The sequence below is a fragment of the Castor canadensis genome, chromosome 5 (assembly GCF_047511655.1).
Source record: "Castor canadensis chromosome 5, mCasCan1.hap1v2, whole genome shotgun sequence".
NCBI lineage: Eukaryota > Metazoa > Chordata > Mammalia > Rodentia > Castoridae > Castor > Castor canadensis.
In genome coordinates, this window is record NC_133390.1 from 14715744 (window position 1) to 14787832 (window position 72089).

The 72089-nt window shown below is 38.8% G+C and overlaps 1 protein-coding gene across 7 annotated transcripts; it reads right to left on the bottom strand.

Annotated features, from left to right (window-relative positions):
- Nucleotides 1-11427: 11427 nt before the first annotated feature.
- Nucleotides 11428-54001, bottom strand: Bach1 (BTB domain and CNC homolog 1). Of its 7 annotated transcripts, none has more exons than XM_020184250.2 (6): nucleotides 53867-54001; nucleotides 48531-48627; nucleotides 31182-31475; nucleotides 26567-27916; nucleotides 24713-24919; nucleotides 11428-15337 (listed from the first exon to the last, which is right to left on the bottom strand). In XM_020184250.2, the coding sequence occupies exons 3-6, from the start codon at nucleotides 31413-31415 to the stop codon at nucleotides 14915-14917; spliced, it is 2214 nt and encodes a 737-aa protein (XP_020039839.1). In that variant the 5' UTR covers nucleotides 31416-31475; nucleotides 48531-48627; nucleotides 53867-54001; the 3' UTR covers nucleotides 11428-14914. The 7 variants fall into 7 exon arrangements, with proteins under 7 accessions (XP_020039839.1, XP_020039838.1, XP_073928951.1 ...); XM_020184249.2 differs by lacking the exon at nucleotides 53867-54001 and adding an exon at nucleotides 52678-53399; XM_074072850.1 differs by lacking the exon at nucleotides 53867-54001 and adding an exon at nucleotides 52380-52661.
- Between the last annotated feature and the right edge of the window lie 18088 nt (nucleotides 54002-72089).

Consider the following 72089-nt stretch of genomic DNA (forward strand, 5'->3'; position numbering starts at 1 on the left):
GGATAATGAAGAATTTCCAGAAATTGGTAGTGGTGCTGGTTGTAAAACACTGTAATGTCCTTAAGCTCACTGAATTGTATACCTAAAATAACAAAACAGTAAGTTTTATGTATATTTTAGCAAATAAAAATACAATAAGTTTTTTTGGTGACTTTGGGGTTTGAATTCAGGGCCTCATACTTGCTAGGTAGGCACACTACCTCTTCAGTTGTGCCCCCAGCCCTTTTTGCTTTAGCCATTTTTCAGATAGGGTCTCACATTTATGCTCAGGCTAGCCTGGGTTGCAATCCTCCTGTTTATTCTTCCCAGGTAGCTGGGATGACAGGTGTGTACCACCATATCCATCATTCTATGGTTGAGATGAGGTCTTACTAACTTTTCACCCAGGCTGGCTTTGAACAAATATCATCCTTATCTCTACCTCTGGAGTAACTAGGATTACAAGCATGAACCACTGCACCTGGCCAAAACATAATAAACTTTATAAAGTAAGCTCATTGTAATATATAGGGGGTTTACCCTCTACCATACTTATGCATCATCCAACCATACTAAATATCTTTCATCCCCACACATAAGTCAGGCTCTCTCTCACCCTCAGCTTTTGCATGTGTGATTGTCCAGACTCCAAAAACTCTTCCTTGACTCTCTTCACCATCTTTCTGCTCATCTTTCAGATTTCCATTGCAATTTCTCCTTCACATCTGAATCTGATGGTAAATCTCAGCTTCTTTCTTCAATGCTACCTCTCCCTGGTGGAAGCCTTTTGTATAGCATCCCTTGGAAATGAACCCAGGTAGATAGTCATCACTTGGATTCTACATCTAGTGGCTGGAGTCCCACAAGTCTGACCTCTGCTAGAACCAGTCCCACTTCTTCCCAAATGGCACTCTCTGTTCTGCTCTCCTAGGTGTTCCATCAATCATCCATCCAAGTGGGTGTTTTCCATCCATGAACAAGATACTAGTCCTTTGCATTCCCTAAACGCTTGGTGACTCATGTCAAGGCTTACCCAATGGCCTCTCATAGCCCCTCTCACTAAAGTTAAGGTCAGAGCCTCAGCACTGTTATGACTCTGACTTTAGAGTCTTATCTTCTCCTACAAATCCCTCTTAGTGTTTTCAACCACATGTGTAAGCTGGAGGTGGGTTGTTAGCTAAGGATTCCAAAGACAGTTCTTGGCCATCTCCTTTTCAAATGCCAAATGGGAGATGGAGGTGAACTTAAACAAGTTGAAGTATAGAAAGGAGACCTCTTCCTGAAAGGTAGTAAGAAAAGGGAGGCATGGTGTGAAGTACGATTGGTGGAATACTGTCTTAGCCATCTTAGGCTGCTAAGAACCTTGGTGGCTTAGAGAACAGAAATGTATTTCTCACAGTTCTGGAGGCTGGGAGGTTAAAAACAAACAAACAACAACAACAACAAAAAAAAACAAGGTGTCAGCAAATTCACTTCTTGGAAAGGTTCTCCATTACTAGTAGATACTGCCTTCTCCATGTGCTCTCTTATGGCAAAGAGAGAACCCTCATGCCTCTGCCTCTTCTTCCATGACACTAATCTTTTCATCAGGATGTCACCCGCTTGACCTCATCTAAACCCAATTACCTCCCAAAGGCCTCACCTCCATAGAATATTACATCAGGGCTTAGGAGTTCCATATACAAATTTGGAGTTGGGAGAACATTATGTACAAAAAGGTGACTGAATACCATGGTAAGGAGATTTTATATTTTTTATAACAAAGGAGAAACCACTGGCATGTATTGAACAGAGGAAAGATGTGATTAGAACTCATGTCATAAAAAAATCACTCTTTCTTTGCATAGAATAGAATGTAAATGGACAAGAGGATCCTAGGCGAAGTGGGAATGGCTCAGATGAGAGCACTGGCTTTAGGTAAAGAACACTGTCATATTAAAATTATGTTTTGTAGTGGGACCAGCAGATATTACTTTTGTGTTGGAGATGAAGTAAAGGGAGAAATAAAGGATGAGTCCAAGCATTTTAACTTAGAGATGGAATGAATGGTGGTGTTACTTACTGAGATGGAAATGTCCAGAAGGCAGGATTAAGTCAGGGAGGCATTCAAAAACCAAGTGTGAGATGATTATTAGATATCCAAATGGAAAGATCAAGAAGGCAACTGGAGTCTAGCATTCAGTTCTAGTGTCCCAGTTAGCTTCCACTATGTAACAAGCCACCCCTAAAACTTTGTGGCATAGCCACGAGATTTATTACTTTTAATGTTCACGAATTCCGTGGCTCAGGGACTTACGTCTATTCCACATATCTGACACCTAGCCAGGAAGACTAATGGCTGAGCATGGCTGAGTGAGTGGGGCTAGAATTATCTGGCAGCATCTTTACTCACTCTCTGGCCAGAGGGAAGACTTGAAGGTAGGGCTCAGCTAGCACTATCAGTGGATAGGTGTGGCTACACATGGAAATTTCCATGTGTCCTGCATGTTCTCACAGCTCGTTGACCTCAAGGTGGCCAGCTTAATCATGATGAGTCAGGGTTTCCAGAGCAAGTATTCTAGAGATTAAAAAAGGTAGAAGTGGCCTTTTGTGACCTGGCCTCAGAAGTCTCATTGCATCACTTGGTCAAAGCAGTCACAAGCCTACCCAGAGACAAGGAGAGGGGACAGAAGCACCAACTCTCAAAGGGACAAGTATTCATGGATCTAGGATATCTTCCCCGATTCCCTGCTGGATGGTGGAAATCTAGAAGAGAATGGACAAGCAGGTTATTGTGATGTGAATGTAAGAAAAAAGCTTCTTAAGAGATAAACAGAAAGTCAGTCCAAAACAGAGAAGTATGCATTTTTCTAACAACTTTCTCAAAGTTAACAACATACGGTAGAAATAAAAACAAACCTTTTAGTTTGCTACATACCAAGTGTATTTAACAGGCCAAATTCAGAATACACCATCCCATCATGGTTTGAGTTTTCTCCCACTCTTTGTGACACTCTGTGACTCTGTGGCTCTGTGGCTCTGTGGCATACCCCTTGGTGGTTGTAACTTGAGCAAATCTCAAAACTTTATTAGTGCTTTCAAGTATAAGAAGTTTTATTTTCAGATAATCAAAAAACCTAAAACAGAATCTGCTTAAAATATATACTACTTCTGAAAATCTAATAGTTTTGCATGAACATTAGTCCTCTGACTTCTGTCTGGTAACCCAGGACTTGCCATGCAACAAATGGCTGGAGCTGAACAGCACCTGTCCGTGTGAACAAGGCCAGAACTCTGCTCTCAGCCTTGCTTGTCCTGTTTTGTGACTCGCACCTGCCTAGTCCCCTGACTAGGACCAGCCCTAGGGAATGGGCAGGTGGTGACTTCCTTCACTGTCCTAGCCCTGCGACCTCCTATTTATAGTTTTCTCTTTCCTGTTGACCCCTTTTGCTGAGGAAAGCAAGGAAATGTCCACTCTTCCTTGGAGAAGGAAAATGTTATTATATATAAAAAGGAGTGTAAAGAGGAGTCTGCAGGGACATCACAAGGCATCTTCCAAACGACATCTGACAATGACTGCTCCACCCAGATACGTGTCCTGGACTGTACAAACATAGACTTTGTTCTTTGTCATGAAGGCAGTTGGTTATATGGCTTTGGACTACCTAACCCCTGTGGTACCCACACATGGCACTAATATGGGCCCTTCTAGAGTGGCCACAAGTAATAGGGCAGGCTCTTTGCCCTGCCAGTCTCTCTCCTCAACCTGTTCACACAGGCAGCCCTGCCAGCCTTCCCACCATTAGATTTCTCCAAGCAGAAGCAGAATTTCAAGCTTTGTAGAGACCCACTTCCCAAATTGTTAGAAAAACACATCAGTTTCCCCCACAAACTCTTTTCTACTTGCCTCTAAGAGCAAGAGAGGGGAACACACGAGTTCCTGCAGCTCAGATGCCTCTAGCCTGAGTAAGAGTAAGATACTTAGTGTATAGGAACAGAAGCTCTATTACCACAGTGCTCTCCACTCATACAAATTCACTTGAAAGAACCTAGACTCTCAGTGAATCATGAGCTTTCTCTCATATAAGCTAAGGTCCAGAGATAATCTGGCCAAAAGAATAGTATATGATCCTGTGTGTATCCTTGCCAATCTCTCTTTAGTATATGGAGTCACTTGTCTCCCGTTGTGCTAAGCTTTGAAGTTTGAACTGAAATTCCAAGACAACAAAGCCCCTTTACATCTTATTATATATGCAGTAGTGTTTTCTTTGATTTATCAATGGTAGATATTCTGTTCAGTATCATCCAAGAGAACATTCTATAATAATGGGAGTATTTTATATCTATGCTGTGGAAAATGTAGTTGGTATTTGAAATGTGGCTAGTGAGACTGAGAAATCAAATTTTTAATATTGGCAGTTTTCATTCATGTAAGTTAAAATAGCTGCCTATGGCTAGTTGGTACTGTTTTGGATGGCACCATTTTATTACTATACAGTAAGACTAAAACATTGCATGCTAGCTATGTATTACATGGTCCTTTCGGAATTAACTTGTCTGTGTTGTTTCATTAGATCCTTATTAAAACTATGCAAGGTTGGTATTTTCCCTATTTTTTACTTAATTTGATCAGAAATAATTTTCGATGTTTGGTTTTCAAACTAAAACTTACTTCAAGTCTTTATTCAAATGTCACCTTCTTGGTGAGACCTTCCATTCCACCTTATTTGGAACTGCAGCCATTCTGCTTCTGTGCTTCTTTTTCTAATGTCACTTTTCACCAACTAATATAGCTTTTGTTTTATGCTTCTATTAATTGTCCATTTATCCCAATTAAGACATAAACTCATTGCAGGCAGAGAGGCTTTTTATCTCTCTTTCTCGAAGTTACCCCTGGAGCCCAGGACAGTTCCATATGAAGTATAATAGGTTTTTTTAGATAAGTATATGAACTGCCTCATATCCTGATGGAACGCCCTTCTGTCCTGCTGAGCTCATGTATGGTTTTATGAATGAAAGTGGTCAAAATATAACCTCAGAGACTGAGACTGGGGAGAGTTGAACTTTCTACCTATTCCAGAGAAAACAAAGCAAGGAAGTAGAAGATATTTGCGAGGAACCACTGGGATGGAATAAGGCTGAGACTCAGCATGAGATTGATCAACCTTTGAAAATTTCCCAGTGGGAGAGAATGATGGCTCATGCCTGTAATTTCAGCTACATGGGAGGCTGAGATTGGGAGGATCTCGATTTGAGGCCAGCTCAAGCAAATGGTTTGTAAGACCTCCATCTTCAAAATAACCAGAGCAAAATGGACTATAGCTCAAGCAGTAGATCTTCTGCTTTGCAAGTGCAAAGCCCTGAGTTCAAACCCCACTTCCACTGGAAAAAAAAAAAAGGAACAGATCTTTAAAAAAATAAAATAAAATAAAAGACAGGTCTAGCTAAAAACCTTGAAGCTATCTGTATTGCTGTGATGTGACTATAACATTTGCCAAATTTTCAATAAAGTTTTATCTATTCATAAAACTCTAAGGCCAAGAGATACGAATTATTTATTTACTCATTTAATTTGGTGGAATTAAAGGAAGTAGATGAGTTGAATGCTTCCAATAGCAATGTGTTAACATAGAATAAGACAACTAATAAGCTGAATGGACTTGACAGAGCAGGCACGGCAGTTAGGGTGACCAGGAGACTCTGACACCCACTGACACCCACACTTACACAGCCTGCAGCTGCCACAAATAAAGAGCTTTCAGTAAACAGGTATTGAAGAAATTGGGTTTTCCCTGAGTGGGAATGGTATAAGGAAATTATGTCTGAGAGAAATTAAGTAATTTTCTATTAGCTGCACAGCCATAAAGCATCAAAACCAGGATTCACATCTAGATCTGTCTTAACTCCAGGTCTGTGCTCTTCTTTCAGTGTGTAGCAATTACTCAAAGTAAGGACCTTGATTGTGTTTACATCCCTGTCAGCTTCTTTTGTCTCCCCTCCTACCTCCTGCTGGTTCCCTTTCTCTTCCCAAACAGTCCCCCTTCTACTTTCATGTCTTTTTTTTTCATTATTTAGATTTCACATATGAGAAAAAGTGATATTTGTCTTTCTGAGTCTGACTTTTTTCACTTAACATTATGATCTCCACTTCTAGCTAATTTCTTGCAAATGACATAATTTCATCTTTCTTTGTGGCAGAATAATACTCCATTGTGTATATATATAACACATTTTCTCTATCCATTCATCTGCTGAGGGGCACCTCAGCTGATTCCATAAGTTTGCTATTGTGAATAGTGCCATGATAAACATGAGTACACAAATATCTCTATTGTATGCTGACTTTGATTCCTTTGGGACTATATCCAGAAGTGGAATAACTTGGTCACATGATAGTTCAATTTTTTGTTTTTTTGAGGAAACTCCATACTGACTTCCATGGTGCCGGACTAATTTACATTCCCACCACAGTGTATATAGGTTCCCTTTTTTCCTCATTCTTGCCTCCATTTGTTGTCATTTGTGTTCTTGATTCTAGCCATTCTTACTGAGGTGAGATAGACTTGCACTGTCATTTTGATTTGCATTTCCTTTATTGCCATGTGTGTTGAATAGTTCTTCATATGATATTGAAAGTTCACATACTTTCATTCCTCCCTACAGCACCCTTAATGAAAGGGCTTGGATTTGTGCCTGAGTCATTGCCTAAATCTGTGCAACTCCTTTCATCCTTAAGTGCATACTTTGAATTTACTCTGTCAAATATGCTGCAGTTGTCTGCTCTCCCAGACCCTGTTAAGGACTTGGACTATCCAACTTCTTCCATCTTATATTAGCAGCTACATGCTCCACTCCACGTTCCTGTAAAGTTTTAAACTCCATCCTTGATTCCACATTAAGCTCCCCTCCCACATGGTACTTATCTTTTTAGCTGAAACACAGCACTCTGAGCAGACAACCAGTGCTCTAGAAAGGCTGATTCAGTTTTCCACAGAGGCCAGAAATGGACCCCCAAATCTTAAGACTTCTAACAATCAGATAAAAGGCTCCAATGAGGTGAAAATGTGTTTTAAAAAAGAAAAAAAAAAACTTTCTTCAGAAAAATTTACATTAACGATACTAATAGTAGTCCTGTGCTCAGCATTTAAGGCTATCACTTAAATCAGAGCAAAACATAAGCATGCTTATTTCACAAAGGAAGATTCTTTGAGATTAAATCAGACCATAGCAAAAATTCTACAAGTTTCTTAGGTAAACCAAAGAAGCATTGCTTAAGAAAGGTTAAACTACAGTGAATGTTTTAATATTTAATAGTTCTCTGGGTATGATAAAGTCTCTCCTTAAACCAAAGGAATTTTACATCAGAAACCTGCATATCAAGATGGTAATTAGACAATTATTTAGAACCAGTCTCCTAAAAGAAGGAAATCAACTGTTTAGGAAACAGCTGACTTCCTAGACGGTGATTAAATGAAAACTAAGATGAAACAGTAGCTTCAGAAAGGATGGCTACGTTTAAATAAAAAAGGAATAAGCAATGCTCACTTTTGGAAATCTTACATGTCATCTTTTCATTTGTACTTGAAGAGCAATGTAGATCGGAGATGAGAAGAAAAACGAGTGTTTGCAGAAGGTAACACTCTTGGAAACCTGAACCTATATTCCCTTTAGGGGTGGAGTGTGAAAATGGGCAAACAAGTTCATGGTTTTTCTTGGGACCTGTTCCTCCTTGTGGGTATCCTGCTATTTTCCTTCTTGCAAATTTCTCAAAGCTTCCAAACTCATTTGTCTATACATAATTCCTCTCCACTTTTCCCCTTATGTTCCAGGAGGAGACCTTCCCTTAACATTTTTGCTCACTCCATCCCAGGACAGGTGGAGTGCTCTGATCAATAGATACATTTGGGGAGAATATGTGGTGGTTCTCTATCCTGCACAGTTAATCTTCACTTGGGATACAACCTCCTCCCCTCCCTTCTAGGTAGCCAAGTAGGGAAAATATAGGCAATGCTGTGCTGCTTAGAGGAAAATCTCTCTTCATGGAAGCCAAAGGTAAGGAAAAATTACTTCTCTCCAACAACAGGAAGCCAATTTACACAAGTTCAGATTGTCTAATTCTGGAGTTTGCCGCTAGGCTCTCAATTTAAGCTACTCCTTATCTGCAGCTTTATGGTTTTATTTTACTTATCCAGTTATCATTGCTTTATTTCTCTAGTTGTTCATAACTAAGGAAAGGACTATAAAAGATTCCTTTGGAAATCCAACATGTGGGGAGTGCTGTCAGAGAGCTTTAAAAATAAAGAGTAGGATTTGGGAAGTAACATATACACGTGATTGGGAAATTTATGAGTCTTGGTGTGTCATCATGATTGATTCCTTCAATGGACTCAATTGTATGGACCCAATGCCGAGAATCTTTAGCGGTTCAACATTAATAAGAAGACACACACGAGATCATCACAATACTTGCACTGCCTGTTTTGAAACCAAGCCAGTCTCCAGCCATTAGAGCAGTTATCCCAGAGAAAGGTTTGTTCCCCAAATGCAGCACATGGTGTGGCCAAATGCCATGAAAGCAGCTCCGTGGTATCTAAAGGAAGTATATAGAAAATATACCTTAGCAGCTCCCCCACCATGCCTGTCAGTGCCTATTTTTTGGAATCATTACCTACAACGATCTTTAAAGCCTAATTGGCAGAAGTCCCCTCCCCACTTCCCCATCCCTAGAGAATGCAAGACGTTTATGAAAATGGGTGCAATGTGACATAAATTGTGGGCATCAGGTACGGATGTCCCCTCCAACACCCACAGCCTTCAGCAGGGGCAGGGAACCTCAAGATGCCACAGCTGTGGTCTCCTCTGAGGAAATGCCATAGGACTTTTAGGTATACCTGGAAAGAATAATGTGTGCTGCTTTTCAACTATTTTCAAGGCATCTGGGTTCCAACAAACTACAGCACACTCATTAAATTGGAAATTCAACCAGTAATGCCAGGACAGTAAGGCCTTGTGGTATCAGCTGTCCAAACTCCGTTCTTCATTCAGGTCCAAGGAGGGAACTGGGGGAGGCACCAGCCTTGGATCTGTGTGACTCTGTAATTCACTTTGGATTGCTTAAGTCCACAGAGAGGAAAAAGTATACCTAGGAGGCCACTTTCCTAGACCATATCCCGTGTGGCTCAGGTCTGATGATTTCTGCAACCAGGGATGAGAGCTTAAAGTCCCTAGGAAGCCCTTAGTCAGCTAATGCCAGAGCTATCTTGTCAGAAGGGCAAATGTTAGCTAAGGCATCATGCAATGATGTCCTTCCTCCAGAAATGCATAATGCCAAAATTAAGCCCCGAGAGTTAGTTTAACGCAAATGAAGATTATAGGATATGGATTCCAGAACACTAGCATCTCTCAGAAGCTGAAAGCCAAACTGCATTTTTTTTTTCAGTACCATTGAATTCCTCCTATGGTCTTTGGCAGCACAGTATTGAGTTCAGGGAATATGGCTTTGTCTGTGACAACTGATTTAATGCTTTGGAACTGGCTTATTTTCAAAGTAAGTATGGGTGTGAGGCCAATGCTGTGATGATTTTGTGGTAACCCCTCATAGTCTAAAAGGTGAGCATATCAAAGACTTGGCCTTGAACCTAGCTCCTTTGGGGGGCCCTACAGAAACTACTACTCAGAGACTGACAATTGCAGCTCCAACTTCTGAAAGAAACTTCTGTCAAGGCTGATAGAATGAGAAATTCAACAGGATAGTTATCTTCAAGTTTTTAATTCAAACTCATGTGGGTAGGATTATTTAATTCCTTTAGACTTTAATGTCTGGATTTTAACTTTTGAAGATATTTAATCTGTTTAAGTTGACTAGTAGAAAAGAATTTCTACTCATATTTAGAATATTATTATTGATGCTTTTTGCATTTTCTTATGGGACTCATCTTGTGTTGGGATTTGTTTAATCTCAATACAGAACCTCTGATATACTGTGATAGGTTATGAAGCAGGAGGGAATTAGGGTTGGGAAACTTAAAGATAGTTAATTTTCATGTTTTGGCACAAAGTAGTCTTTGAACTTATTTACATACTAATTTATTATTGGATCTTTTCAGAACCTTCTGAGAGATCAAATACCTGCCATCCACTGACTGCCCCAGGACATGATGCCTGAATAGGAAGCAACCTCATAAATGTGATGCCTGGTCAGCCTCCTAAAACCGTGGGTCAGTCCTGAGGGAGCCTTAGGGAAATGGTTAAGGGCAATGCTTTAAGAAAACTTAAAACTGGAGAATGTAAGAGAACATACCTCCTTAATCCAGGGCTCCAGGAAAAAGATTTCTCATGAACACCCTCCTGGAAGTCAGTAGTATCCCTTTCCAACTTGGCTCTGCCCACCCAATCTTGAATTTGCACTTAAAAAAGCATTTTTCTGTTCCTCCAGCTGTTCCACCTCTTTGAGGGTGAGCAGTGGTGACTGGGTAGATGAAAAATCTACTTAGATCCAGAATTCACTTTCAGCAAATTTATTGGACTAAACAGCTAGAAAGTCATGGCCTCCATTAACAATGCAGACTGCCTTTTGCTCAAAGCCCTGGCCACTTAAACATTTCTGTTTTTCTTAAAGCCCGTTATGTCTGACCTCAGGGCCTCAGGAATTCAGTCAGTTATGCAGGGCAATATACAAGACCTGTGAGACACACTGGTAAATGACAACCAAGGGAGCCTGCTCTCAAGGAGCTTAGTCGAGGCTGGGTCTCCTCTCTGTGATAGGTCCTCATCCCATTTCAAAAATACACCGGCTTATTTCTATCAAGTAGCCTCCTCTCCCCAGATTGAAATGTTTCAAAACTTGGTGACATTCCTCTTTTGAACTCATAGCTATCACACTGCTCACCTGAGCACTTTCTGACATGTCATCTTGACCTCCTCCTTAAGTCTAATCAGGGTTTCTCAACATTAGCATGACTGACACTCGCAGTAATGGTTGGTTGTTGTTAAAAGCTGCCTGTATGTTGTAGGACGCTAAATAGCATCTTGAGCCTCTGCCCACCAATGCAGTATCCTAAATTCTTTGGAAAAACTGTGCCAACTGAGAACCATTACTTAGACCAGAGGACTTGCCCTTGGTGCCCTAAAACACTGAGCAGCCACTCATAGCTTGGTGACAAGGGCCTTACTGGAAACTAAATGTAAGACGATAGTTGACCTTACAGATGTTTTTGAAAATCAGTGACTGATAGAAGTGTAGCCCTTCTTCTAGGTAGTCTTTGACAACCTAAGTCAAAGACTGAAATGAAGTAAATCAGATGAAAGACTAAAATCTGCACACCCTAAACATCAGACATGATAATCAACTAATCAAGTTCTCCCCTATAATGCCAGTCTACGACTTCTGATAATTGATCAAAAGGTTAAAATTAGTAAACTCAAGAGATGAGAAATGAACATGGAATGTACAACTCTACTAAACTGAAGGCAATTTTTAAAGAATTTTATTTACGTGTCAACTTATCAACATCTAATATTCAGTTTTGATACATTCAGATAAGCACATTAGAAAACTGTAAATTAAATACTATGAAAGTTTACTTTTAATGAAACATGGATATATAAGTTTAGTGGTTTTATTGCGGTTAGAAAATTATATTATGAAAGATACAAAAAAAATCAATGTTATTATTTCTGTTTATTTTACAATCAGGATGCTACCTTTTGCCATTATGGCTTTAAATTTTTATTATACCCAACAGGGTTCAAGGAATAGTTTATTACATGCCTTAATAAAACATTTAAAATATTTACAAATTCAAAATAGATGTTTTCATAATGAAAAAAGGTCACCTGAGAATTCACTGTAACACTGCCATTTGTTTTTTCCCAGTTGGTAATATGTTGAGTGTCCACCTGCAATCTGTATGGTCTACTGCATCAAATATACTTAACTCCTTAAATTGGTTACACATTAGGCTATAATTTATTGTAAAACTTACAGATGGAGAACCAACATTATATCCACATTTATTTTGAATATAACAATTTAACAAATTATTTGCTAAAGTTATAGTATTCAAATAAGGGAAGAAATTTATGGTAATGTTATTTTGCTGAGTCAGTCATCAAGCACTGAGAAGGTCGGGTTCATAGAATAAGAAACAATGATTACGGAAATCACAAACAAACATTTTCAAACTTCGGCATGAAGGAAAAGGCATACACTGTATACACGTAATCCTGTCATTTGTCTTCGGCAGTCTCAAAAAATATTGCCTTAAAACAAATTTTCTTAGAAAAAACTTCTTTAGAAGTTAATGTTAAAATAGGCATAAATGTGTAATGCTATACAATATATAGAAAACTTCCCCACCTTATGGTCAAAAGACAAAGACAAAATCTTTTTTGTCCATCTATATTACAACTTGAAAATCATGTAGGTATGAGGTAGTGTATTTACTTGTATTACATGCTGGTTATTGAAAGTAATGCTAAATTTTAAGAAAAATTACACTTGGCCAATTATCAGATGCCATTAAAATAAACCCTTAATGCTAAACTGCTTATAGGTAGAGAGAAATTCAAACCAAGTGCTTTAAAATTATATTTAAACTGTGGAGACAGCTAGATTTTATCATAAAACAGTAAATAACTTTTCAAAGCAAGTATTTACAGTTGGAATTAAAGCAAAAGATTAACATTTGCACATATAAAAACTGCTGACAGTTGAGCATATACTGAGGTAGGAAATCAAGAATTCCATTGGCTTGTGTAATATTTTACATTTTGTAAACCAGAAGTTTTTATATTATTGTACATTGTGAAGCTGAAATTTAAATTACAAATATCAAAGAAGTAGCTACACAGGGGTTATATACACACAATTCTGTAATGTGGGATGCGTTTTCATAGAATGACTATTTGCCCTGACAAATTGAGTATACTTATGAAACCTTCTAGAAAATAATCTCAAGTAATTTTCTCTTCCAACTAAGTCAATAACAAAGATAACAAATACTAAAAATATATGAGTACTATCCTTCCTCTCTCTGCACCCCAATGAAAAAGGCCAACATTTGACACACTGCTCTGAAGCCTGAGTCTGGTCCCCATACACTCGCAAGGCAAAGATCTACTTACTTCCAACATGTCATTCACTGTGGTGGCTGTTCCCTCTTTAGCTACCCAGATACTTCAGTAGACTCAGGGTGCTATCAAGAGAAGGATCTCTTACAGGTGTCTGACTTGATGAAATGAAGCACTTTCTACTCCATATACCACCATTTCTTTGTACCATTTAGTACTGGGTTCTGCAAAAGTTTCTGTAAATGTGAATACAGGTTGAGTATCCCTCACCTGAATTGCTTAAGACTCAATGTGCTTCAGAGTTCAGACTGTTTCAGATTCTGGAATATGTGCCATATACATAATGAGATATCTTGGGGATGAGGCCCGAGTCTAAACATGAAATTCATTCGTGTTTCGACTGCACCTTACGCAAACAGGCTAAGTCATTTTAACATTTTTAGTGCACTGGTGTTTTGACTGAAACTTCTCACATGAGGTCAGGCATGGAACTTTCCACTTGTGATATCTTGTCAGCACTCAAAAAGTTTCAGATTTTGAAGCATTTTAATTTCTTGACCAGGGATACTCAACCTGTAAGTGCGATTTTTTTGTTTAACTGCTGAGATCTATAACTTTCATTTGCCTCTTAAAATATTTAATTCTAGAAAACAGCTCACTGAAAAGTGTTATGGGACAAGTGATCAGATTAGAAATACATTTTATAAGAGGACCAAATAAACACAAAGACTGATTTTTACATACCCAAGTGAAAATGATCTGTGTGTCTTTACATCATACCAAATTTTGGGAAAAAAGGCAAGGATTAAACTTGGTTCTCAAATACAAACCCATAATGCAATAAGACCAAGATTCACCCTTTTTCAAAAAGTTGTAGCGTTGTTTCAGACATTTTTATCCACAATAACGCTTTCAACATGCGTACCACAGGACTTCAAAAATGAGCTACATTCCTGGTAATGTAGAAAAAGCTCTTTCCCTTGATTCTCATGCCTGCTTTTCTGGCATCAGTGACCTACAGTGGAAGAGAAAGCATCTGTGTATGTTGGGAAGCTCTCCAGATCAGGGGCCTAAGATAATGCTGCCAGTCGGTGCACATGAGCCATGCATCCTGGGTCCCTTTTCTCTTTCCAAGCAATAAGAGTATCAGGAAAGTTCATAATGGGCTTTGATGTGGTGGAAACTGAGGAGGGAAAATGGTATTTATTTATTATTTATTCTGAACAAAATTCTACAGTCTACTGAAGAAGGGGGAAGCCTCCACCTCAGGTACCACCTGCCCAACACTGAATGCTGCCAGTGTAGCCCACGAGCTATAGTGAAGCCCGACCAACACCTGGGTGTAGGAGGAGCTGAGCACAAAGCTCCAGAACTCAGGAAAGATGGTAGATTTTTCACACTGCAGCTCTATGCAAATATTTCCAGTACTCACATCCTACTTCTAAGTAGACTAGAACTATATTGCTTGGGGAGAAACTTTCTCTTAAATCTGTACATTGCAAAAAAGTAGATCATGAAACTTTTTCGGCAGAACTCTACAGATGTTTCGAGCTCTTAGACTATTACAGGCTGAAGTTTTTATTCTCATGGTTATTTTGAATACTGGGAAGTTATTACTAAAACTAACAGTTACTCTTTAAAACACAAGTTTTAATAGCCTGCTACATTTCCACATGTGGTTTTTCAATACTCAGGAGGCAAGTCATTTTGGTGTCTCTTGTGAAAATTGAGAGAAATCAGGGTTAACTTAAAGAGAAATTCAGTGGATAGAAAGCTAGTAGGGAAATCAGTACTATTAAGCAAGAGATGGCCATATTAGGCTTTCAAGACAATACCAAAACTTCAGTAGCAAGTTGCATGGGCTGAAGGAAGCAAACCAAGTTTACTAGTCAGTAGTACATTTATCAGTCATCTGCTGACAGAACTCGGAGATCACGCCACTCTGGCGACACTGTTCCACAAGCTGCTTGGCGGTGGCTGTAGAGCTGGGCTGGGATTCCTGACCCGGCTTATAGCCAGCCTCACAGCTTCCTCTCCTGTAAGGAGGCAGCACCACCGGCACATCAGATAGACTGAAAACGGACGGCAGCACAACTTCACCATCAGGAGTACTTTTTCCTTTTTCAGAAATTAAAAAGGAAAGTGGGCAATCTGTAGCTGAGTACTTGGCGAGAATCTGAATCTGTTCTGGACTCAGAGCTGCTTCTTTACAGACTTGTTGGCAAAGTCCAGTTAGGTTCTGCTTTGTTTCACCCAGAGTGGACAAGATGTGGTCTCTTTCCTTCAACAAGCTCTCCTTTTCACTTTGCTACAGAGAGAGGAAAGAAGACATGGTGACTTGTTTCTCAGATAATCAAACATTCAGTATCTTTAATAAGTGTCTTCTCACTAAATAAAATCACATGAAAATGTTAACCACCAAAGGTTCATAATCCCTCATCCAAAACTCTTGGAATCAGATATATTTTGTAATCCAGAATTTTTAACATTTTAGAATAATATGGGTGAACACACAGATCCCCCAGGAGGCCTGGGCAATACCCCACTATTAAGTATTTTTACACTTTTAAGTAAACACTGAAAATATCAAATAACGTGCAAAGTAGGAAAAAAAAACTACATGGTTTGTTATGAATTTGAATTCGTTTTCAGTAAGATTTTGTGACAAATTTGCAACTTTCAGAGCTTTTCAGATTTACAGACTGCAGATAAATAAATGTGAACTTGACATTTTGGATGGACTAAACAAAACAACTTAACTACTGAGACTCACCCCATTGCAAGATTCAACTAATGACTACTTCTTTTTTTGTTGTTATTTTGTTCTGTTCTGTTTGCAGTACTAGGGTTTGAACTCAGGGCCTGTAAGCACTCCACAACTTGAGCCACACCCCAAGTCCTTTATGCTTTAATTTATTTTTCAGATAGAGTCTGGACTCAGACCAGGATCCTACTACCTCCACCTCCCACATAGCTGGGATTTCAAGCATGCAGTGACTACTTTCTTGAGCAGTTCCTTTGTGCCATTTATTATAGTAAATGTTTTCAAATACACAGTCTTAGATGTATGACCTACATGATGGCTATTGATTTATGAAATATTAAACTCGCTTGATAGATAGCACTAGGAGTTTAATGGGTCCAGAAATAGAAGGCTAGTTGGTGAGTTACTAAGGTGTAAAGAATTTGAGAGGTTTAATTATGTTTATTATTTACTGTGTTTATTATTATGTTAATATAAATTGTACCCCTGTAAGAAAGGCTACCGTAGAATTTTTCCAAGTTTTCCTGCTTGCTTCCTTTCTGTCCATGTCACTTATCACTGCTGACAGCATGCCTTTTTCTATCATGCTACCTTCTACTGCTCTACATTTCATTGCTTATAAGCTAGGAAACCTAACAATCAAGCTGTTTATAAGGCAGGGGCAGATAAATGTTGATAGAAGGTCAAAGGTTTCCCTTATGAAATTTATGACAACTCTGAAAATCAGAGGTCATGTTCTGCTTGCATTCCGCTCCTAACAGGTTCTAGAGAGCTGAGGTAGCCAGGACATGTAGATGAGTTACTTCACAGTGCTGATCTCCAACTGTCATGTTTTAGGGCCTGTCTGGCAAAAAAGTCACTAAAAGGGTATTAAGAACTTTGATTTACCCAAATACTGTTAAAGTTTTATACAAAAAATATAAGGACAAGGAACATAAAAATTTGGTACCAATGAGCCAGATGACAGTGATAATTTATTTTAGGGTAGAGAATACTCACTGGTAGAAAATGGTCACTTACAGTTCCTTGTGACGTAAAACGTCTGAACACAAACAGTTCAGAGAAATCTATAAATAGTAATTGAAAGCATGAACAAAAATGCTCAATTTTACTCATAAAAGATCAAATAAAAGCTACCATGAGAAACTAGTTCTTACTATCACACTGAGTAAAAACCCAAAATCCAACAACAAACTCTTTGCTGAAGCTGTGAGCAGACAGACACATTTATTGCTGGAGGGAAGGCAAAAATGATACACCACTAAAGAAGGGCCTTTGTTAATATCTAACAATACTTCATATGCATTTGCCCTAAATCGAACAAAATCCCTTCCAAGAATCTATCTTAAATATATTATTACTCTACACTTGAAGAACAGTGTACAAAAGCAGTCCACCGCACATGCCAAATGCCTATCGAGAACAGAAAGTTTGAGTACCCTGCACTATGGAGCTGTAAAGAGCGAAACCTTCTGGAGTAAGAAAAACATTCCTAGAAATCACTTCTTAAGTAAAAAGAGTAAAACACAGACAGTATACGTAAAATACTTCCATATGGCAGCAAGGGTAATAAGAATACACCTAAAATATTACTTTATCTCCACAAAGGAAATGCAGGGCGGAGAGATGGGGACCCAGAAATTGATGCATTGCAGTTTGATAAACTTCTGGCTACAGGCAGTAGCCATGAATAGAGTTCAGAGAGAGTAGAGGACTAAGACTTTTTTTTTTTTTCAGAACATAGTTTTTCATCTTTCAAATCACAGAAACGTTTCACATATTTAAGAATTAAAATATAAAGGGTGAGTCATAGTAAAATGCACAGAAACAAATTAAAATGTATCAGATTGGTAACACAAAGAATTACTTAAAATAACTTTAAACTGCCATTTTAGAATGTATTTAAGGACAAAAAGGAAAATAAATCTGAAGTATTATTCAATCTGTATATTGTTAAGATGGCATACAATTTTGTGACTATTTTATATATGTCTTAGGGTAAAGCAAATAATGAATAGACCAATATAACTGGAACCAAGACTTCCTCTGTAAATTCTAAGAGATAAAGCATAAAAAGAAGCAGATGAAAGCTTTGTACTGCTAAATTCAGAGTGGAAATTTCTACTGAACTCAAGATTTCTAACATGCCTCTTACCTTCACTTATTGAATTCGACACATTCATTTATATGCTAAAAGACCTTTATTCTTGATACACACACACAGGCACGTATATTCGCAAGTTCTGTCCACTGAAATGCCCATAAGGAACAACAAACACTCCAGCAGCAGGTATGCCTCCCAAAGTCCAATGCCTGACTAAAAACACTGGACAGTACTGAAGAAACAAGGGATTCCAAATCTTGGGGCTCATGCCTATGACATGTGCCTGACACAAAGAAACTCTACTGGGGTCATGCCACAGGACAGGTGGCTTAAAAGGGCTCTTCCCAGACAAATTTGACAGTAAAAAAGTCAAAAAGAACAATGGCTGGCTACTGTTAATTATAACAAATGGATCAGAAAAAAATTAATTCATGAGTCCACAGTGAGACTACAGGTCAGTAAGGTCCTCCTATTTAAAAAGGAATAGCCACTAATGAAAAGGTTAAGAATTAGGAAAATCATTATTGCATAGTCCTCACTGTAAATGCCACTGCCATATGACAAAATCCAAAGGATGCTGGAGTGCTGGGGAACAGGATATTTACAAAGTGTCCAAGCAACACTTCACAAGTCACTGAACAATCAGAAGGACAAAAAGTATAACTCTGAAAATGAAAAAAACCTGGCAATTCCCACCTACCTAGATGGGACACCCTGATACTGGATGCCTCCCCAGGTGACATGGTATGAAAAACAGAACATCCATGTGCACTTAATATCAACTTAAATAATTCATTCCCAGCTTGCATGAAATAAAGGGATGGATGGAAGAATGAGGTAAAGCCACGGGGAAATAATCCGACAAATGGAAAGTGAAACATTTTATGAGAAATCTGACCTCTACTCTTCAAAAAACAATTGTCTTTTTTTTAAAAATGGAAAGACTAGGTTAAAAATGGAGGGACTAGTTTAACAATGGAAGCATTGTTTGGGGGAAAAAAGCATCTATCTTTATCTAGAGTAATTTAAATAAGGACTATATATATATATAATATATATATATAATATTGCAAATTTGTTCATTTTCTCAAGTGAGAAAAATATTAATCATATGTAAGAATGTCTATTTTAGATGATTGCACATTTAAGCGTTTAGGGAAAAGTGTCATAATTGGTAGCTTTCAAATGGTTCAGAAAATAAAGCAAGAGTAAGAATGCCAGAGGAGATGGACAGCAACAAGCAGGACAGAATTAACAGTGAGATCAGGGCTCAAAAACCAAGTGGGGTTAGAAAGAGACTTGAGACTGGGGACTGGGCACAGTGGTTCATGCCTATAATTCCAGTTATTCTGGAAGCAGAGATCAGGACAATCACATTCTGAGGCCAGCCCAGGGAATACGTTACTAAAACCCCATCTCTATAAACAAGCCAGGTGTTGTGGTACAGGACTATGATCCCAGATAGATGGGAGGTGTAGGTGGGAGGACTGCAATTTCAAGCCAGCTGAACAAAAAGCACGAAACCCTATCTGAAAAATAACCTAATGTAAAAAGGGCTGGATGTGTGGTTCAAGTGGTAGAGCACCTGTCTAGTAAGTGCTAGGCCCTAAGTTAAAACACCAAAAAAACTGCAAAAAAGACTGATGGAGACAGACAGAGGAACCGACTGCATAAAGATAGACAAAAAAAAGAGAGGGAGACACAGACCTGGCCAGAAAGAGACAGACAGAGGCCCAAAGAAACAGACTGAAATAGATAGAAACGAAAATAGGGCAAATGTGGCAGAATGCCAGTAACTGCTGATCTAGAGTACAGGGCGATCATTGTACCATTCATTAACTTTCCTGAAGGCTGAAAACTTCCAGATGGGGATGGGAGAAGAGATGAACCTCAAGAAAAATAAACACACATAAACTGAGCTCCTGGAAGATTCTAAGTGAAGACTGACCAGGTGTACTTCAACACATAGTGGCCAGCAGACACTTAAAGAATACAGGTCTGTTTTAATTCAAAAGTTATTGACCTCTGCTGGGCAGCACAAAAACCTCTCCATTCCTGATCACATTTGATCCTTGCATCAGCCCTGGGGTAGATAGCATTCATATCTCCAAATTATCACTAAGCAAATGTGGGTGCTGCAGGCTAAACAATGCATGCATTCTAACTTCTGAATTAATCATCTAGAAAAGAATAAACTTGGACCTTGTAAAGAATCCTACAGAAGCAAGTGCTTCACAAATCAAACACATTAACAGAAGTTGAATGACTCAACTTTGTCCCAAGATCTTACATTAGTTTAAAAAGTCATTTTGATTGGCACATTATGTATATTCAATCTTTACAGTAAAACAATGCAGAATTCATGCCTAACCCCCCACCATACTATAAAATTCAAAATAAGTGTAATCAATTTCCTGTCAAATACTCTTCTTCAAAGGTTCTATTAGAAACTGAGAGATCATGATGAGAAGTCTTATTTACTGGATGCAAGCTGGTATCTCCCCTTTGACTTTTCTAGCAAATTGAGCCCATGAAAGAATCCTTTGTACCTGATTACACTATTGGTCCACCCTGCAAGCATTTGGAATGATTATTCTATTGTAGTCAAAACACTTTTCTCATGTGCTCATCTATCCAGACTAATATGCTGCTACTCTCAGGACCCACTATGAAAAGTTGTAGGATTTCTCTCTAGGAAAAGTGAACAAATACTCCAAATTACTAGAATATAGAACCCTCTGTCTGAATATTGTCAGACCAAAGCAATAAATACTGTGAATTTATTTATATATTAAGTCTTAGTTCATATGCAAATGTGAAACAATGAATTTCTCTTAAATAGGTTTGCAGAAATTCCACTATTAAGACTGGTAACACTGCCTGTCTACAGGCCATGCTTCAAATAGTAGGATCTCAATGTTCAATGAGGTCTTAAAAAGAATATCTGAATTCTGCTGAATTCTCAACTGTGCATGCTAATAAGTACAAAACTGTGGCTGTAACTCCTCTCACTTCTCTTTTTACAAAAGCCAAGACCGTAACATGACCCAATGCCAGGGTCCAAGTGAACTTCCTATAATAACTATAGTCATGTGTCACTTAATGATGGGGATATGCTTTGAGAAATGTTAACTGTACCACTGTGCAAACATCAGAGTGTACTTACACAAATCTAAATGGTACAGCCTACAACATGCCTAAGTTACACGGGCTAGCCTGTTGTCAACAACCATGTAATACCCTTGTAAATATCTGAGTATCTACACATAACTTAACATGGGAAAGGCACAGTAAAAATATGGCTAAAAGATTAGAAATGTACACCTGTATAGAGCACTTATGAGTGGAGCTTACAGAACTGCAAACTGCTCTGGATGGGTGATGACCGTGCTTCCCAGTGCAGTAGAACAGTACTGTCTACCCCAGTGGACATTATAGCTGTGCACTTAGGCTGTACTAAATTTAAATTTTTTCTTCAGTAATAAATTAAGTTTGATTTACTATAATTTTAACCTTATAAATTTTTAATTTTTTTACTTTTGTCTCTTTTTGTAATAAAATTTAGCTTAACATGCAAACACTATGAAAAAGTATTTTACGTCACTATTCTACAAGCTTTTTTCTATTTTAAAATTTTTATTCTAATTTTTAAACTCCTTTGTTAAAAACTAAGACACACATACAGTGGCCCAGGTCTAGGCAGGGTGAAGACCGTCCCTGTCTGGCACCTCCGCATCTTGCCCCCAGGAGGCTTTGGGGCAGTGACATGGATGGTGCCATCCTCTCCTATGACAACAATGCCCCTCCTGAAGAACGTGACTGAAGAGCTTACTGAGAAGGTGTCACTTTTTTTCAGAAATAAGTCCGTGGTCATTTTCACCAGATATGTGCTGGTAAGCAGATGATGTGTTGTGAGTAGTCCTCTCTATTCATAAAAACCTGCCAGTGAAGAAGTCAGACTTTTAAAGGAGCTAGCTGAGGTCTACAAAAGCTTCTGCTGAACCCTTCACTGTGATTTTCCTGGCAGTATTTTCTCCTGTACTTTCCCTTTTCTTCTTCCCTTTCAGCTAGGCAATGAAATTTTTGGCTCCATTATCTTATGGACCACTGTCATACATGCAGTCCATCATTGACAGAAAGATCATATGTGGCACATGACTGTATTTTAAGCATCAAATTCTCTTCTGGAAACTTTCTTATTCTCATTAGCTCATAAGAAGTGCACTTTCTGCTTATTTTTGTCTAAGGAAGACATCTGTGGCAAGAGAGAAATTCTTAATATGCTCCTTGCACTGGGCAACCAAAGTTTGCCTGTATAAATCACTACAATTGAGAGTAGTATAAAGAACTGAGTGGAGAGTTCAAGGAAGTGGAAAGCCAAAACAAGTCATCCCACACAGACTCCAGCAGGACTCTCTGGATATGCTGGAAGAGGATAGAGATGGATGACTGAGCTCTGGATGCAGCACACTGGAGTCAGGCTCTCTACTCTGTCTGCCCAGGGACTGCCCCCCGACAGGCACTGAGGAGCCTGAAAGCCACACTGTGGGGGAGGAAGAGCAGGTGCAGGTGCCGCCTGAGAGAGTGGGCTTCAGGGAGGTCTTCTGCTTTCTTGTTTCATTCTATTTAGAAGGCCCGGCTCCAACACCGAGCTTCTAAATGAGACACATCTACCACCTTCCAACAAATGGTTTCATTCATTCTTCAGATGGTTCCTGTTTCTTGAAGTTAGAATTCAAATTAATAAAATAGGTAAATAGGGTGCTGACCACTCCAGTTTCTGACTTCACAAAAACAGCCCAGAAGTCAAATACTTTGCATTGGAAAGTACAAGTGGTTATTCTGTTGACCACATGAAAGGAATTTAACTCAGATAAGGCAGGCAAAGTAGACTGGGGTCCAGACTGAATTTACAGTTCAGGCAGAGACATTAGGATGGAAGCCAACAGAGAGAAACCTAAACACAGACGAATAACTTACTGAGTGCTTGCTATGTATCAGATACTGTTCTGAGTTCTTCAGCTATATTAACTAATTTGTTCCTCATAAATGAGCAACTTATCTATAAAGCAGGAAGTAACACTCTTATTTAGAGATGAGAAATGTGAGACATGGAGAAATTAACAGCCTACCCAAAGGCACAATGCATCAGAATTCTACTCTTTCAACCACCATGTCTCCCACCCTCTCTGTTGAAGCAAATGCAGAGAAGTCAGAAAGCCCAAAGAAACAGCAAGGCTTCTTTAGCCTAGATACACATGAAATTTATGAAAAATACCAATTAACCAAGCAGTCGAATGTCTGCCTTGAATCAAAATATGAATGAGACCTTTGAACCAGTAAATAGAAGGGCTACTCTCAAATATAACTGCACAGGACCATTTACAATGTAAGACAAAACGGAACTACTCTTGATTTGGTTTTATCTTTGTTTCTTTTTAGAAGAGTACGAAAACTGGATATATTCTACTGCCAACTATAAGCTATACCTAGTTGAGAGGAAAGACAGGATGGCAAGAAGCAGAACTAATTGCTCTAGTAGCAGTATTTCATGCCAACTTCAAATAGCTACATATAACCCAATAGTGTAAAAAGCACTTCTATATCACACTAACAGAATAACTAAACTTCTATAATTTCTATGAAATACACTATCATCCATCTACAAGCAAGTAAGCATTAAGCTTAGAGGTAGATAATAAGAAAGAATGTTAGAGCTTAACAGCATGGCTGCAAAACACTCTAAGAGTACTGAGTATGCATCACTGAATGTGCAACATTTCCCTTTGGTCCCAAAAACTTTAATTATTCAGCAAATACCATAGGTTTTTATAAAATCTGTCATGTCTTCATCTTTTTTACATAGTTACACTTTTTGCGTAAATTACATGCATAATATGTTTAAAAATTTATTTTTCAATATCTTGAAGGCCTATTAAGGTACTTTTCATCTCTAAATTGTATTGTTTAAAAATTACCACTCATAGGTAGAATGCTGTTACAATCACTTTACACTTTTCACCAATAAATAACAGACACAAAACTGAACACTCGAGAATTTTTTTTTGTCCTACTTTTAGGCTCTTCCCCTGTTGTTTCACCCACATTTTGCCCTCAGCTGGCCTGTACTATCAACAGTTGTCCTCTCTCACTTTAACCAACCACTAGGGATAAGAGAAATGGGAAGAAAATTCATCTATTTTTCAGTTAATTTGTGTTTTGATGCTGAATATAAATTAAGATTCAATAGGCAAGCACTCTTCCTACTTAGTATCTCATTAGATCTTAAAATTTTCTGTTCATATCACCTATCATATCAGAATTTTTCCCCTTGGATGAAAGATACTGGTTAGTCTGTTTTGGTATCAACCAAAATAAGTAATTCAGGTCTAGTGTTCATTTAAGCCACTCAACTGGAACATTAGCTTTTACAGACACCAAATACATCACGAGAATTTAAAGTGCTGATAATTACTTTAATAAAGCTTTACTCAACCACCAAAAATTAGGTACATAGTAAAATCATCCTTAATTTGAAAATCATTTTTAAAAAAAGTACTCATAGTTCTCAACTTGCAAGTTATAGAATATAATGCTAAAAATGTAGGATGTTTACATAAGTAAAATAGTCAATAAAACCCTCATGTTTTGAATTTTCTAATCTTTTTGAAAATGGCATGTAATTTTTCTTAAGATAGTAATTGATAATTTTAAAATATGTAATAGAGCATTATCTTACCTAGGAAGTTAAACTGCAATTTCCTCTACAAAGAAGAAAGTGTTGGGTTTAAATAATAAGAAACTTGTACACTTACCAGCTTCTCAATCTCTGATTCAAGATTCTGTATGCAGTCAAGTTTTCTCTTCCGACAGCGCTGTGCAGCAATTCTGTTTTTACTTCTTCTGCGAATGTCATGGATACAATCCAGTTGTTCTGGTGTCAGTTTGTGCATTTTCAACAAGGACTGAAAATCATTTCGCGAGAGTGAAATTATTCGCTGTGCATTAAATGGCAGTTTAACCTAGAATGTGAAATAAATATCAGTAATTATTAATGTATTTTGTAGCTATACTTTTATTCAGGAAGGTAAAGATGTGCATCTAAGTTTTTCAGAGAGCTTAACAAACTTTTTTTAAATAGAACTATTTTCCAATTTCTATATAACCCATTATAACAAAACCTGATAATTCAAACTGATGTTTCTAGTCTATTTGAGAGTGTTCTGAAGACAAGTTGAGAAGCTAATACTTTTTTCAGTAAGTCAGATATATTAACACACATATTAATGTATTTAATATGGAAAGATAGAATTTATTTACTACTATATGTTAACACCCCAAATTGTTTAAGCATCTTTCTAAAGTATTTTTAATATGCTTAACTCAAAAATAAAGAAATTAAAAACATAATTACCACAAATCTACCAATCTGAAAATGGGCTGAAATCAGATTTCAAAGAGATATCTGCACTTCCATATTCATCTCTGCATTATTCACAATAGGCAACATGTGGAAACAACTGGAATATCCATGCACAGACGAATGGATAAAGAGAATGTGGTATATATACATATACAGTGGAATACTATTCAGCCTTGTACAAAGCTGGAAATGCTGTCATATGCCACCATATGAACATACCTGTAGGGCATTATGCTAAGAAAAATAAGCTGAAAGCAGGAGGGTAAATGCTACATGATCTCTCATATATGAGGTGTGTAAAATAATCCAACTTATAGAAACAGGGTGGAATGGTGCTTGCCAGGGCCTGGAAGGAGAGGTAATGGGAGTTGTTCTCAATGGTAAGTTTCAATTACACAAAACAGGTTCCAGAGATCTACTGTGCAACAGTGTGCCTATAGTTAACAAGACTGTATTGTGTACTTAAAAATTTGTCATAAGGGTAGATCTCATGTTACCACAATTTCTTAAAAGTAAATAAAATGTAAGAAAGGGAAAAACATAGTAAGGTTGAAAATAATAAAAAGTACAAATCGTAAGTATAAAAAAAAGTACATGAAACCAAATTTTTAACTTTTTTACAAAAAGGACATTATTACTAAACTTACACTAATATTTTACAAAAATCAGCTGTTAAAATACAAACTTCTATACACAGAGTAATGGATCAAGTTTGGTATGATTAATGTCATACCATCTACATGGAACTCATGCTAAATTAAGACATTCATTAAACTAAAGTTGAAATGGCTAAGGGTAAATGAGAAAAAATAATAAAAGCAATGACCATGAAAAAACTAGGTCCAAGAAAATGTTACATTAGAAGCCACATTCCTACAACGAATTCCTGCCAAACCACTGCTCCCAAACATTGACAAACAGAACTAGAGGTCCCTGGGCAATGAAGAAGGCTGGACAGATGACCACTGCCCAGGACTTAGGACTCCTGGACATGACTTTTAATTTAAACAGTTAAATTGCCAGTGTCTGTGTGAATCTCCTCCATTGGTGGAAATACATCTACCTGAACCATATGAACACAGAAGTCTTTCAAACTTCATCTCACTTTTTTGGTATTTATCACATGGTACTATACATTTCCTCCTCCCTTCCTGAGCCTACTCATATCCCTACTGGTGCATCAGGAACTAACCCAGAGTGAATGAATGGCTGTTAAAACAATGAAGTCAGAATGTGCCCTGCTCACCTCACATTCTTGTTCTCTGGCTGAACAGGATTCACTGTCACCTTCTGTGTCTGTCTCAGAGTCATCACCCAAGCTAATCACACAAGCATATGGACAAGGTTCCTGCTGAGGCTCTGAAACGTAACCATCATTTGCAATTTCCAAACTGCTTGAACAACCTTCGGTACTCAGGGTACTTATAAAAGGGCAGTTGACAGAACTTAAGGTTGCAAAAGTCCTCTGGCCTGGTTCTGGGCTTTCACTGATCCTGATACCTAACCAGGGACATTCAGACCGTTTCTGTGAGTAGATCTGTTCTGAGCCATCTTTGGCTACAGCAGGTGACAACTGCATTTGGCAAGGAGAGTTGGTGTTGCAAATGTCACTCCAGAAGCCTTTTGCTAGGTGCTCTGCCACCTCTCGTTCCACACTGCTCCGATCACTAGATGCAAGGCTACCATCTTCCTTAGGGCCCATGTCAGATTTCAAATATAAATCCTGACCTTCACAAAATGTTTTCCCTTCTTGAGCATCTGTACCCGACAAAAGTTTTTCTGCTTTCATTGTTGTGTTTTGCATACCAGCAAAATTCAAGTCACCAGATTGGTCATATGTGTGTAAAAGAGACAGAGAATAGAGTCCATGAGGGTCTGTAGAAGAACTGTGGGGAAGAGGAGTTACTTCTGTTGGTTCTTGTGTTGGGCATTGGGAAGTGGGATCTTTTTTCTTTGTTTCTTCATATGCCATTGCTAACTTGCTTTCTTCACATTTTAAAATCAACTGCAGGTCAGCAGAGTCTTGGCCTCCCCGTAGACATTCATTTTCAGGTATCTCATCTGGCTGACCGGAAGCCACATGAACATCTTTGACACTAGATTCCACAGTACGGCCTCTGTCAGTTCCAAATGCTTTTTGGAATTTTCTGTATTTGGGGCACAAAGAGGGCAAAGCCAGAGCAGCCTCCTTCCCCAAGCACAAGGACTCACAGGTCTGACTGGCACTGTCTTGGAGGGGAGGCGATGCTTTTACATTTCCTTGATTCCTTTGGAGCTTACACTGAGGGGTCTGAACATTTTTATTTTCCAGAAACTCCTCTGCTTCATCAATTTCTGAATCTCTCTGGTCTGAAAGTGAAAATTTAAGGTCTGATTTTTGACAATAAGATGGAAAGCATTTTTTCCTTGTACATTCTTGCTGGTCTGAAGTGGAGTCCATAAACTTAAATTTGAGAAACTGAAAGCAAGATTCCTCAATATTGTGTACACTTAAAAATTCCACACATTTGCATACTTCATCCACATTGTCTTTATTTAAAATGAGTTTAGCAGTGTAGGCAAACTGAATTAAAGGTTCAAATCCTTTAACTGTCACCTGTTGATATACAAAATAAATAAACACGTCACTGGAATATGCATAGCAGATAATAACAAGAGAAGCAAGGAGAGTAAAGAGATGTATAACTTATTTGTAATAACTGAGCAATAGCTGTTTTAATTTACTAAAGAATGTAAAACTAAGGGATGCTGGAAAAGCATGCTTCACATGCCCTGTTTGTAAGCTCGACTTCACAAAGCTCCACTTTATGGATTCCATTCTTAGTTCATATATTATGGTTTACTCACATGAAATAAAGACACAGGTATCACCACAATTTCCCCAAGTCAGTGGAAATATAATAAATCATCTGTGAAAGAAAGCAGGACAGACGCCACTTACACCCCACACATAGTAAAATGCTGGTGTCTGCTACTAGCCCAGGTCTATATGGCCAAATGATTCCAACTGCCATAGACCTTAAACAGGAAACTTTTAAGGATAAAAAGAATAGTAATGTAAAACCTTTACAAAGAAGTCCTGACCCACAGTAAAAGGAATGGTGACTGTCTTTATTTCAGGCCGAAAGCTTCTAATAAAATTTTTAACAATTCAGAATTTAAAAGTGATAAAGTTCTAACAATCAGGCCTCAGGGCTGTTTCAGCAAGGATTCATGGGCTCTAAGTAACAAGGCCTGTAAGCAGAAAGCTGTACATTTAACACTGAATCTGCCTCTGCAAGTGAGGGGCAAACAGAACCTGCTTCGTCCTAGTTAAAAATAAAAAATTAATTTCAAAACCTGGAGTTCCTACAATAGTGGCCAAAATATTAAAAACTATTTAAAACTCTCTTAAAAACATGCTAGGCTTTGAGCATTTAATTCTTAAATGGCTAAAATAAAAAATAGTGACACCACCAAATGCTCGTGAGAACAAAAAGAAACTGGGTCATTCACATTGCCTGTGAGAATGTTAAATGGCACAGTCACTTTGAGTTTCTTATAAAATTAAACATGCAACTACCCATGACCAGCAATTGTACTCTTGTCTTTAGTCCCTAAGAAATGAAAACTTACTTTCACATAAAACCTGTTCACAAATATGCTTAGCAACTCTATTTATAATGGCCAAAAACTAGAATTAGCCTCATCTCCTTCAATAAGTGAAAAGGGGACCAGGAAGTAGTGAAGAGGTCTGGCAGAGATGGACCAATGTGGGTTTCAGTATAGAAGAACATAGAAGCAATTATAAGAATCTCTCTGTATAGCTATATTTATCCCAAACTAGCAAAAATGCTATCTTTCTTATTATCTCTTAGGTTTTCTCTACAACAAAATAGGAGAAGAGGGTGGACAGGTTCTGCCCAGAAGTCGGGGGTGGGGGTATGGCCCACACAATATATACTCATGTAAGTAAATTTAAAACTGACAAAATAAAGAAAAAAACAGAGTATCCCAAAAAAGAAAAAAAAGTACATCAATGTTATGGAATAGTACTCAGCAATAAAAAGAACTGACATGCACTACTTGGATAATCTCCAGGGAATTATACTAAGTGGGAAAAAGTCAAACCTAAAAAGTTAAATACAACATGATTCCACTTATGTAACATTTCAAAAATGATGAACTTTAGAAAAGGAGGACAAATTAGTGATTGCCAGCAATTAGGGATAAAGAAGAGGGTAAAGGACTAAGGAGACAGGCTGCAAGGAAGTAGGTGTGGTTATTGAAGAGCAACACAAGGGACCACTGGGGGGTGAAACTGTTCGTACGTTAACTGGAGATACCAGAACCTTTATCTGCCACAAAATTGAACAGAACTTAATACACAGAAGAATTAGTACAAGTAATGCTGCACTACTCTGAATACCATGTAACATTACAATTTTTCAAACTGTTACCACTGAGGACATTGGCAGTATGAAAGGGAATATTATTTTTTACAGCACTACATGAATTTACAATTATATCAGTGATAATTTCAATTAAAATTTTGTAAAATTAAGTTAAAATAACCTGAAAGGGTTTTTAGGATAGTAGTAGTTTATACAATGAAGTTTTCAATCTTGTCACTATCAGGAGACACTCATGTATCTGAAAACTTATGATTTATACTTCAAATTGGAAGGAATGAGTATAGAACACACATACATGTACAGATATACCTTTCTTACAAATCCAAGGATTTAACTTTGCTCTACATGAAAAGTCATTACATAATCTGAAAGTATGAACCATAGTAAGTATGTCTCCATTATGATTTGTGCTGTTCCAACATCAATGGCTTAGTCTAGGGCCGGCGTGTGTGTGTGTGTGTGTGTGTGTGTGTGTTGTGTGTGTTGTGTGTGTGTGTGTGTGTGTGTGTGTGTGTGTGTGTCTGTCTTGCTACTACAACCCTTCACTCTGACCTCTGCCATGGAAGAGATAGATAAACTATCAGTCCCAAAACTGTAGCTACAATTTCATGCAAGTATGCAAAGCCAGCAAAAAGCTGCACCTTAGACTTAGGTTACAGTTTATCTAACTATATCCAATAGGGAACATCCCGTGCACCTGTCACACACAAGAAGTTCCACATTATTTTCCCCATTCCCCTCAACTGTTTCTACTTGTATCCCAATGTCCCAGACTAGACACTCTGCTAGCAGCAGATGCTAACTAAATAAAGCAACCCACTGCAGTACGTATCTGCACCCAGCACCCCCCCTTCCAAAAGAGAGGTGTTGTGTGGTCAGCAGGCTCACAAGGACCCGCATATTTAAGAGCTTGAGCTCTAAATAGGGAAAAAAGATGGATGTAAAATAGGGCTCTATGAGCAGGACACATACCACTTCTTTCTTTTACTAAAACATAAAGAGGATCTCAAGAAAGAAGGAAGAGGAGAGACAGAGAACACTCATGAGGAGCACCTGCTTTGCATGGGGGGATAGTGTTGGGAAAGTGGGCGATTTACAGATTGCTACACCTAGTCAGAGTTGCCAGTCCCAGGAAAAGGTTCAAAGGGTGAGAAAGGCAGAGAGCATGGCCTCTCCAACCCACAACCTTTCCAAATATCCAAAATCTACATGGTAGCCCCTGATTTAGTCATTTTATCAAAAATAACAAAAACAGTGGGTGTTACCCCACTGCTCAACAAATATTAACATCCAAAAGTAATGATTTTACACATAAATATAATCTTTATGAAAAAAGCCAAAGAAACAGACTGCTACAGAAATGATCCTCAGCCATCTGGCCAGGAAACTGCTTGATTTTTAACTTCATAAACTCTAACCTATTTAAGTAAAATGAAATTCAAATCACCAGAACCATGGGCCGCTCACCTCTTCTGGCAGCTTGATGCTCAGCTCGGCATCAGCCTGACCTACAATTCTCGAGTGGAAGTAGCTGCTGCATGCTGCCAGCACCGAGCGATGGGCACGGAATCGCTGGCCCTCCACAAGGACAGTGACGTCGCACAGCACGTCCTTCTTCCGCTGGTCATTGAGGCTGAGCAAGACGTTGGTGCTGTGCACCGAGGACTCATAGGCAAACACTGTGTTCTCACTCACAGACATTCTGCATAACAAATGGTGCTTGGAAGTGAAGTGGAAAGCATCCTTCTACCTGTCACCAACCTGCAAAGACATGTGGCAGATCTGATTTCAATAAAATCTTGCTTGAAAATGTTTTTAAAATAACAAAGTTAAAATACTTATCACCACTGAAACAAAAGCCTGCAGAGAAACAGCCTAGAAGATTTACTCAATATACCTCTAATTAAATTAGGTTTGGGGGCTGGAGGCTTGCTCAAGCAGTAGAAGCCTGCCTTGTAAGCATGCAGCTCTGGGTTCAAGCCCCAGCCCCACCCAAAATTAAAATTAAATTTAAATTAAAAAAAAAAAAAAACCAAAACACTTACTATAAGCAAGCAAATCAGGCAAGGAAATTTTGGGATGTCTTAAAGCACCTGCCACTTTAAGACAGTTAATGGCTGTGGCAGGGGTTGGGAAGGTCACACTTTGGGATGAGACTCAACAGTGGACCAGGCATATGTTGGCCCACCAATTCTCCATGCCCTATTCCCTAACAACTGACAAATGGTTTAGTGCTTTATATCAAGGAACACTGTTCTACACAAGGTAAAGTTCCTCCAGTGGCAGAAGAAAATGGCTCCCATTTGTCAGGCCACATCTGAGTAATCATCTCTCTATATAGTGGGTCTAACTCCATACCACAAAAGGTAGGCAACAAGTAAAACCACCTCATCAAGAATACAGTTTATCTAATACAGAAATCTTAAAGGGACAGAGGTCAATATGGGAAGGGGATCAGGAACTAGTGAAAAGGTCAGGTAGAGATGAATCAACTTGGGTTGTAACGCATTTATACATGGAACCAATGCTAGGAATCCCTCTGTATAGCTGTCCTTATCTCAACTAGCAAAAACGCTTTGTCTTTCTTACTATTGCTTATGCTTTCTCTTCAACAAAATTAGAGATAAGGGCAGAACAGGTTCTGACTGGAAGCGAGGAAAGGTGGAGGAAGGAGAGGGAGAGGGTGGAAAGCAGGGGGGAGAAATGGCCCAAACAATGTATGCACATGTGAATAAATATATTAAAAAAATACAGTTTATCACAGATAAAAACTCTGGGTTTTCTAAAAATGTTAAAACAGAAGGAAAGTTATCAAAAATGTCTACTGTGAAAAATATAGACAAACATAGAGTAGCTTCCAAACATTTTTTATCACATTTGCCATATTAGCAAAAGAAAAAAAAATAAGGAAATCCCCAACACATGGATGATCTACATATTTCAGACATGTCTGACTACTCTGATATATGTTCTAAAACACAGAGAAGTTGAAAATAAGTTAAAAGATCTAATTTTCTTCCAATCCCCCATGTGCTGTATTAAGCACATCAGGTGTGTGTACCCCACTGTGGCAACCACACAGATTGAGGTTGGGAAGCTCTTCACGGTGTCATCACTCACTTCTACTCTTCTGTTTCAAGCAGTGACACCTTGTTCACTGCCTACAATGTGGGAGGCCCTCAAATGGTCAGGCAAGGAGAAAATGTTACTGTTTTCAGATTTGCTGTACTCAAAATGAAAGTGAAAGGAGAAGTAACAACTATCAAGTTCAGTCAGACCAGCTCCAGATCAGGGGTAGATTTTGCCTCAGACACAGGCTGCTTTAATTGAAAAGACATGAAGTCCATCTATAAATTCTATTCTACTTAGTGTTTATTTTTAAAGACCTCAAAATAGCTGAATTTGTTAAGCTCTTCAGAAGTCAATGAAAATAAACTCTCTCGTTATGTGGTTAAACTTTACCTCAGATTAAGGATCCCAGCAAAATACATGAAAACTTTGGTGACTTCAAAATTAAATGAACTCCAACGTTTGGGTTGTGTTCTTACAAAAGATTAGTAAATCCATTTTTGCAATTGTTCTTCATCTTTAAGTAATCAACAAAAGGAATTACTGTTAAGAACAGGAGAGAGGCATTACTAGAAATTATGTTATCTTTTGTAGGTAGAACCATGGAACCACTGCCCTCCTCTTTCTCCAAGGCTCAGTGGTACTCCCTGCCCAGACCAAAGTCAGGAGCTAACCACTTGCCCTACTATGTCCAAGCACCTAAATCCCCAGCTTCTTTATGCCTTCCTGACATATGGCTTGAAAATCTTTAAGTATATACTAATTTTATGTTAATAGCATGTCATTCTGCTGAACACAGCATAGCCAGAAAAAGCTGGAAAAACATCAAGACTGGTGTCACTATAAATTTAGGATGTGCAGTGTGAGGGTCTCAGCACTGTTCAACTCCTTTTTATGACCTTGTCTCCTATTCACAATCACTTTCCAACTTCTCTCTCAGTTTTGCAGATGAGGAAACTGATGAACACCTTGGCCAACATCAAAAGACTATAGACAGAGAAGGGGAATTCACACCAAACACTTTCATCTACTTCATTATTCTATTTCCAGCTCGTATTTGCTAAATGCAGTCTGGAAGCTCACTGCTAACATGGGGAGCTGGACATTACTAAAAGGTTGTGCTTGAGAATAAGGAAATGAGCCTCGCAGAACACCAGAAACAAATGACTTGGACTTCAGTTTAACAAAGAGATAACTCTGACCCATGAACACTGAAACCTAGAGATTCTTTAGATTCTGAGGTAACGTCAGGAAAAACAACTCCTGTACCTTCACTCCAGAGCTGCTTCTCTATACCCCACCTCCTAGCTCAATACCTCCCTCAAGCTCCAGAAAGAATCATTTGTGGCTCCACATCCCAGTTCAGGCAGCTTTCAGTAACAGATCACCTCATGCGTTCATGGCCAACTTACACAGATTTGCTGCCCTTGGGCAGGATGCCACTCCAAGCCCTATCTGCTGCAGATGAGGGATGCAAGTGAATCAGACAGCAAAACAAATGGCCATCAGGAGTACCCCTCTAAAGGCCAGGTTCCCTTTAAGTGGACTGAGTACAGGGTGCCTCAGGACAGTTGCTGCTCACACCAGAACTCTGGGCTCATTCTTGACATCTCCATCATCCAGGCTTAGATAGACAATTTCATACCAAATCCCACTGAGGCCCACTTCTCTCCATCTGCAATGCCACAATTCTAACCTAAGCCACAATCAGCTTCTGCCTGCACACATGCTGTTTGTAATGACTCACTGGCTCACACAAGAACTAATACTTTGTATCAAATTTAAAAATGAAACTTTCACATGTCAACTTTTATCCTTACCACATGTAAAGCACTCAGATATTTTATACTCTATTAAAAAAAAAAAAAAACCCAGTAGTGATTTAAGAGCCACTAATGTGTGGACTATCACCCCAATGGCTAACAGCTTAGGGTTTGCACCGTCTGGGTCCAACTCTCAGCTCTCACACTAGCTCTATGACGCTGGACAATCTCACTATGCCTTTACCCTGGACTTCTACTCTTCAGCTGCTGAACTCCTTACCTTTTAGGTCTGAGTTTAAATGTTACACCCTTGTCTGGTATGTTCTCTACCATAACCCAAGTATGTAACAGTATCTGGCCCAGTTACAGGTAGTTGCTGCTGAATTAATGACTTGGCCTTTTTAACACAAATCCAAAACCCAAGTCATCTAGACCCTCTAGAAAACAGTCCAGGCAGCTATTCAATATAAACAGGAAAGCAAGCAGAAAGTTCTTGAATGGCTTTTACAGAACCATGAAGGCCAAACTTCATGCAAGACAACTGTCTGAAGAGGAGCAAGGGCAACTATAAGCCAGTTCCTTCCAACATCCATCCATCAGACACCCTCCCAACATTTCTCAGACCTTAAAGTTAAAATACAGCAACCCAGCCTTCCACATCTGCGGCTTGGCACTAATGAAGTTTAGATTCTTTGTTGCACTTGAGTTTTTCTACATTCTTGGATATTTGTACAAGGTTATTGTATTTCAAAATAAAGGTTTACTGACCTCAGCAAATTGCTGATTCATTCGGCAGTGCTGATAAAGGATGACCAGGCATTTTAAAGCTTCCTGCACCTCAATTTGGAAATAATTTCTGCTTCTATTCATGATGCAAAAGTTAAGTTTAATGCAGTTCCCACGTGGTGTTTTTAGTTTCAAAATGATAAATAAAACATAATGATGTGGTTTCATCACATCTTAATAACTTTACAGATAACTTACTTTAAAAAAAAAGAAAGCTTAAAAATCTAAGTGAACATCTACATAGTTCATATACCAGAAATTTAGATAGTAACTTTGTATGACTATAAAGTTCCAGGTCTAAAAAGGAGCCGAAGTTTTATTTACCCCTACTCTCAAAAATATGTTGCATTTTAATTCTCAACGATGAAGGAAACAATAAATCATCTAACACTAAGTACTCATTTAAAACAAGACTACCAGGCAACGTATTTTATCTTCACTGAACAATGACAAATGCCCCTTCTACAAGTGGCTGCCGGTGCAACTCTACGTTCTAGGTGCCAGGAGGACACAAGCTCTACCTTCAAGAACATGACCTAGACATGATCAAAATGAGAATGAAGCCTCAAAATGAGAGCTACAACATGATTACCATAAACAATTTACACAGGAACGCAGACATTTCAAAAGGTATTTATCTGCAGTAAGTCTTCAAACAAAAACTTTCTGGTCAAGTTTCATTTAACCATACTATTCAATTAATGAGAAAAATGAGTTACAAAATACTTATGTTAATTAAGTGTGTCAGTGGCGCATAAGGGCATTTGTTATGGGGTTTTTGAGGTTTGAACGCAGGACTCTATCACTTGAGTCACTCCCCCGACACCTTTTAGCTTTGGTTTGTTTTTAATGTATCTCGTACTTTATACCTGGGTCTTGGACCACTATCTCCTCCCACATGGCTGAAATTACAGGCATGTACCACCGTACCTGGCCCTGTTATTGCCTTTGCCTAAAGAGGCAGTGGTCTGGTCTGCAGCTTGGTCAATCCTCCAGAAGCTGCCTTACCCTCCTTTCTAGTGGCACTGGAATTTCTACCTTTCCAGTAGAAATTCACTGCTCTACCTAGTAACACCTTCACCCCCTTGTCAGTTACTTCTGCTCACTCAACTTAAAAGCAGGGTCATCTACAGCTCAGGCACAACTTTCTTGGTTCTCATCTAAGCTTCAAATTCCCTAAGTCAGTTCCTGTTACGACACATCCAAGATGCACAGAACTTGAGTGCTCCTCTGAAATTAGGTGAACCTTATCTTCAATTTTGCAAGACGGTGAAGAATCAACAGCATCATGTGTGTATGCCTCTAGTACTTTGGTTTTAAAAATTTTTTTTAAAAGGTAAATTTCAGGTGGAAATGCCCATGGACAGTATCTTTTCAAGGCGATTTTCTTTTTATTACTCCAGATTTTGAAAGAACCTTAATGTCAAAAACTCTGTGGGAGTTTAAGTCAGGACAGTAATTTAAGACAGCATTTTTCCTAAGCATTTTCCCTAAGACTTGGCTCACCTGTCAGAACAACAAAAAAATCAGAAGGAAGAATTAACTCAGTGATAAAGATTTGCTATTTTCTCTCACTTTGTAGGCTTAAATACCATGACTTTTTAAACATCCATATCTGATCATCACATTTTCTAAATTTATTTCTCTTAGAAAACAATAATGACTGGGTAAGGTACACTGATGAATTTATTTTTAAAAGGCTGAATGAAATGGAAAAAAAAAATTCCTGAAGTAGGTACTTTGATGTTGCTTATACAACACCAAAAATGACATTTGTTTTTTAGAGACTTTTACAACAGTAGATGGGAAAATGGCCTGGTAACTCAGATTAAAATGATATATAACAATACCACAAAAATCACTATAATTTTTGCAGCTTGTGATTATTGTACCACTATTGAGGTGCCATGCAGGCAAAGCTGGGGTGTTTTCCATTTCTTTTTCACATATTAAGAACTACATAGCTAAGCCATGGGCCTTTTGCTCTATTTACTGGATATAATTCCATATTTGAAAGTTTAAAGGTTAAGCTGAGAGGGGAGGAGTTTGAGCTGTTATAGAAGTCTGAAGAAGTTCTTTACAGACTCACCTTCTCAGACATCCAAAACAAAAGGCTTTTTACATCCTAAATCAACAAATTCAATTTTGATACTTCTGGGCCATAAGTTTAAAAAAGCTTGGAAGAGAATTCAGGAACAAAGAAGAGAAAAAACATAGGAAGTCTAAGCTCCAGAACCAAAACAGACTAAAGGACTCCACTGCTACACCTTCTTACTACAAAAAATTCAATAAACAATGAAATCTTTTATTTGCTTAACACACTTGGCAACTACTTAGCTCTTAAAAGAACTGTTAAATCTCTATTATGAAAATAGGAACTTGCAACTACATCTGGTCCATACCAATAAAGCTTATTTACTGCATACATATTTTCCATCGTGCATTTCAGTAACTTTTTATCAACACTGGGGTATGATTTACAGAGAACTGCATGGGTTTAAAAGTACACAATTCAAGAAGTTTTGACAGTTGTACATGCACAGGAAACCACCACCACCATCACAATCAAGGTGTAAGTTTCCATCATTTACCAAATCCCACATGTCCCTTTAAGGTCTCTTCTTCCCCTGTGCCCCTGGCTCCAGGTAACCAATGATTCTCTTATGTGACTAATGTGCATTTTCTTTTATTTTTATATAAATGAAATCACACTATGTACTCATTTCTGGTTTCTTTCACTCAGCTGAATGATTTCAATATTTATTCATGTTGTACATATCGGACATTTCTTCCTTTTATTTCTGAGTAACATTTCATTACAGTTATGTTACTACTTATTTGTCTCCTTAACGATGATGAACTTGTAATAAAGATGAACAACTGCGCTGTTCTCAGTTTAGAGTTATTATAATACAGCTTCAGTGAGCATCTTCATGGACATATATTTCATTTTCCTTGGGTAAATGTAAGAAGTGCAAGAGCTGAGGGATACAGTAAGTGTACTGCAGATTTTTAGAAATTGACGAATAGTTTTCAAGAGTGACTGTATCAGTTGATATTGCCACAGCAGTGCATGACAGTGGTAGCTGCTGTGCATGGTTGTTAACCCTTAGCTTTGTCATCTTTTTACTCTTAGCTATCCTAATAAAGTACACTGGTATTTCACTGTGGATTTAACTTGCACTTCCTGATTACTAAGGATATTGAGTATCTTTATATCTGCTTATTTGCCATTTTTATATCTTCTTTTGTGAAATGCCTGTTTAATTCCTCTAGGCTTTTTTTTTTTTTATTCTTGTTGAGTGTAGAAGAGCTAGCAGAATGCTGACTAGGTTGCAATTAAACTGTGCATCACTTTCGGGAGAGCCAACAGCACATGAAGATTGCATCCTTTCCCGTTCATGTAGGTCTTCTTTAATTTCTCTCAGCATTATTTTGATGTTTTAGAGTAAAGATCTGAGTATCTCTTGTTAAATTTATTCCTAAGTATTTTGTTTTTTGTAGTACTGTAAATAGACTTGAGTTTTTAAACTTCATTTTCTAGCTTTTTGCTATTTAATATAAACACAGAATTGTATTTTTCAAATATTAACTATGAATTCTGCAACTTTATTTCACTCACTAGTTCTAACAGTTGCTTTGTAAATTCCTTAAGATTTTCTATGCATACAGTCATGTGGTTTTACTTCTTTGCCATCCTTATGCCTCACTTCACCTTCTTCCCTCACTGTGAGGACTGTATAGTGAAGTGGTAAAAGTGGGGTCCCTGCCTCACTCTCTTGGAAGTGGTTGGTCGTTCACCAACTATAGGTTTTGTGTGTGTGTGTGTGTGTGTGTGTGTGTGTGTGTTTAATAATATTATGCATTGTCAGATTTTTTTTATTTTTTATTTTTTTAATTTTTTATTATTCATATGTGCATACAATGCTTGGGTCATTTCTCCCCCCTTCCCCTACCCCATCCCTTACCATCCACTCCACCCCCTCCCTCTCCCCCCACCCCCTCGATACCCGGAAAAAACTATTTTGTCCTTATCTCTAATTTTGTTGAAGAGAGAATATAAGCAATAATAGGAAGGAACAAGGGTTTTTGCTAGTTGAAATAAGGATAGCTATACAGGGAGTTGACTCACATTGATTTCCTGTGCGTGTGTGTTACCTTCTAGGTTAATTCTTTTTGATCTAACCTTTTCTCTAGTTCCTGGTCCCCTTCTCCTATTGGCCTCAGTTGCTTTTAAGGTATCTGCTTTAGTTTCTCTGCATTAAAGGCAACAAATGCTAGCTAATTTTCTAGGTGTCTTACCTATCCTCACCCCTCCCTTGTGTGCTCTCGCTTTTATCATGTGCTCAAAGTCCAATCCCCTTGTTGTGTTTGCCCTTGATCTAATGTTCGCATATGAGGGAGAACATATGATTTTTGGTCTTTTGGGCCAGGCTAACCTCACTCAGAATGATGTTCTCCAATTCCATCCATTTACCAGAGAATGATAACATTTCGTTCTTCTTCATGGCTGCATAAAATTCCATTGTGTATAGATACCACATTTTCTTAATCCATTCGTCAGTGGTGGGGCATCTTGGCTGTTTCCATAACTTGGCTATTGTGAATAGTGCTGCAATAAACATGGGTGTGCAGGTGCCTCTGGAGTAACCTGTGTTACAGTCTTTTGGGTATATCCCCAAGAGTGGTATTGCTGGATCAAATGGTAGATCAATGTTTGGCTTTTTAAGTAGCCTCCAAATTTTTTTCCAGAGTGGTTGTACTAGTTTACATTCCCACCAGCAGTGTAAGAGAGTTCCTTTTTCCCCGAATCCTCACCAACACCTGTTGTTGGTGGTGTTGCTAATGATGGCTATTCTAACAGGGGTGAGATGGAATCTTAGCGTGGTTTTTATTTGCATTTCCTTTATTGCTAGAGATGGTGAGCATTTTTTCATGTGTTTTTTGGTCATTTGAATTTCTTCTTTTGAGAAAGTTCTGTTTAGTTCACTTGCCCATTTCTTTATTGGTTCATTAGTTTTGGGAGAATTTAGTTTTTTAAGTTCCCTATATATTCTGGTTATCAGTCCTTTGTCTGATGTGTAGCTGGCAAATATTTTCTTCCACTCTGTGGGTGTTCTCTTCAGTTTAGAGACCATTTCTTTTGTTGAGCAGAAGCTTTTTAATTTTATGAAGTCCCATTTATCTATGTTATCTCTTAGTTGCTGTGCTGCTGGGGTTCCATTGAGAAAGTTCTTACCTATACCTTCTAATTCCAGAGTATTTCCTACTCTTTCCTGTATCAACTTTAGAGTTTGTGGTCTGATATTAAGATCCTTGATCCATTTTGAGTTAATCTTGGTATAGGGTGTTATACATGGATCTAGTTTCAGTTTTTTGCAGAATGCTAACCAGTTTTCCCAGCAGTTTTTGTTGAAGAGACTGTCTTTTCTCCATTGTATATTTTTAGCACCTTTGTCAAAGACAAGTTGGTTATAGTTGTGTGGCTTCATATCTGGGTCCTCTATTCTGTTCCACTGGTCTTCGTGTCTGTTTTTGTGCCAGTACCATGCTGTTTTTATTGTTATTGCTTTGTAATATAGTTTGAAGTCAGGTATTGTGATACCTCCAGCCTTGTTCTTTTGACTGAGTATTGCCTTGGCTATTCGTGGCCTCTTGTGTTAGAAAGTGGAGAGATCTTCCATGCTCATGGATTGGTATAATCAACATAGTAAAAATGTCTATATTCCCAAAAATAATCTACATGTTTAATGCAATTTGCAACTATAGGTTTTCGAAGATGGACAACTAACGGGCAGAGAGGCAGGTTTAGCAGTCACTATCCCTTCCAGTAACCTAAAGCTCTCACAAGAAACTAAGAAGACTGAGGAAGGGGAGACTGAAAATCCCTAAAAAGTCCCCAAGAGAGTGACCTTCCCAAAGTCTGTCAGCCTGCTCCAAGGCATTCCTACATCACTAAGACCCCACAATCAGGGGCTGAAGATGAGAGTCCCAGAGGTGTTAACAGGGAAGACAGGTAAGGACTTAGAGACTATCAGAACCTCACATTCATAACAGCTGCTCTAGGGACAGTGGCACTTTATCACTAGGTGACTCCCCTGCCAGCTGAGCAACTTATCTCTCTTTGACTTACTTATCTTTCTCCCTCACCCCCCACCTTTCTTTCCCTCCATCCTTTCCTCCCTTCCTTCCTTTCTTCAATTCTTTATCTTTTTTTTTTCTGGCAAACTAGGATAATTTTTCTCACAAGCATCAAATGAAATACTATACATAACATTCTTAGGAAGCACCTAGCACATGACTACACAATTATCATTAAGCCCTTATTTGAATCTAATGCTAGAAATGTTTAATGGATGGCGCAGGTGCCACTGAAACTTCAGGGAAAGACGTGCTTAACACACTACTCAGCTTGTGCCCAGTCCTGATACAGGTATAAACACTGCTAACTAGTTTTCAGACAAAACTAATGGAAGACTAAATTACAGTTACAGAATGGAATGTAAACACTATCAACACTGACAAAATAAAAACAAACTGACAGGTTGAGAAATAGAATCAGAAAGAAAATCAATGTCTCTACTTATAATATGTGGTGTCAAAAGACACTGCCTTGTAATAGTAAAAAATATGTATACAATAAAAACTTTAAGTTGGAGAGGTGATCAAGAGCAGAGAAAAAATATTAATATGATTATAAATTCCGGTGAAGGGACAGTAAAAGTAAATAAAATCGCCATCCCTGGAAGCAGGAACTCAACATGAGAAGCCTTGGGTTGATAAATAAACTGAGGCATAAACATCTTAGAGAGATGGTGGTAAACACAAAAAAATAAATAAATAAATATCAGACAGGAATAAACACTGCATATATCTCTGAAGCAGAATTAAGAGTCTGATGGAGTACAGAAGTGGTTGCTCTCTATACCTTTAAAATCAAGAATATACTGTATTAATCTGACTAAAAACACAAACTTAAAAGATGTTTAAATTGTAAACAGAAAAGTAGTAAACTTAGTCAAATCTAAATTGTTGGTAACTTGGTAGTGAAAATTAATGCAACTTTTTAAATATTCTGCAAATGTAAAAGGAATTTGAAAAGAAAAAGTCAATCTTGAACTGAAATCTTAGATTTTGAAAAAACTAGGAGAAAGGCAGAAGTAAGTTTCTTCTTGTTTGATGTAATGTTCAACATATTGCTTAACACGTAATATTGACAGAGATATCAATTCAAATCAGTTAAAATTTAAGGGTATCCTCTAGAGAAATGAGCTGAACTTCCAAACCACTAGAGAGACTATTTTTCAAAATCTGATGAACTCTACTGAACATCAACCAAGAAAACCACTCACATAATAAAATTTGCTTTTGCTTTTAGTGGAACAGATAAATTAAATCAAGACCTGATTCTTTCAGAAAAACCAATGAAATTGACAAGCTTCTGCAAAGTCTCAATGAGAGAGAGAAAGAAAATGAGAATAAAGATAAAGAATCTCCATCAAAAACACACCATAATGGTTCTTCTCCCAAAATTTCTTGACCCCCACCCCATCCCTCTTTACCTACAATTCTCTGCTCCTCTTTATAGAAATCCCCAAAAGAACAATTTATACTTATACCCTTGCCACTTACTTCTCTATTTCCTGTAAGTATATTAAAATCAGGCCCCTCCCCCTCTAATCCATGGAAACCACTTCACCAAATGGCAAGTTTTCTATCCTCTTCTCACATAGCCTCTCAGAAATATTCAACAACCTGCTTGCTCATTTCCTTCCTGAAACCTTTTCTTCATTTGGCTTCCAGGATATCACAATTCTCTGATTTCCCACCTACCTCACTGGCAACCACTTATCCATTTTCTTTGGTGGATCCTCCTCCTCTTCCAAACCTTCACACATGCTGGAGAGCCCAGGGCTAAGTCCTCAGGTATTGCCTCTTCTCAGTCTGCACATGCGCCCTACATGAACTCATATGGAGCCACCAAGGAGACAAGCTAGACACACGTTTATATTTGGCTTAATCCTGACCTCTCAAGCTTCATACTCACATGCTCAAGTTACTACATGTATGTCTAACAGGCATCTCAAATTTAACATGTCCAGAAATACTGTTTGTCAAAACACACACACACAATAGGACATATGTCAAAATATTAACAATGATTACATCTAGGTAATTATCTTTGTTTTTATTCTAATCCAAATTCTCAACCACTAAGCACCTATTACTTTATAAATGTTAGAATAAATAACTATGAACACACCAAAAACATGTGCCTTGGTTAAAAATGCAGTTCATGGGCTGGAGATGTTGTTCAAGTGACAGAGGGCTTGCCTAGCAAGCCAAACTTCAGTACCACCAAAAACAAGTAAGTAAATATGCAGTTCACACATTCATTTCAATTGTCTTGAAGTTTCCAGAAACATCAACTACTTTTTCCTCCTTTGCAATGCATATTTCCTCCAGGCACCAACAAGTATTGGTTTGACACTATGTGGAAATCGATATACAAAAAGCACAGCAGCTTCCATCATATTAAGTTTTATAAGAACCTGAAATTTAAAAAATGGCAGGAAGCTGCCACAAGAAAATTAGGGGCAAAGACTCACGAAGTCAGGTACAGCCTGTGAAGGGCAAGCACACATCTGTGAAAGGGAGCGCAGCTTCACTGGCAACACCTGCCCTATTTGTCTCAGAAAGCCCTCTGACAAAATGTGGAGTGCTAAACAGACAGAACTACGAAGGACAAAAGGAAACTCCGGACTAAAATTAAGGCTCGGCTGACATCACATCACCACTGTGGAATCTTCCGGTAGGGCTCTGGGCTTCAGGTTCCCACCAGGACCACAGCAACGCTTTAACAATTTAATGGTTTTAGTGCATTTAATAGCACTCTCCTTGGCACAAGACCACTAACATTTCATCATTATTACTGCCATTACTATGCATGTGACTAAAAGAAAGCTGCTTATTTTAAAAAGTTCAACAAACCCAAGAATTAATTCAGAAAGCTAGGAAGGAGCTCAACAAGGTGAAAAGAAAATATTAAAATTGTACGAGTCTGCCTAAGATAATTGCTAATCTCACAGTTCAAGAAGTGTTAATTAAAAGAGCACATTCATCTAGTATGACCTGCTCCTGTTACAGATAAGAAACTGAAGCCTTGAGAGAGGCAGTAATTTAAAGGTTGAAGAGGTCCAAATACTACATTTTAATTTATGTTCATGACTTAAGTGGTGTGTGGAGGAGGGGGAGGTAAAAATGAAGAGGGATGAAGAGAGTCTAAAGAAATGCCTGAAGTAGCATTTATGGAATAGCAAATTTTCCCTTTTCACTCAATAGATGGTGAACTAACTTCTAATTAACACTTGTTAGATCACATAGCAAATCTCATAAAGAATGAATATTCTACTAAAAGTAACTTTTAATAAAGAATATTAAGTGTCTGTGTCTTACACTCAAAATTAAAGATTCTTGTGTTATTGTGTTTCTAAATTGTAAAGATTATGACCGTGATCAAATTTTTTATTTCCAACTACCTAGAGGAGATGAAAGCCTAAAACTAGTTCAAGGTCAGAATGACCCTCTGCAGGTCCAAAAGCTAACACATATAGTATGTAAAGTAAGGAAGAAAGTAAGAAAAAAAAGACAAAACAAAGCACACTTAAATGCCCAGTCATTCCTCATATACAAACTCAGAATAAACTTGAGTCAAAAAAGGGAGGATTAAGAGTATAAAGAATTTTAAGTAACAATTTTAATTAAATAAAGCAGCAGTTACAGCAGAGCAATTAGTACATCACATGAATAGCCGTTGTGAAACTTTTTAATTCAAGTAGAGGAACCAAATTGAAATGCTTTATTTAAAATAACCTATCCCACTAATTCCTCAGTCACCATGTGTGACAGGGTCTCAACAGCTAAGAATAAAAATTTCAAGCCCACTTTTATGATTTATGTTAACTTGGGAGTCAAAATAATCTTCTCTAAAAATGGAGATTTCTAATCCATTGATTTTCCCACAGAGACCTCAATAACTTCTCATTCTATGATAATCACAATACTTAGTCAGATAAGTAATCACTTATGGCCTATAAATAAAGGGGAACTAGATCTCGGTTCAAATAATATTTGAGGAACAACTGAGTAGGTAAACAAACACTACTGAAAAGTTCAGGCCATATCAGACTTTCTAAGTTCTATCCAAAAAAGTTAATACCATTTCAGAAGCCTACTCTGGCTATTCCTCAGTCTCTTAGTTACCCTAAAATAGAATCAACTATCAGCAATTAATTTCTATTCTATGAATTTACATTCAAGCACTGATGGGTGAGTTTCCCTGTCACATAGCACACAAAACACCAAAATCTGCAATGGTGCAGAAAGAACAGAATAAAACATAAAAATACTCTCCCAGTAACCATGGTTAATAATAATTTGTATTTCAAAATTGCCAAGAGTAAATTTAGCCATTCTTACTGCAAAAAGGAAAAAAACTGATAAGTAGGTAAGGTAATGGGTATGTTAATTAGCTTGATTTATTCTTTTTACAATCTACACATAGATCAAAGCATCATATAGTACACAAATATATACAACTATTTGTCAAATATATTTTGGAGTACTTTGAAAAGTCTTGCTACAAGAACACTGCTTAAGGTGGCATTATTCTTGAAATCTGCAAAGAATGGTATTGAACAAGTGACCATAGGACAACTTTTCCTTTCAGGAGGGGAATGAGTGCAGAGAGAGGAAGCAATATTCATCTTTACATCTCTGATTCAAGAATTTGGTTCCTGAAGCGTCCTGGCCCAACCAGCCAATAAATCAAACATTGTGTCTGAGCCAGGCTGACCTGACCTCAGCGAGCCACATACACCACAGGTAGGGGTGGTCTTCAGATTAAGAGAGAGAGCAGACCTCTCAGTACAGACACAATCAGAAGCTACAAGATTTAAATCAAAGTTCCCCTTTCCAGAAGTGTTAAGAGAATGACAGAAGATAACTTCAGAACTATTTGGATAAGTGAAAGAAATGAAGCCCTCATTCTATATATAATTTTTGGCATGTGACTCTGGGGAAACAGAAATCAGGCCCAATCCAAGATGAATTGTAATCCATTTAAGCCACTCTGAGAGGCCCTATTTCCCTCTCAGATCTGGGCAGGGGTTTGTGTAAATGTGAGGGGCAGGGTAGCTTCTACGATCAGGCCTTTAGGAAAAGTTTTACACACTGTTAAAGAGACATGGGGGGATCCCTCTCCTTCCAGGAAACTTGGTCATTTTTACTTGAGACATGTTAACTTGTGGCTGCCATCTTGCAACCCACAGAGGAACGAGCCAAAAACAAAACAAGGATCTTGCCTGCATCTTCAACCTTTTCCACTGATCAGAATTTTAAATATGCATGCTCGCGCACACACACACACACACACACACACACACACAGAGACAGAGAGAGAAAGAGACACAGAGAAAATCTTTCCGACCCAATCTCCCCCTACTAAAATCTGCTCCTTCGACTCTATTCTTCACAACTAAGCTTCTCACAGGAGTTGCCAATACAAACTGAACCTCTACTAAGATATATATTCATCTAAACAATCCTAATGATTTACCAATTTCCCAAAACCGAGGCTTCTCATAGCCCGCAGTTCACAGCACACGCTGCAGGTTGTTACAGAAGTCAGCACGTGGTATAGCGATGGTCTGCCTATCTATTCAATCGTAACTTCTGAAAAGTTCTACACTGCCAATATCTAAAAAAAATGCTGGTATATAGAAAAATAAAGGACACAAACCAATTAGGGTTATAGTATATACATGGAAATATCATAAGGAAACTCTCTGCATAGCTATCTTAAACAAAAACATCAATTTTTTCTTTTTTTTTTTTTTTTTAACAAAATCAGAGAACAGGAGGGTGGAACAGGTCCTGTCTGGTGGAGTTGGAACCAGTGGGTGGGGGGAGGATGTGGGGAAATGGTGAAGGAGGATGAATATAATGCAAACACTGTGTATGTATGTAAACAGAATAATGGCACCTGTTGAACTACTCCAGGAGTGGGGTGACCAGGGGATAAAGGAAAATGGTGGAGGGGGTGAATTCGAGTATGTTATATTTGATATATTGTAAGAACTTTTGTGGATTCCACAATGTACCCTCGCTCAGCACAACAATAAAAAGAATAAAAAGGAAAAGAAAAATTCCTGGAGACTTTCAGTGAATATGAAAAAGTAAATGAATAGCTATCCTCTGATCACATTAAAAATCTGTACTCTTAACAAATACAGTTTGGAACAAATAAGACTGCATAATAAAATTTAATGAATAATGTAAAAAAAAAATCCTGGTATATAGGAAAAAATATTTATTTCGTAAGTTAAATATGGAGTCAGGTGCAGTGGCTCACACCTGTAATTACAGCTATTCCAGAGAGGCAGAGATTGGGCGAATGGCAGTTTGATACCAGTCTGAGCAAAAAGACAGCATGACCCTGCCCTGTCTCAACAACAAGCTGGGCATGGCATAACATGCCTGTAATCCCAACTACAAGGGAAGCATAAGTTAGGAGGTTCACAGTCTGAGGCTGGCCCTAAACAAAAACTCAAGACCCTATCCAAAAAGTAAAGCAAAAAATGGCTAAAGGTGTAGCTGAAGAGATAGACTGCTTGCCTAACGAATGCCAAGCCCTAACTTTAAACCCCAGCACAGCCAAAAAAAACCAAAAACAAGCAATAGTTTGTATTCCTTTTGTAAATTTAATCTATGATTCCTAGCTAGGAATCAATGAGTTACACTGAAAACACTCCACAGAGAACCAAAATAAATCAGGAGACATTGGGTACTTTGGAAATGGAGACACCTGGGGCAAGAGCTGGGAACAATTTTTCATTTTTAGCAGTAATATTTAAATATAAAATACACACTAATGAAATTACTGATCTTACCAGAAACGACTTACTCTGAAATGACAAGCTAATAAATGCTACGCATTTTATAATCAACTCTCTGAAAGATGAGTAACTCTGCACTAAAATGACATCCAAACTAGGCATTAAGTATAAAAATACCAATATGTAAAAAAACAAATCCAACTTTGAACTGGAGGTGTGGCTGTAATGATAGAGTGCCTGCTTTGCAAGCACAAAGCCCTGAATTCAAACCCCAGTCTCATCAAGAAAAAAATAAAAAATACCCAGCACGCAGGGAGTCAGGTGGGTGGGTCTCCCCATCTCTTCAACTGGACCCTGAAGACTTCACGCCTGAGGCCAACAGCACCTCCCCAGGGAGCCCTAGAAACAGACAAGTCAATAAAAAGAAGAGGTTAACAGGAAAAAGGTGGAGGAGGGCAGGGGGCATTTCCCTTGCTCTGCTGTTTAATCGACAGTCTAGAAGGTGGCCGACTACTAGATAAAGTCTGGGCCACAAAGGAATTGGAAAAAAAATGGTCCTACTACAAAAACCACTTTTTAACATAATCAGTTTAAAGAGGGATGAGGAAGTAGAATGCAAGTGTCTGCTAGGTCTCTGATCCAATCTAAGAACTGACAAATGGCAAAAAAAAGTGAAAATGACTTTACCAAAGAAAAGATGGGGATAATTATTACAAAAATGCTCTCTGAACAGTGAGTTTCCTGAGGCACTGAGAAAGAGGATTTAAATTCATTTTTAAAAGAATGTAACTTGCACACAGCTTCAGCTGCATTAAGGTAACATTTTCTAAATTGTGACAAAACTGAGAAAGGAACCTGCCACCAGCAACCTCACACACCACCATTGACTTGAACCAAAACCCTAGCAACCACCAGTGCTGGGTTCCTTAGGTTTGCCTTGGGGCACCTTCTATTATCCTATTAATAGTTTCTAAATTCTCCCTGACCCTAAATAAAATTAGGAACCTGCTCTGGAGGAGTGATGACATTGAGGTATTAGATATAAGACAGTAACACCTAAATCATCCAAAGTGTATGTGCTCAATCCATTCCAAGTCAACTATAGGGAAAAGTAAGTCACAAGGCAAGTTTTCTATCTCGGGAGATCAACTAGAAGAATGACTTAAATCCAGCTGCTTCCTCAGTAATCATACAAATGAAAACACAAGTAGAAATCTAAATGACTGAAGAAATCACAACTCAGTATACACTTATAAGAGGTGAGACGTTCTCTCCTTTAGTCTGCTAAAAACTCTCAAGCTTCAAAATCTACAGAATTCAAATAACCCATTATTAGACCACCTAGTGCAACAATCAATAGAGAACTTAGTAAACAAACACAGCCAAAAGCAGTTAGTGTGCCAGAGGGGAGAGAACACAGACCCTCACCAGCAGGAAACTCACACAGCTAGTGGGGAGGATGATCGAGATGTTTGACACAACCTGTCTGAATTATTAATAGGACCACTGCATTCACATCCACATCAAGGAAAATGTCACTACAGGCATGGCATCTAAAGAAAACACAGTACTTAGAAGTTACCAGCAGGTGAATGCACACTCTAGATATTCCCAAAAAACTGGAGAGCCCAGAATAAGAATTAAGAAATGAGTTCCATTCTAGTAATAACAAGCAGGGAATGGACAGGTTACTAAACCTCCTCAACTATAACTTACAGAAGAAACCAGATAGAAAAATGGCAAGTGTTCCTATTTCTTCAAAAGCAAATTTCAGTTAATTGGCACCACTGGAGAACATTCTGCTCTAGAGAACTCTGCTGACCTTTAAGTAAAAAGCTGTGTCCTGGGTTCCTCACCCTCAGAGGCTGGGTGTATGTTTGATATGGTGCTATTAACTTATCATGAGCGCTCACTTGAGTTGTTTTTCCAGTAGCAGTGACCTGCTACATGGCACTCCTCAGTCTCCCTTGTGCTCAACTGCTAAGTTCAGCTCTCAGAAACTCAAACTGAGACTGTGTAACTAAGCACTTCTCTCTTTCTGGCAACAGAAAATAACACCTAACATTTACTGATACTTAATATAAAGTCAGCATTGTTCTAATCACTTAACTCACATTAACACATTTAATCCTCATGACATTCCATGATTCAGACTCTATTATCACCATCCTATTTCTCAGAGAAGGAAAGGCAAGAGTTAGTTACCAGGTAGAATAGCTTGCCCAAGGCTTCAAAGGGGGTGACACAGTCAGAACCTGACCTTCAACAGTCTGGCTCCACATCTTACTTTGAACCACCTTGCTTACTGCTATTCTGTCAGTTGTAGAAGGAACAAACCACAACTTCAGTACTGCTAATGCTATGTGCTGAGTAAGCCAGAAGCCCAGGCTTCATGGCGATGCAAATCAATATTTTAACTGCAATCCTGAAATGTTTAGTCTCTCCAAGGGGCCTGGATTCTGGTTAAACAGCACTCAAATTACCCATACCTTGGACACCAGTATATTGCCATTTTGGGCATTTTTTAAAAAATCAAAACAATCTCATAAATTATCCATTCTACCACATAACAAAGCCCTCTGTTCTGTAGAATCCTCAGGAGATTCAGGTTTTAGTGTTTAAACAATTCTCACATTAACAGAACAGTTTAGGTGGTTCCTAAAACTAAAGTCTCAGAGAGATCAGCACTGTGGAGAGAATTTGTGACTCCTGGACACCTCAGACGGCTTTGCGATTGGTATTCTAAGCATCACCTCACACAGAACGAGTGTAGAGGCACTGGGCATGAGATTTAACTAAATGGTAAATACTAACACCTCCCCGCCTCAGCCCTCCTAGGAGGTTAATTTTCTAATAAGTGTTACTTCTCAAGGGATTTGTTGAATTCAAAATCTTATTAATCCTCATTAAGAGGATATAAGTTTGGTCAAAAGAAAAAAAAGCAAAAACAAAGATTTTTCAAGGAATAACTAATTTTTAAAAGACTTTGTTATATACAAATTTATATATGCAATATATAAATTATCTTCAGTGTTTCTACTGCACTGTCTTACACACCACTATCCAACCAATAGGCTTCTCTCCAAATTCAAGCTAGGATGGTATCAAATGTAACTAGGTATTTTATTTCCATCCCTACCTTCAAAAATGTAATAAACTTATATTCAAGCATCTAATCTTTATAGTATAATATAAAATGTGAAATAAAAATTGAATACTGTATTAAGAATATTCTGAAGTAAGTGTAGCTCTTAAGAAGAAATCAGAAGTTTGCTTTGTTATTCTGTTTTTTAAGCATCCCAGTTGCTTCAAGAGTTATTGGCAGCAGCTACAAAACTTTTTATTCTTTAATAGAAAGAATGAAGGACACATTCCCACATTATATAAATGCATACCCTGTTGTTAACCTCTGTCTTTAAGCTTTGACTTCCTTATTTTACATAAAAGTTTTAGTATTTTCTTCCCATATAAGTCATCTTGTACCCCACCTTAGAGACCTTAGTATCTATAAAAGCCACAACTGCTAATCTCCTCTGGTCCCAAACTCAAACAAAATAATTGGTTTTTCCCATTAAAAAATATTTTAGAGAAACTACCATTAACAAGAAAATCATTCTTTTGGCCAAAGGTGAGAGCACACACACACACCCCTTCCTTTCCTAAACTATGTTTGCATTGAGGGCTGGTATGCGTGTGTATGTGCTCATTTTTTAAGCAAAAAGCAATGGAACAAGGTGTAAACCGCCTTGCACCAGTCAGCTCTTTCTAGACTTGACCCAGTAAGACATGCCATATTTTCTTTACCTGATCTTCCAGAAACTACTCAGGTATGCAAGAAAAACAAAAAGGCCATGAAAAATTAAAGGAAATCCCCTTCTGTGTTCTCATAAAGACATTTTTGTAAAGATTAAGGTCCATTTTTGAAATGTACTGACCACTGAACAACAAACTTGCAAAAAAGGAAACAGTAAGCTAGGCACAGTAAAAGTGATAAATGTTTTTGTAACACCACTGTTGACTGGGTCACTCCTAGCTGCAAATTTCTCCCCCAGGTCTAGCTTTCTCCAGCACATAGTTAATCTCCTGCAGCAGGTCATAAGCGCTGTTTGGCCACTTCCTAAGGGCGTCTTTGCGCGTCACCCACTGATTACCTGTATCCAAACCGACAACCGCAGCTGGGTCCCTTTCAGCTTCTGCAGCAACCCCTCTTGTGTGCTCTTTGGCCTTATATAGTGGAGGCATGTGATGAGAGTATCTGCACCAGCTGTTCCTAATTACCTCTCAGGCTGGGGCGAATGACTCAGCAACCCAACTTTCTTAAAGAGTCATCCTACCTTGTTACCCAACCAACACACTGAACAATGCTAAGCCACCTGATAGACACACAGATTAAACAACAGTCCACCACGCAACACTACAGGAAGGCCACCCTACCCCAAGTTGACTCACCAGGCGCCTTTTTCCCCTGGGCTTCAAGATGTCCAAAGACAGAAGTGACGAATCCAGCCCATCCCAGCCCTTGCACCACTACCCCAAGAGCAGGAAGAACGGGCCCGCGACACCTCTTCCCATTTCTGTGCTTGACCATGCGACGCGCTCAAGGGCTCGGCCACTAAGGCGCCTGGGGGTTCCAGGCTTTATCTTTCTAGACTGCTTTATATACAACCCATCTGGGATGTAAGGAGTTTCCAAATACATGAACAAAGACCTAGTAGTGGCATCCTTCATGAATAACAGTTCCAACACTGATAAATCCCAAAAAGATTAGCATCGTACAAAACAGTCTTTGTTCTTCCAAGAATTCCGTTGTAGCTTGTTTTTCCCCCACACGTTCTCTCACAATTACTACTACGCTCTACCTTGAATCAGCCCGAGTTGAACACAGGAGGCTCACTGCATAAAAGCACAATTCCACTCAATGACATAAAACTGCTGGGAAGAATGAGAAAGCCGGGGCACTCGTGTTAACCCCTACATGCGCGCAAGGCTGGTGCCTCTGTCTTCAACGCCCACTCTCACCATATTGTGCGAGTCTGGATTACAACGTGCGGGCAAAACTCCAACAATGGGAGCCCGGGGGAACCTCAGGTCCCCAAAACCAGTCCTTGCTAAATCCACCTCTGGCCAGGTGGTATTTTGTCCCCGGTCACGAACTCGGTCTTGTCCTGCGTGACTGCACGCGCGACACCCACCCGGGCTGGGAGCAGGGAGGCGGCAGCTCGCGGGACGCCGCGGAGGGGACGGAGGACAATAAGGGGACCGGGCCGCGAGGGCGGTGCTGATGTGTCACAGCCCGGGCGGGCCGGGGGCGGGATCGGGCTGGGGACGGCAGACGCCCGAACCCGCGACCCGCCCCGCCCCGCACCCCCGCCGCCCGGGGGTAAAGTGCAGCGCGGCGGGTAAACAGCACTGGCCGTGCGGGCGGGCACGGCGCCCCAGGTCGCCCCTTCCGGTGGACGCGGCCACATCCAGGAAAGGGGGAGCCGTAGCCGTCTCCCCAACCCCTGCCCAGAAAGCGGCCTCCCGAGGTGCCCTCGCCACCTCCCCGGGACCTGACCTCGGGCCGGCGGCCGCGACCCTGCGAGCTGACCCAACCGGGGAAGGGAGGACGGGCGGGCGGGACGGCAGAGCCACTCACCGGAACCGAAACGCGGCGCGGCCAGACTGACGGCAGCGAGCGAGCTGCGGGCGACGCGGGCAGCGGTCAGGTGACTCACTCCCTCCGCGCGGCCGGCCGCCTGTCCCCTCCCCTCCGCTCCGCTGGGCTCCGCCGCCGTGGCCGCCAGCGCCTCGCGGCGCCGAGGCTCCGCCCCGCGCCCCGCCCGCTCGAGGCCACGCCCCCGATCGTCTGAGGCCACGCCCCCGGCCACGCGAGGCGGGGTACTAGCTCCCGCCACCCGCAGAACTGGCCGCCTGCAGCGGGGACTCCCCAGCTGTGCACACCGTGGGACGCGCCAGCACAGCCTGCCGCTGGAACACACCAGCCACCAAGAACCGCCCCCTCTGTCCCTGTGTTGGGCAGAAAGGAAAAGCTGACTGCTTCCTCACCCCAAGGGCTGCGGGGACACACAACAGATCCAAGCTGCCGCGTGCCCACGGTGCTCACGGACAATAGGAGGGACAAGGTCCGTGGCCCCACGTCCCCTCCCAGAGCCCCACATGGGGCTTCTGGAAGCAGCCTGAGTTCCTGGGCTGCTTTCCCTTGTGTGGCACTGAGCCCAGGTTTCAAGGTGTTTGAGCTTGCTAAAAGGAATGTGTCAAGTACATCCGTTAGCTGCTGGGCAGAACTTTTTTTAGGGGCAAGTTTTTCTTAAGGGGGAAGCTGCTGCCCCTTTAAATGGCTGCTAACACCCCTTCAAGTTGTTTGTTTCAGTTAAGACCCTCCAGAGAAAAACCACAGGGAGTGTGATCTAGAGTGAACTGGGCTCATTATAATTTCATTAATATGCACAATTTCCCTAATAAATTCCCTTTGCTTCCTTATGTTCAGAAGACACTGCTTTGGGACCATTTCCAGTGCCCTTCTTACTTGCATGAGTAATCTTTCTTCACTCGTTTGCCTCCTACACGTGCTTACTGGCTTTGCACTCACCAAAGGGCAAGCACATTGCATTGGGTTACACAGCCAGAAATTTGTAGAAAGCATCTGGCACATTACTTCTGTCCACATTGAAAACAGCAGCGTCCACTGACAGGTGTTCCCTTTGTGCTGTGGCTGCCAGAGAACTTGGAACCAGGTTCAATGCTCAGTGGTGTCAGCCAGCTCATCTCAAGCCCTGTGTATGCTTTCATTGGTGGGTGTTTATCCAATTGTCAGTTTTTTAATTATGTTCCTAAGCCATTTAACATCTCTGGAGTTCAAAGCACTGTTTCTCTCTCTGAAGCCAGATATCCACTTGGCAAAGCTTATCAACCTAGAAAAAGAGCAGACTGTGCTAGCCAACCTGATTAGAGTTCTGGGGAAGGTGGCACTGCCCCTGAGCCCTGGAGCCCTGGAAGGACTTGTGTGAAGGGATTTTGCTGTTGGATTTTCAGTCCATGTGGAATGGTGAAAAAATGGTGATTGAATAGCAGCAGCAAGTCTCAAGAGAGTGTGTGCGTCTTGAACACAGGAAAACAGCCATGGCAAAAAAAAATGATACCAACATAATAAGTATCACTAATATGACCCCGTGGTGCATTTCATAAGCTGAGACTTGGGGACATTTGTGTTGCATCCAAAATATACAAGATGACATAAACAAAACTGGGTATGAATTCGAGGGATGAAGTGAATTCTATCATCCAGAATCAGTGAAGGTTTCCTGGAGGAGGTGATATTTGCACTGGTGCAAATTTGAGAAGAATGGAGTGCAACTGTTTAGGGAGGGTCCAGCAGTAGGAGGCAGGTAGCAGGAGTTCATGGTGGAAATGCAGATGTTTAGTGAGAAACTAGAAAAGGACACCTGTGGCTCGACCTTGACCAAAGAGTGAAGATTCTTACAGACAAATGGGGGTTTGGGAACAGTGCTCTCCTTCCATCCTGTGCCAGTGGAATTACATTCTTCCTTGTTTCCACAGCTATACAGTTTTTTCCAAGGGGCAAACATACCCTCCTCTTTGGATGGAAATTTTCTTTCCTCTATAACAGATGAGGTATTTTCTAGTCTACAAATGATGACGCTACTGTGATACATTTAAGTATTTGCCTTCTCACAAAGACATACCAAGGTATTGAGACTATCAAGGCAGTTAAGAGTGACTCAAGTTTCAGTAAGACTATCCAGGAGTTCATTAAACGCAGATTTCTGGGTGCTTCCTCCCTGAGACTCTAACTTCATAGGCGTGAGTGGGGCTCCAGTACCTTCATTTTTAATGTTGGTGCATACGGTCTTCAGATCACAGTTGAGAAGCACTAAATTAGAACTCGTGGTGTGAAATGCAGTAAGGAGAGAATGAAAAATGAATTGAAAATGAAACAAAACTCAGGCAGTGGGAAGGACATCCTGATTGTGCCTGAGTTTGGACTTAGTATCCTGAGCTGGTGGAATAAGTAGAAATCTTTAAGTCATGTGAGTATTTTTAAATGCTAGTTTTAGTGTTGAGAAAGAATGGGAGGGAGAGATAGTAGGTTGAATGAAGGAGCAAATGAATGGTGATACAAATAATTACTTTATAAATTATGTGGGAGTTTTTGCTGTCAGTCTTCCTTGTTTTAAACAAAACCTACTTAGAATAGCTTTCTTTTAAAGTCTGAATATTCATAGAAGTTCTGAACTCTGCCTCTGCACTCCCAGAGTTAGCATAACACTATTAATTGCCAGACCTTGAATAGTCCTACTGTGCTCAGAATCAAGATAAAATGTTAATCAGCCGATTTTTAGGAATATCAGTGTCAAGTTCCTTTACATTAACTCATATATTTATTGAAGCATTTATTAAAACATTTTTAAAAATCATCTTTGGGCCAGATGTGGTGGTGCACACCTATAATACCAGCACTCAACCGTTTGAGACAGGCTTGAGTTCTAGGCCAGCCTGGGTTATATAGCAAGATTCTTTCTCAAAACTACAACGAAATTATCTTTAGCTATAAAATATAGTGTTTCTTCCCAATTTTTTTTCTTTTTATTCACTTTGTAGCATGCACCACCATGCTTGGACCTCCCCCTAACTTCTAATGAAAAAAATAACAAAGCATTAAGATTCTGGAGGGGACATTATGATCTTTTTATATTGATGTTGATAATAGTTTAAAAGTAGAAAAAATTAGCCTAAAGGTGCAACATAAATATCCATGTTGCTGTTTTATAATGATTCACAATTAGCGCTTCTTTGTCACATAGTTTCATTCTCAGTGTATTAAAATCCTTAAGAGGATTTATCTATGAAGCAGAGACATCACTGCCTATTGAATAATTTGTACTCATTGACTATGAAAAGTGATGACGACATTTTTCTGCTCTGAGCAGTGTTTGCCAAAGTACTATTCTGCTCATAAAATGTTATGTACATGCATTGTCACATTTTTTCCAAATGTATTACTTTCTTTTCAAAAACTCCCCAAATATATTCTCTTTCTAGACAGTGTACTGACTTTATCACTAAAGTAAAATCTTATTATTAAATTAACTCTGAAAACAAATTAAATCACTACAAGTCACAAGTCAGGGAAATATTTTCAATAGAAACTAGAGATATACACCATCATTTCCTTTCCTGGCTCTCAAAAATGAGGGTGTCAGATCTCAAATCCTACAGACAAGTGACATGTGATGGCTATAAGGAACAATATAGGGTAATATTTGGATAATGATACACAATACATACCCTGGAAAACCTTTGAGATCTAGCCACTGTATAACTTGACCTCTCTGTCCTTCCCTTCCTAACCTCAGGAAAGCTCTATACATCCACATTTACTCCTCCCTGCCCCCACCCTCCGCTTTCTCCACTTGCTTTGTGTCACCCTTTCCTCTGACCCATCATGACGTCTGGAGTCCCTAGGCATCATTACACACCTAGTGCCTCCCCCGAACTTCACTCACCACATATTCATTTTTAGTTACCTTTGATTTTATACCTAAATGAGTTATACTAATTCAATCAACAAAATTTTGAGGGTGGAGGGAAAAATGTACTCTTCAAACCAGAGGTGGGATTACCAAGATAAAATGTTCAGATATGGGTCTCTCCAACTTGAAAAACTGCCATTTGACATTTCATGAGAAATGATTATGGATTGAAGTCAGAGTACCCTGTTCCCCATCTGGAAGTTTTTTTTGTTGAAAATGAGCGTATTTCATTCAAAGACAATGAAGACTTACTGGAGAAGGTTTATCTGATAACTAAAACTCAAGAGAAGTTCTGAAGGGAATGGAGCCTGATATGAGATGCCCACAAAGTCTGTGCTCAAGATGAAAGACACAAAAGGAAAAGGAAAGGTATTAAAGCAGATAAATTCAGTGGGACAAGAGCCAAACCAGTGAACAGGCTACTACTGAGATACCAAACTTAATGACAACCAAAGTAGCTCAAATGGAAAAACTTGTGCTTCTGAAAATCCATTGGAGGCTGTTGTGTGCTAAAGATGGCCACAAAACTTTGGTTACCCTTCCTGTTGAGAATAAGGTTTATTATCCTCGGTGCTAAATCTGACTCTGTGACTGTGTAGCTAAGAAATATTTAGGAAGAGATCACTGGATCTGGTCTTTTAGAAGAGTGGCAGCTTCCATTTCCCCTATCTTCAAGCCATCTTCATTTGGACATTCCCTCTTAGAACCAAGCCTCTGTGCTTTGAGAAACCCAGCAAGGGACATTGTGGCCTCTCCATTCTAGCCCCAGCAATGCCACTAGGTGAATAAATACCACTCACATGAGTGAGCTGTTATACAAAGAATATTTCAGCTGATCTCAGTCAACTCACAGGATTATGAAATAATAAAATGATCATTGACTTCTTTAAGTCACTAAGGTTTGGGATGGTTTTTATACAGCAATAGGTAACCAAAATGGAGGCCAAAGAAAATATTGAATGATGGAAGAGAGCATAAAAATTGAGATAAAATTTTTAAGAACCCCAAGTCTAATGACCAGGACTTAAAGGAAAATTTAGGTAAATAAAACTAAAATATGTGAACACATTGTTTAATTTTAAATCTGTGTCAAGTCCGTTAACACTTGAGAGATGACACTTGAAATTTCCTTCAATTCACAGATTCATTGTGTTCCAAATTTTCTCTCACTCTGTTGCATGTATTTATTTAATTAAGCAGAGGAATTGCTATTTTCTCATAAGCTAATGCTGGAAATTGTTGTCTATGTAGTGATAAGTATTTGGGACTAGAAAATGAGATCTCCAGATCTTGGATGTAGCCTGACTGCTCTGTATCCACTCTGGGAGATAAGAGAGGAAAACAGAGTAGATCGGGAGCTAGAAAGATGACAGAAGATGGCACCAAGATGGAGGTAACCAGTCCTTCAAGGCTGCATTAAAGTTCCTAAATATTTGATGCCAATACCTTCCTGGGGAGCCAAGATGTGTACGCTTATTAAAGAATCAGAATCAGTACAATACAGAGTCTTCATGATGTGCAGATAACAGAAAATCCATCTTAATTATCTCATTGCATGTATTTGTTGAAGTTTATACCGAAGATTGTAGCCTGCAGCCCTTGACCTTTTTTGCTTAAAATTAAAAAGTTTTAAAAGCGTCTTCAAATAATATTTTTAAGTAAAACTGGTCCCCTACAACCAGTCTTACTTAATGCCCTGCATACACTATTTTATTCATCCAGAACTGTACTTCTCAATAAGGGTCACATTTTTCTCCAGGAGATACTGATACTGATAAGGGTGGAAGTACTCACTGATAAGGGTACTGGCATTTAGCAGGTAGAGGTCAGAGATGCTGTTAAACATACTACAATATGCAGGAAAGTACTCATGGACAAAATACTTTCAGAGCTCTTTATTCTCCATTCACAACAAAGAATTATTTTGCAGAAGGTGTCAACAATGCCCACGCTGAGAAACCTTGACCTAGAACTTACTTATGCTCCAGTATGAGAGATGTGTGTAAGGAAGAAAGGAAAGAAATGGAAAGAAAATAAAATGAAGCGGAAGAGAGGCTAAAAGATACATATCACAAAGTATATATCCTTGATTAATTTGGGCAGCCAGGTGAAATCAATAATGAGGTAACTGCAGGTTGGACTGGAGAGGCCTCAGTGGGAGGAAGAAGTGCTGAACTCCTAGAGAAGAAAATACAATGGGCAGACACTGTGAACCCATCACAATAGCTCAATCCCAGGCTATTGGGTAGGAAAGGAAGGAAAATGGTTAACTTTTAACATTTAAAAGCTGTAAAATAAGATCTGTTGCTTCATAGGAGAGATATGCGTGTTAGCATGAAGAGATAGAGCAGCTGACTGATTTGGAGGTGCTGAGTTTTCATTATTGGCTTATCCAGATCCTCTTTCCAACCTTCTCTACTCTACTCTGCATGCCTAGAGTCAGGACTCATGGGAGCTACCCATGTGTTCCTCTAATCCCTCGTTTCCAGTTGTCTGTAGATAATGGCAGATATCCTCAGTAGCTTAGATCTTCTCTCCCTGCCAAGCCATGGGTTAGCTGTAGCTATATTTCTCTTCCAAAGACTCCCCCACTCTTGCCAGGCCACCCTCACCTAGAGCAAATCACTTTAGGGGTGGTGTTATCTCCCACTTTGGTTAGTGTAAGGGTGCATCACTACTTCTTGGTGTGTTTCCTGTCCTCATCCTTGTAAGTGGTCCCATGTCTTTTCTTCCAGTTCCCTGACCGATTCATCAGGTCAAGAGTTGGGAGCAACCAGATAAATATATTAACACATCCAAAGAAAGAATATGGCTGTAGCAAAGAGAAGTTAATAAACTCTTGAAGCTGAGAGCCAGAGGTACAAACAGAGCAATACATCCATTGCACAACTTAGGAATGCAGATGCATTGCCAAGGACACCATATTTCTCTCTTGGGCTCTATTACCTGAAGGTCGTGAAAATGGAGGATAGGAATGCAGGCTACCATGGCTTGGTTTAATTAGACCTTAGCTATGAGGGTCATTCCACTCACATGTCTCTTTGATTCTTTCTAATGACATTTGGCTTTGCATGTATATTCACCTATAGAGAGAGACAGGCTGGTTAGTACACATCAATATTTGATATACTTGCTGGTAATAGTGTCACTGTAAATTAATAAATAATCTTTCTGATGTTTTTCCTGCTGCTATAGCTTCAGTTCTGAAAGTGGATTTGAAAGCTGGATCACCCTTGATGTGTCTGCAGTCTAGCTTTGTGCATCAGCAAGTTCAGAGTCATAGTTAGTTTGACAAGGCAAAGCCTGAAATTGCCAGGTCAAGGTAGTCCTACTTCATAGAAACACCCTTCTTGTTCATTATTGGTAGCTTCAGGACTGACCTTTAGATCAGGGATGCTTTTATTCCCCATTCACTTCCTTTCTCTAAATTTGATCAATGCAGACATCGTTAGGTGCCTGCCCAATATCCATTTCCTCTTGATACTTTCTATCCTATTCCTTATTAAATGTGCAATTTACTCACTTAACACCTTCACAGACTCCCTTCATCATATGACCTACTTCTGGTTAGACAGATGTAAGCAAATAGGAGCTCAGTGGAATTTTCAGAAGAATTATTACTTTCCTGGTAGCAAAAGAGCAAATCAGCAGATACACAATTTTGTATACACAATTAGCAAATGAAGAACAGTAAACAGAAGTGAAGACCAAATAAATGGATCTTATTATTAAATTATGAAGACTGTTACTTCAAGATTACTAGTTCCCTTTGGATATAGCTAAATCACAAACAGGGTCACAGATAAGCCAGTAAAAATACTCTGATAAAATTTCAGGAAATGGCTCCTTTGAAACATGTGACAGCTGCCAAAGGAAAAAAGAAAGGAAGTTAAAATCCTTCAAAACAATTTCATGGATTTAGGCTCTGCAAAACATTGGGAGAGCATGAACAATTGTATGGAATTATTCTGATATTTCAAACTCTTTCACCTTTACTATGCATTTTATAACAGAATACCTAAGAAAATATATATATCCTAACTCGTAGAGTACATGAATTGAAAAAGTCTGATCCACTTAAAGAAATGGAATGTATGTCAAATCCTATCTACAGGATGACTCTATAGAAAGGATGAATGTTGAATCACATTTAGTGAAAAGAAATATCTTTTTAAACTAACAATTTGAAAACTTTTACCTAAGTAAAAAGGGACACGCTAGAGTTAAATTTAAGCTTGAGTTGGAAAGGCAAAAATTTAAATAGATTAGAACATTATAGATTTGCCCATTTGGTAACTAAGATTGCCAGAAGGGGGCTGGTGGAGTGGCTCAAGTGGTAGTGCACCTGCCTCACAAGTGTGAGACTCTGAGTTTGAACCCCAATACTGCAAGATTTCCAGAAGTAATACTACTGGGAATGCTTTTAATATCCCTCAGAATAAACAGAAATGAAACAGGGGGATGCATCTCTAATTAACTGCATGTGCCCCTTGAGTTTTCAAAAACAAGCTCTAATATAATTTGATTCTTTATCCATAGTAATGAGAAGTCAAGCATAGAGCCATTTGCAAACACTATATCATGTGGCTTGAGAAAGAAAATATTAATCTTAGATATATCTATCATTTCTGTCTTTTGGCTTCCAGGCTCCCTACGTAGCCCAGACTGGCTTTGAACTCACAATCTTCCTATCTCAGCCTTCCAAGTGCTGGGATTACAGACATGCAATACCACACCAGTATATTTCTATCATTGTTAAGAGACAAAAATCTGTTTCTATTAGGCCTTGCCTTAAATATTTCTCTCCTTGGTGACTAAAACCCCTTGAAGATTGATTGTTTTAGGTAAAGGTTTTAATATTCAGAAGTTATGTTAAAATATAAATTCTTTCATAGGTCAAACACATTAAGCTTTATTCAAGGATAATCACAATAACTCTAGTAAGAAGAAGCTTATAAAGATACTCATGGTAAACAGGAGTTTAAATGCATTTTGAGGCTGTGAACATGGCTCAAGTGGTAAAGTGCCTGCCTAGCAAGTACAAGGCCCCAGGACCACCAAAAAGCAAAACAAAAACAAAAATCATTTAGATAGGGAGGTATAAAGAAGGAAAATAGGAATCTGTATCACTATGAGGAGCTTAGAGAAGTATTGTAGAGGGCAGTAGAGTGGCAGCAAATGCTATAGAGTAAGAGAATGACAGAATTACTGCCAAGCTAGCATCACTTTTGGAGAAAAGCATTACCTAGTCGGTAAAATTTTTATTCAATATCCATCTTTAAGTAGGATATTGATAAGATCCCGAGGCATTATCAATTTACCATGATTAATAGAAAAATAAAGGGATATCATGGAAATGCAAAAAGCAAAAAAGATTAAAATACATCTACCCATCATTTAATATTCTAGGACTGGGTGGAGTGGCTCAGGTGGGAGAGTGCCTGCATAGAAAGCAGGAAGCTCTGAGTTCAGATCTTAATACTTCAAAGAGAGAGAGAGAGAGAAATTCATTTAACATTCTAAATGTATCTTTCTGTATTTCGTGCTTATTAATTTACAAACCATCTTTGTAGATTTTGTTTCTTAATACACCACTTTCTAAAGCAGATGTAACAGGAATTATCCCAAACAGGAGATTGAGGGCTGGCGGAGTGGCTCAAGTGATAGAGTGCCTGCCTAGCAAGCTTAGCAAACATGAGGTCCTGAGTTCAAGCCCCAGTACCACCAAAAAAAATAAATAAATAAATAAAAGAGGAGGTTGAGTTTTCAGGCCAAAACCTAACAAAGGTTGCCAAGCAGCTCTTCAGGCTCTTGGCAAATACCCTTTCCTGCACCTGAAACATTCCTTGGGGATCCTATAAATAAACACAGTAAAATGAACTTGACTTCATGGATTTCAATATTGTCCTCTTACACTGACCATTATACATCTAAAAGCTTTATATTATGCAATGTGATTTGTGACCATTTTTATAAAAGCCTATCAATTCTTTAATAGAGGGGGTATTTTGATCAATTTTATTTATAATGGTCAAAAAAGACAAAAATCCTGGCCTCTGTACGGTATACCTGGAAGGGAGTATGAAGCAAGCCAAAGACAACCTGGAACAGAAACAGGGAGAAGGCTAGGTTGGGCTCTCTACTACTGAGTCACCATGTTTGAAGACTAATCATGCGTGCTTATTAATTCAAGTTGGGGTGATGGAAGTCGTTGAAGAGAAAGCAGACAGACACCAATCAATCCTTTGGGAGGGAGTTATTTTCAGGACAAACACAAGCACGGATGTCAGAGCCAAAGTGTTTGAATACAAGTTCCGCTTCTCACTCACCTGTGCTCGTTTCTTTATCCAACAAAAAGGATCATTCCAGTAATTAATCACAAGAGAGCTGTTGCAAATATGAAACCAGCTAACAGAGGTCATTTAGAATAGCACAGAGTAAGAATTATGTGTTACCTATATAATTATGGAAGCCAGAAGTATATCAGACAAATGAAAAACAAGGATATAGCAGACATCAAGTCCTGCAGTCTAATTTGCTGATTCTGAGAAGAGACTACACAGCATTAAGAAGTAAGATGATGATGGCAGGGAGGATTTTGTAGATTTCAAGTCACATGATAGGAACAGTAATCATTAGTGGCTTTCTATCCGAGAGAACTTAACCCTAATTTAAATCTCAGTTATAAACTAGATTGATGATGGCTTTCCGAATAGAGAATATATGTGTGAGTTGAGTGAGCATCACGGAAAATGAAACCATTACAATGAGAATAACTTCATAGGTTGGGTTTGTTGTAAGTCCTTCCACCACCTTCATGTCCCTCTCTGGCTTGCTTATGCTTTTGCTCCCCGAAGCCAGCACTTGCTGCTCTTCTTGTCTTGGAGTTCCCAGTCTCCAGAATTTTGAGGCAAATAATTTTCTGTTCATTATAAATTATCAACTCTTTGATATCCTGTTCCAGCATCAGAAAGTAATCAACATAGGTCTTCATCAGACAGCAGATTTGCCAGTTCCTCGATCTTGGAGTTCACATCCTCCACATTTCTCTTGTTTACAAGTCACTGAGTTTATGGTCTTTTTTTGTAGCAGCCTGAACAGACTAAGACACTGATGTAAGGCAGAGGTGATGATACTTCTTGTCTCCTTTTATTATAAGTTACTGATGACAAAGGCATGCTCTGGGGCCAGAAGATCTGAGTTCAAATCTTGTCTTGCCTTTTAGTGATGCCAATTTCTATGAGCCCAATTCCTATCTGTGAATATTTTCAGTTTAAGCAACATTCCATTTTCTTCTTAACACAACCAAGAACTATCTTAGATTTTAAGTTTTCTAGACAGAGAAACAAAGTCACATTTCCAGGACACTGGATTCAGGGATAGGTTCCACTGATAATGTTGCTTTATCTGATCTTTATAGCAACAACAACTAAAGAAAAAAACCTGTACATGTCTATCTCTGTCCCTTTATGAAGGAACTGAGCATCATAAAAGTTAAGTAATTTGTCCCAAGACTACTCTGAATGAATACTCATATGTAGGAAAGTTTATACAGAATTTAGAATTATAAGAAAAATCACAAAAGGTAAAAATTCATTATATGTAACTTAATTATATAAAGAATCACTATATGAAAATTTACAAAGTAGACCACAGTCAAAAATTGAGAAAGCACAAATATATATGAAGCAGAATTAACTGATCATCCTGCTGGCAGGTGGCACTTTAAGATTTCAAGAAGCAGAGCATAAAAAGAGAAGTCAAATGGATGAAGCCAAAAGAAACAGCTGAAAGAATAGAGAATAGTAGTGATCATCATTTCTCTGAAATTAAGATCAGGAAAAACACTCTACAAGTTGTGATTGCCAGGATAAATGGAGCAAAACCTCAGTGTATTAGTCCAGGTTCTCCTAAAAGCAGACACCCAAGGATTTGATCACATAGGGATGCCTATGTGAAAGGAAGGAGGTGGAGGAGGAGAGAACATAAGACTTCATGGAAGGTCTAACCTCAAACAAAGGAAAGAGGAGAGAATTGTGCAAGGAAGCATCCCAGAAATGCAATGCAGTCTAAGGAAGGCTCATGAAAGTCATCACAAAGTCCTTGAACCTACGCAGATACCCTCAGGACTCCTGAAGCTCCATAAGTGGGTCTGCCCTGTATCTCTACTGCACTCTGTCACTGGGGGTTGTTGTCGCAAGCCCAAATATCCAGGCTCTTCCAATATTAGCAGCTGGTACCTCTGATTACAATCTGCAGTATAATATCTGGACGTGTACTCTCATGGCGCTTTCACTGCATTCCCAAAAAGTCTCAGGTGGAAAGTTTCAAAGTAGTATCTCTTTGAAACTCAACGTTTAGCAGAAAAAAATAGCTTAATTAGTCACCTTTTATAGAGAACTTATCTTCATTAAGCACAGTGCTAACAGCAACTAAGAGACAGCATAGATAAATGGGACCTCATAAAACTAAAAAGCTTCTGTTCATCAAAAGAAATGGTCTCTAAACTGAAGAGACCACCCACAGAGTGGAAGAAAATATTTGCCAGCTACACATCAGACAAAGGACTGATAACCAGAATATACAGGGAACTTAAAAAACTAAATGCTCCCAAAACTAATGAACCAATAAAGAAATGGGCAAGTGAGCTAAACAGAACTTTCTCAAAAGAAGAAATTCAAATGGCCAGAAAACACATGAAAAAATGCTCACCATCTCTAGCAATAAAGGAAATGCAAATTAAAACCACGCTAAGATTCCACCTCACCCCTGTTAGAATAGCCATCATTAGCAGCACCAACAACAACAGGTGTTGGTGAGGATGCGGGGAAAAAGGAACCCTCTTACACTGTTGGTGGGAATGTAGACTAGTACAACCACTCTGGAAAAAAATCTGGAGGCTACTTAAAAAGCTGGACATCGATCTACCATTTGATCCAGCAATACCACTCTTGGGGATATACCCAAAAGACTGTCACTCCAGAGGCACCTGCACATCCATGTTTATTGCGGCACTATTCACAATAGCCAAGTTACGGAAACAGCCAAGATGCCCCACCACTGACGAATGGATTAAGAAAATGTGGTATCTATACACAATGGAATTTTATGCAGCCATGAAGAAGAACGAAATGTTATCATTCGCTGGTAAATGGATGGAATTGGAGAACATCATTCTGAGTGAGGTTAGCCTGGCTCAAAAAACCAAAAATCGTATGTTCTCCCTCATATGTGGACATTAGATCAAGGGCAAACACAACAAGGGGATTGGACTATGAGCACATGATAAAAGCGAGAGCACACAAGGGAGGGGTGAGGATAGGTAAGACACCTAAAAAACTAGCTAGCATTTGTTGCCCTTAACGCAGAGAAACTAAAGCAGATACCTTAAAGCAACTGAGGCCAATAGGAAAAGGGGACCAGGAACTAGAGAAAAGGTTAGATCAAAAAGAATTAACCTAGAAGGTAACACCCACGCACAGGAAATCAATGTGAGTCAATGCCCTGTATAGCTATCCTTATCTTAACCAGCAAAACCCCTTGTTCCTTCCTATTATTGCTTATACTCTCTCTACAACAAAATTAGAAATAAGGGCAAAATAGTTTCTGCTGGGTATTGAGGGGGGGAGAGGGAGGGGGTGGAGTGGGTGGTAAGGGAGGGGGTGGGGGCAGGGGGGAGAAATGAACCAATCCTTGTATGCACATATGAATAATAAAAGAAAAAGGAAAAAAAAAGCACAGTGCTAAGCACTTTATGTATTTTCCTCTTGCAGTTTTCATATTACCATGAGGAAAAGATTATTACCACCTGACAGATAAAGAATACAAAGCCTAAAGAGGTTGAATAACTTCTCTAATAAGACAAAGTTAGTAAGGGACTTAACTTAGACATACTGACTTCTGATGCATATTTCTATATTAAAACCTATAATACTACTAACTTTGGTATTAAGTAGCGTTGTTGAGAGAATTAGTAAAAACCAGTAACACATTGCATGGTCAGGTAATAAGAGCTCAAGCAACGTTGTTGCTATTCAGTAGTTGAGTCAAGATTCAGATCCAGCTTTGATGGATGCCAAGACCTGTGTTCTTGGGAGTAGCTATTAGGGTATTGAAAAGAATATTTTTTAAATGAGGGCTGGAACTATACCTTCTTTCAATAAATAGTATCAGTCACAGAGATAGAATTCAATGATAGAAGACACTAGAACTTTCAAGTATGTTCCTTTGGTTCCCCAGGGAAGAAAGTCACACAGGTGTGGTCTGCTTCCTTCTTATTCATAAACAGAATTATGTAAGATGCATGAGATTGAATGCCAGCAAGAAAAGGATGAGACAAATTATTCTCTACACAATGCTAAAAGAAAGCAGAGAGGGGAAAAAGAAGTGTTTGCAGAAAATGACATCTAGATTTCTGCTTATGACCAAGATGGAGTAACAGGGATAAGATTTACTCTCCTGCCAGACACAATAACAACAAAGATTTAAAACACGATGTGAAATGACTTTTAGATGTTGGATTCTGGCAACACAGGACATTGTTCTCTGAGAAAGAAGAAACAAATACAGTGAGTCTTCTAAGTGTCCCTGGATTACTGCCTAAAGAGAGGAACCCGGCTTGAATTGAGGAACTGGAGCTAATAATCTGGGAAAACCAAGACAACTAGAATTCACATAACAGAATGCTGAAGAAAGGACGAAAGAGAGAGAGTGAGGGAAAGGGAGGAAGAAAGAGAGAGAGAGAACACCAGGACTCTGCAGAGTCCCCTTCATAGCCTCATCTTAGTGCATGCCTATGAGGAAAATGTTAGCAAATGCAGAAAGAAGCATGTAAATTTTTAAAAAGCAAAGTTGATGCGAACACTGGAGCTTTCACTGGCTGGAAATAGTTCTGCCTAGTAGTCACAGTGGGAAACCCCATTCATGGAGCATTTGGTAAAGTACACAGAAATGTATGGCTTTAAAACTAGGGAAATATTAGCCCTAAGCTTAAGATCCCACTTAACAAAGCTTAAAATTTTGAGATGATCAAACTGTTTTCATAACTGCATCTAAGTAAGTCCCAAGTATATTTAAGGAAGTTAAGACTCTCTCTGTATAGCTATCCTTAACTCAACTAGCAAAAATGCTTTGTCTTCCTTATTAGGCTTGTGTCTTTTCTTCAACAAAATTAGTGATAAAGGCAGAACAGGACCTGCCTGGAACTGAGGGGGGGAAGGGGGAAGAGGGTGGAAGAGGGGGCTAGGGTGGAGAAATGACCCAAACAATGTAGGCACATGTGAATAAATGAATAATTAAAAAAAAAAAAGGAAAAGGCCTAAATAAACTCTCTAGCTGCAAAAGAAAACAAAAACCAAACCAAAACAAAAAACTATCCAGAATCCTTCAAAGGTAACAATTTACAATGAATGGCATCAAATCAAATACTTGTAGGTACATAAAAAACAGAAAAATATGACAGCTCATAATGAAAAAAATCAGTGTATTGGGAAATGAGCTTGCAAATGATAGAATTAGCAGACAAGAACGATAAAACTGTTATTGCTGGGGCTCAAGGTGTGCAGCACTTGCCTAGCAAGCACAAGGCCCTGAGTTCAAACCCCAGTACTGAAAAAACAAACTGTTATGGTAAATACACTCCATCTGAGCAGGAAGAGGAAAGGTAAAACCTTTTAACTTCTCAGGAGGCTAAGCGGGAAGACAGCACGAACACAGACATTTGAGACCAACCTGGGCAACCTGGTGAGACCTCTCTTGAAACAATAAAAATGACAACAGAAAGATGGAAACCTAACCTCAAGAAATAAAAGACATAATGTCCTAAGTGAAAATCCCAACTGTTGGTGGAGATTAACAGGACATTGTACACTGTAGAAAAAAGGGTTGATTAACTTAAAGATATAGCAATCGATAGTATATAAAGTGAAATTGAATAAACAACTGAAAAAAATGAACAGAGCATCACTTACCTATGAGACAACCTCAAGAAGTCTAATAGTCATATAGTTGGCGTTCCCAAGAGATAAAAATAACAACTATTTTTTAAAAAAATTGAAGTTTCCCAAACTTGAAGAATGCCATTAAAAGATATATTCAAGAAACTTCATAAGCCCCAAACACATAAAAGGGAGGAAATTAGCTCTATACTTTTCTACCTGTCATTATTTCACCCTACAAGGCATTGTACCCCAAACCATCCTCTCACCTCTTCTTTGCCACTTACTTTTAAGACTCAACTCAAAATTCATGTTCTGATTAGAACCTTCCTCAAACTTGCCTAAAAATGTTAATTACTCGATGCTACATGCTTCTGGAAATATCCCACATGAGAAATAAATTGGTACAGGCCAGTCAGTAGGGAATACTTCGTATATGCTAATAAGTAATAATAATTTAAATTTTGTTTGTCATTACTTTAAACTCAATAAAGAAGACTGGAAGAGACACACACAAATTTGAAACCACTCAAATGAAAAGTGATAAAGAAGAGAGGGGAAACTAAAAACTATTCTTTTCAATTTTCTCTCCCCTGATATTTGTTTGGTTTTTTAGGTTTTGTTTTTTGAGATAAAAGAGTCTCACTATGTAGCCAGGATGGCCTCGAAATCTCAATCCTCCTTCCTTAACCTACAGAGTGCTGGGATTATTGGCATGAACCAACAGACCAAGGTGATTTTTGTTAAATTTATGTCAACAAATTCAATCTTTAGAAAATATATCTGACTGTTATCTAATTACAGCATTCAACATAGAGTTATATCTGGTTTTAAAAAGTGGAAACATTCAAATGAGAAAATATATTAAACAAGAGGGATAAAACTTAGTACTTTAATATTTAGGAGATAGATTGATTTTTTTAGATTCATCCTTAATAATTTTTTATTTTCATAATGAAGTGTTCATTCACTAGCATAATATTAATTATCACACTCTAAATACATTATCTACTGTGCTAGAAACTTAAGATTTCACTGTATATTAAGTTAGTAGCATTTTAAAGACTTCTTTCTAATTTTTTTTTGTTGTTGTTGTTGGGACTGGGGTTTAAACTCAAGGTTTTGTGCTTGCAAAACAGGCCCTCTACTGCTTGAGTCACTCCTCCAGTCCATTGTTTTGGTCTGATTATCTTGGAGATAGGGTCTCACAAATTATTTTCCGGTGCCTTGCTTTCTCTCGCTCTTACTTTCTCTCTCCCTTTCTCTCTGTTTTTGTTTCTTTCTTTCTTTTAAGGCAGGGTCTTGTCTTGTTATGTAGTCCAGGCTGCCTCAAAGTCATAATCCTTCTGCCCCAGCCTCTCAAGGGCTGGGATTACCATACCTGGCTCTTTTTTTCTTTTTCTTTTTTACTATGCCTAAAGAACACCACTTGTGTTCTAAGTTGGATATTTAACATAAACACTTTCATTTCCATATAGGGCATACCAAAAGTACAAAAGTCATTGACAACTTTTGACCAATGTTGATATATGATACAAACAGTGAAACAGAGCAAGAGCGATTTTGAAATAACTTATTAGTAATAAGTTAAATAACAATGTTCTTGCTATGAAAAAGAAATGAACCACTGAAAGCTTGAGGATAAAAGAACAAAATTAGTTACTGTTGTTGTTGTTGATATATTGCTGTGTAAGAAACTGTGATAAATCACACCAGCTGGAAGTAGTAATAGACATTTACTATCCCATAGGTTCTGTTGTCCAGGACCACAGTCACCTTAAGCATTGGAAGAGGCTTAGGATCCTTTCCCAGATGGCTCATTTGCCTGCTGATCTTTGCTGCAGGATACTTCAATCCTCCTTTCCTAGACTTCTCCACAGGCTACTTGAACATCCACATGATACAGTGGCTGGCTTCCACCCCTAGAAGTGAAAGTCCAAGAGAGAGCAAAGAAGAAGCTACGTTGTTTTTATGGTGTAGCTTCAAAACCTGTGAGTTGCCCAAGTCCATCTTAATCAAAGTAGGAAGGGGCTGTCATAGGGCATGAACATAAGGATTTGAGAATCACTGGGGCCATCCTAGAAACTGGTTACCACACACCCTAATTAAAATTTAATGGTTAAGAAGTACTGCATCTGAGCTGGATGTGGTGGTGCCTTCTGTAATCCTAGCACTTGGGAGGTTGAAGCAGAAGGATTGAGAGTTTGAGGTCAGCCTGGGCTACAGAGTGAGACCATGTCTCAAAAAAAAAATGAGAGAGAGAGAGAGAGAGAAGTACTACATCTGTGGATTATCAGCTTTAAACACTATATTAAATTCAACTCAACAAGAATTTCTGGGTTTGTTTTTAAATTTTTATCTATAATTTGTG

Coding starts and splice junctions, on each gene's coding strand:
- Bach1 (XM_020184250.2), bottom strand. CDS start 31,415: ATGTCTGTGAGTGAGAACACAGTGTTTGCCTATGAGTCCTCGGTGCAC. Junction 24,920..26,566: donor CCAGAGAACAAGAATGTGAG/GTGAGCAGGGCA, acceptor TTCACATTCTAG/GTTAAACTGCCATTTAATGC. Junction 15,338..24,712: donor AATCAGAGATTGAGAAGCTG/GTAAGTGTACAA, acceptor CTCTCTCTGTAG/CAAAGTGAAAAGGAGAGCTT.